At 45.6% G+C, this 72,089-nt stretch overlaps 1 protein-coding gene, 1 long non-coding RNA gene and 1 pseudogene across 4 annotated transcripts; 1 reads left to right on the top strand and 2 right to left on the bottom strand.

Annotated features, from left to right (window-relative positions):
- Positions 1-18,293: 18,293 nt before the first annotated feature.
- On the top strand, positions 18,294-22,629 carry TAF12 (TBP-associated factor 12). 2 transcript variants are annotated; one of them, XM_087513520.1, is made up of 8 exons: positions 18,294-18,841; positions 19,400-19,561; positions 19,960-20,469; positions 21,280-21,354; positions 21,531-21,609; positions 21,699-21,763; positions 21,856-21,891; positions 22,228-22,629. In XM_087513520.1, the coding sequence occupies exons 1-8, from the start codon at positions 18,332-18,334 to the stop codon at positions 22,333-22,335; spliced, it is 1,545 nt and encodes a 514-aa protein (XP_087369646.1). In that variant the 5' UTR covers positions 18,294-18,331; the 3' UTR covers positions 22,336-22,629. The 2 variants fall into 2 exon arrangements, with proteins under 2 accessions (XP_087369646.1, XP_048565217.1); XM_048709260.2 differs by having other exon boundaries at positions 19,897-20,469.
- Positions 22,630-28,951: 6,322 nt separating this feature from the next.
- On the bottom strand, positions 28,952-30,925 carry LOC125548839 (uncharacterized). The gene is made up of 4 exons (XR_007301189.2): positions 30,465-30,925; positions 30,119-30,383; positions 29,953-30,037; positions 28,952-29,214 (listed from the first exon to the last, which is right to left on the bottom strand). It is a non-coding gene; the product is annotated as an uncharacterized LOC125548839 (long non-coding RNA).
- Positions 30,926-30,930: 5 nt separating this feature from the next.
- On the bottom strand, positions 30,931-33,429 carry LOC125547017 (uncharacterized; annotated as a pseudogene). Its single transcript, XR_015599359.1, has 2 exons — positions 33,039-33,429; positions 30,931-31,750 (listed from the first exon to the last, which is right to left on the bottom strand). The product of XR_015599359.1 is annotated as an uncharacterized LOC125547017 (transcript).
- Positions 33,430-72,089: the final 38,660 nt, after the last annotated feature.

Here is a 72,089-nt window from a genome sequence, read left to right as displayed (position 1 = left end):
TGTTTTCCAGTAGCACCGAGCCTATAGTAGCAGATGATTGGCTCCGCAAGACAGCTAGGGAGTTGACCACAGCAGGATGCACAGATGCGGAGAAGGTGAAGTTTGCCGCAGATCAGCTAGAAGGACCAGCAGCATCATGGTGGGAGATTTTCACAGCCACTTTCCCTGTAGACACTGTCACATGGGACCAGTTTCAGCAGGCTTTTCGTACTGCACACGTTTCAGCAGGAGCTATGGCCATGAAGAAGCATGAGTTTCGCAACTTGCGCCAAGGAGGACGGACAGTTGGCCAGTATGTGGAGGAATTTAGTAAACTAGCACGTTATGCCCCAAATGACGTCGCTACGGATGCAGCTAAGCAGGAGAAGTTTCTGGAAGGACTGAATGATGAGTTGAGCATGCAGTTGATGGTAGCAACCTTCAACAACTACCAGGAGTTGGTAGATCGTGCTCTTATGATTGAAGGGAAGCAGCAGCAAATTAGAATCGCAAGAGAAAGTATGGACAAGGAAAGTACAATTCAGGAGCTCAGTAGAAGCCACGTTTTACCCCTAGACCGGGAGGACATTTTCAGCATACCCATGGAGGAGGTAGCTCGCACAATCACAATGGCACCAAGAATGGTAATGGCAATGGAGGAAGCAACGGCCAGAACCGCACCAACCCCTCAACCCCAGCCAAGAAGGACCTAAGCCAAGTCACTTGCTTTAAGTGTTCGAAGACAGGACATTATGCCAATGAATGTCCTGAATTACAAAATGGAAATAGCAATGGAAGTTCTGGGAAGAAGCCGAACCCTTTTAACAGGGGACGGGTGAACCACGTTAGCGTGGAGGAGGTTGAAGCTCAGCCCGATGCAGTAATAGGTAAGTTTTGGTTAAGTCATTTACTGCACTCGTTCTTTTTAATACTGGCGCGTCGCATTCATACATCTCAAGGGGATTTGTGGATAAGTATAACCTACCAACCCAAGCCCTTAGGTCACCCATGTTAGTAACCTCGCCTGGAGCAGAGTATGTGGCTAGTCTATGGTGTGATCGGTTACCATTAAGGATTGTAACTATGTTTTTCCCTCAGACCTAATAGTATTGGAATCTCAAGGATTGGATGTGATATTAGGCATGGATTGGTTATCAAAGTATGAAGGGAATATTGAATGTGCTAGTAAGTCAATTTTGCTTACCACACCGGAAGAGAGAGTTGTTTCATATGCCTCAAGACAACTGAAACCTCATGAGTTGAATTATGCCACGCATGATTTGGAGTTAGCAGCCGTAGTGCATGCATTGAAGACATGGAGACATTTTCTCATTGGAAATCATTATGAGGTGTACACGGATCATAAGAGTTTGAAGTACATTTTCACCCAAAAGGAGTTAAATCTCAGACAAATGAGATGGTTGGAGCTTATCAAGGATTATGATATGAAATTGCATTATCACCCCGGAAAGGCTAATGTGATAGCTGACGCATTAAGCCGCAAGAGCCATGTCAATACATTAATGACGGGAGGAATACCAAGGGAGTTAGCAGAAAATCTCCGTGAACTATGTTTGGAAATAGTTCCGAGAGGTTATGTAGCAGCAATGGAGATTCAGTCAACCTTGATGGATAAAATCAGGGAAGCTCAGAAAGCTGACAAAGAGATTGCCGCTATAAAGGAGAAACTGAGCAAAGGAAAAGCTAAAGGATTTCGTGAGGATGAGCACGACACCCTATGGTTTGAAGACTGCGTTTACGTGCCCAATGACCCGGAGATCAGGAAGTTGATTTTGCAAGAGGCACACGACTCACCGTATTCAATTCACCCAGGAAATACCAAGATGTATTTGGATTTGAAGTATATTTTCTGGTGGACCGGAATGAAGAAGGATATTGCGGAGTATGTAGCAGTTTGTGATGTATGCCAGAGAGTAAAGGCAGAGCATCAGAAGCTAGCAGGATTGTTACAACCATTGCCGATACCCGAATGGAAGTGGGATAAGCTAGGCATGGATTTTATCACGGGATTGCCCAGGACTCGTTCAGGCTATGACTCGATTTGGGTTGTAGTTGATCGATTGACGAAAGTAGCTCATTTCATCCCAGTAAAGACCACTTACACCAGTGCTAAGTTGGCAAAGATATACATGACCAGGATCGTATGTTTGCATGGAGTTCTAAGGAGTATCATATCAGATAGAGGAACCCAGTTTACCTCAAAGTTCTGGAAGCAGTTGCATGAAACTTTGGAAACCGGGCTAGAATTCAGTACAGCTTTTCATCCACAGACAGATGGACAGACCGAGAGAGTCAATCAGATTTTGGAGGATATGCTGAGAGCTTGTGCGCTAGATTATAGATCTAGTTGGGACGATAATTTGCCATATGCAGAGTTCTCTTACAACAACAGTTATCAAACCAGTTTAAAGATGGCCCCTTTCGAAGCCTTGTACGGAAGGAGGTGCAGGACACCGTTGTCATGGGACGAAGTTGGAGACCGCCAGTTGTTTGGTCCTGACTTGATTAAAGAGTCTGAACAGAAGGTGATGCCGATTCGCGATAGGCTCAAGGTAGCCCAGTCCAGACAGAAAAGTTATGCAGATTCTAAATGCAAGGAGACAGTTTACGAAGTCGGAGACAGAGCTTATCTTCGAGTATCTCCACTTCGGGGAACAAAGCGTTTTGGAGTTAAAGGGAAGTTAGCACCACGATTTGTAGGACCATATCGAGTTTTGGAGCGTATGGGAGAAGTGGCCTACAAGTTGGAATTGCCCGAAGGATTGTCAGGAGTACATGATGTGTTCCATGTCTCTCAGTTAAAGAAATGTCACGCGGAGATGGCTGACATACCGTTGAGAGACACAGTGCCATTGGAAACTATTCAGTTGGATAACGATTTGACCTACGAGGAGAAACCAGTTAAGATTCTCGAGTTTGCTAGCCGAGTTACTCGCAGCAAGGTTATCAAGTTTTGCAAGGTTCAGTGGAGCCACCAAACGGATGATGAAGCCACCTGGGAGCGAGAGGAAGATTTGCTCAAAGACCGCCCTCACCTATTTTCTAGCCAACCCGAATCTCGAGGGCGAGATTCATCTTAAGGGGGGTAGGTTTGTAACATCCCAAATTTTCAATTTGGAATGTTATACATTAGATCATCACTGCATATCATATTTTATTTTGCATTTTGGTTGATCCTAGAAATTCTACGCAACTCAATGACCCACAGAGAGAGTTGGGGATTTCGTTATTTTCATATTTGAGTTTTCTCAAATTTTGAGAATATGATCATTTGATTTTATTTATTTTATCATCAATTATTTCTACTACAAAAATATGAGAGAGGGAATAAAATGACTTTCCCAAAATAAATAAATATTGAGGATTTAATAAAAAAATCAAATAAGATTTTATTTCGGAGTTTTTCGGTGTTTTATTTGAATTTAGGAAAAATGTGCGTTTTTCAAAATTGCATTTAGGGCCCAAATAAATGTTCACCTTGTGCGGCTTGATTTTAGAAGCCCGTGAAAATTTATTTCGAAATTTTTGAAGTCCGTTTAGTATTTCTTTTTATTTTTTTTCTTCCGAGCGGAATAATAAAAAAAACGAACCGACTTCGGGCCGTACCCGAGCGGAACACCGCCCGGGGGCAGCCTTTAAATAGCGCCGCCCCGAGCCGCCCTAGCCCATCAGCCTCGCCTCGGTCCGTGCGCGCCGCCGGAGCCGCCGACGCCGCCGACGACGATCCCGCCGCCCGAGGTTCGTCGCGCCTCGTTTTCCGTGCCAAAAAAAGAGGAAAAAAAGAGAGAAAAAAAATTCGACGTTCGTCGTTTTTCTTTTTCTCGGATTAAATCCGCGATTTTTCTGATCGCGATTCCTGATCCGATTTTCGTTTTAGTATAACTTTTCGCTCGTTTATCGGAATCAGGCGATTCAAGCGCCTAGGGATTCGTCTCGAAACCCTCTATCCGTTTAACCAACTTAAACAAGATTTTGCTACTGTAAAATTTGCCCTAAATCCAGATTACTAGAACGAAGTTGTTTTCTTTCGCCGTTTGACTTTCGTTGCTTCGTTTGATTTGATTCTTTTTGCCAACCGGAGTTCTTAAGTTGAACCTTCTGGTTAGATCTCTTATTTGAGTTTTACCTATGCATTAGATGAGTACTTATTGTATGCTTGTTTGTTTGTCTGTGATAGAATACCCGGAGTGCGTCGCCTGTTACTTCGAATCGTTAGGTTTCGCGGATCATCAGCAAGGCAAGTAACACTTTGATCATACCTTTTCTACTACCCAGTTTTATTGCATTAGATCAATCCTCACACATTGCATGATTAGAATCTAATTAAATTGTGGGATGGGAAGTAGATGAGGTAATACCTATTACCTGTTTATTTTCAAACCTTTAGGAGTTACTTCTACGTTTGCTTATTATGCCATGCTATGCTAGTAGACGTGGATTGGGTGAGTGATATCCATGACAGATGTGAGATTGTTAATTAATGGTTCATCTAAGTGTTGGGGAACGTTGCAGAAAACAAAAATTTTCCTACGGTTTCACCAAGATCCATCTATGAGTTCATCTAGCAACGAGTGATCGGATTGCATCTACATACCTTTGTAGATCACGCGCGGAAGCGTTCAAAGAACGGGGATGAGGAAGTCGTACTCGACGTGATCCAAATCACCGGAGATCCTAGCGCCGAACGGACGGCACCTCCGTGTTCAACACACGTACGGTTAGCGTGACGTCTCCTCCTTCTTGATCCAGCAAGGGGAAAGGAGAGGTTGATGAAGATCCAGCAGCACGACGGCGTGGTGGTGGATGCAGGGCGTCATCGCAGCAGAGCTTCGCCGTTATACTGCGAGAAGGAGAGGTGTAGCAGGGGAGAGGGAGGCGCCAAGACTCAAGGGTGTTCTGCCCCCTCCCTCCCCCCTTTATATAGGCCCCCTAGGGGGGGGCGCCGGCCCTAGGAGATGGGATGATCTCATCGGATGAATCATGATGTCGAGGATTCAAGCAACCCCGTATACAATTCCCTTTGTCAATCGGTACGTTACTTGCCCAAGATTCGATCGTCGGTATCCCAATACCTCGTTCAATCTCGTTACTGGCAAGTCACTTTACTCGTACCGTAATGCATGATCCCGTGACCAGACACTTGGTCACTTTGAGCTCATTATGATGATGCATTACCGAGTGGGCCCAGAGATACCTCTCCGTCATATGGAGTGACAAATCCCAGTCTTGATCCGTGTCAACCCAACAGACACTTTCGGAGATACCCGTAGTATACATTTATAGTCACACAGTTACGTTGTGACGTTTGGTACACCCAGAGCACTCCTACGGTATCCGGGAGTTACACGATCTCATGGTCTAAGGAAAAGATACTTGACATTGGAAAAACTCTAGCAAACGAACTATACGATCTTGTGCAATGTTTAGGATTGGGTCTTGTCCATCACATCATTCTCCTAATGATGTGATCCCGTTATCAATGACATCTCCATGTCCATAGCCAGGAAACCATGACTATCTGTTGATCAACGAGCTAGTCAACTAGAGGCTCACTAGGGACACATTGTGGTCTATGTATTCACACATGTATTACGATTTCCGGATAATACAATTAAAGCATGAATAATAGACAATTATCATGAACAAGGAAATATAATAATCATTTTATTATTGCCTCTAGGGCATATTTCCAACAGTCTCCCACTTGCACTAGAGTCAATCATCTAGTTACATTGTGATGAATCGAACACCCATGGAATTCTGGTGTTGATCATGTTTTGCTCTAGGGAGAGGTTTAGTCAATGGATCTGCTACATTGAGGTCCGTATGTACTTTACAAATCTCTATGTCTCCATTTTGAACACTTTCACGAATGGAGTTGAAGCGACGCTTTATATGCCTGGTCTTCCTGTGAAACATGGGCTCCTTGGCAAGGGCAATAGCTCCAGTGTTGTCACAGAAGAGAGTCATCGGGCCCGACGCATTGGGTATGACTCCTAGGTTGGTAATGAACTCCTTCACCCAGACTGCTTCGTGTGCTGCCTCTGAGGCTGCCATGTACTCTGCTTCACATGTAGATCCCGCCACAACGCTTTGCTTGCAACTGCACCAGCTTACTGCCCCACCATTCAAAATATACATGTATCCGGTTTGTGACTTAGAGTCATCCAGATCTGTGTCGAAGCTAGCGTCGACGTAACCCTTTACGACGAGCTCTTCGTCACCTCCATAAACGAGAAACATTTCCTTAGTCCTTTTCAGGTACTTCAGGATATTCTTGACCGTTGTCCAGTGTTCCTTGCCGGGATTACTTTGGTACCTTCCTACCAAACTTACGGCAAGGTTTACATCAGGTCTGGTACACAGCATGGCATACATAATAGAACCTATGGCTGAGGCATAGGGGATGACACTCATCTCTTCTATATCTTTTGTCGTGGTCGGACATTGAGCTGAGCTCAATTTCACACCTTGCAACACAGGCAAGAACTCCTTCTTAGACTGATCCATATTGAACTTCTTCAATATCTTATCAAGGTATGTGCTTTGTGAAAGACCTATGAGGCGTCTTGATCTATCTCTATAGATCTTGATGCCTAATATACAAGTAGCTTCTCCAAGGTCCTTCATTGAAAAACTCTTATTCAAGTAGGCCTTAATGCTGTCCAAAAGCTCTATATCATTTCCCATCAAAAGTATGTCATCCACATATAATATGAGAAATGCTACAGAGCTCCCACTCACTTTCTTGTAAACACAGGCTTCTCCATAAGTCTGCATAAACCCAAACGCTTTGATCATCTCATCAAAGCGAATTCCAACTCCGAGATGCTCGCACCAGCCCATAAATCGAGCGTTGGAGCTTGCACACCTTGTCAGCATTCTTAGGATCGACAAAACCTTCCGGCTGCATCATATACATTTCTTCCTTAAGATAACCGTTAAGGAATGCCGTTTTGACGTCCATTTGCCATATCTCATAATCATAGTATGCGGCAATTGCTAACATGATTTAGACGGACTTCAGCTTTGCTACGGGAGAGAATGTCTCATCGTAGTCAACCCCTTGAACTTGTCGATAACCCTTAGCGACAAGCCTAGCTTTATAGATGGTCACATTACCATCCGCGTCTGTCTTCTTCTTAAAGATCCATTTATTTTCTATGGCTCGCCGATCATCAGGCAAGTCAGTCAAAGTCCATACTTTGTTTTCATACATGGATCCTATCCCGGATTTCATGGCTTCCAGCCATTTGTCGGAATCCGGGCCTGCCATCGCTTCTTCATAGTTCGAAGGTTCACCGTTGTCTAACAACATGATTTCCAAGACAGGGTTGCCGTACCACTCTGGTGCGGAACGTGTCCTTGTGGACCTTCGAAGTTCAGTAGGAGCTTGATCAGAAGTATCTTGATCATCATCATTAACTTCCTCTCTAATTGGTGCAGGCACTACAGGAACATTTTCCTGTGTTGCGCCACTTTCCGGTTCAAGAGGTAATACTTCATCAAGTTCCACTTCCCTCCCACTTACTTCTTTCGAGAGAAACTCCTTCTCTAGAAAGGATCCATTCTTGGCAACAAAGATCTTGCCTTTGGATCTGAGGTAGAAGGTATACCCAATAGTTTCTTTAGGATATCCTATGAAGACGCATTTTTCCGACTTGGGTTCGAGCTTTTCAGGTTGAAGTTTCTTGACATAAGCATCGCATCCCCAAACTTTTAGAAACGACATCTTAGGCTTCTTCCCAAACCATAATTCATACGGTGTCGTCTCAACGGATTTCGACGGAGCCCTATTTAAAGTGAATGCGGCAGTCTCTAAAGCATAGCCCCAAAATGACAGCGGTAAATCGGTAAGAGACATCATAGATCGCACCATATCCAATAGAGTGCGATTACGATGTTCGGACACGCCATTACGCTGAGGTGTTCCAGGCGGCATGAGTTGTGAAACTATTCCACATTTTCTTAAGTGTGTGCCAAATTCGTGACTCAAGTATTCTCCTCCACGATCTGATCGCAAAAACTTGATTTTTCTGTCACGTTGATTCTCAACCTCACTCTGAAATTCCTTGAACTTTTCAAAGGTTTCAGACTTGTGTTTCATTAAGTAGATATACCCATATCTACTCAAGTCATCAGTGAGGGTGAGAACATAACGATAGCCACCACGAGCCTCAACACTCATTGGACCGCACACATCAGTATGTATGATTTCCAATAGGTTGGTTGCTCGCTCCATTGTTTCTGAGAACGGAGTCTTGGTCATCTTACCCATAAGGCATGGTTCGCACGTGTCAAATGATTCATAATCAAGAGACTCTAAAAGTCCATCTGCATGGAGCTTCTTCATGCGTTTGACACCTATGTGACCAAGGCGGCAGTGCCACAAGTATGTGGGACTATCATTATCAACCTTACATTTTTTGCTATTCACACTATGAATATGTGTAGCATTACGCTCGAGATTCATTATGAATAAACCATTCACCATAGGAGCATGACCATAAAACATATCTCTCATATAAATAGAACAACCATTATTCACGGATTTAAATGAGTAGCCATCTCGTATTAAACGAGATCCTGATACAATGTCCATGCTCAAACTTGGCACTAAATAACAATTATTAAGGTTCAAAACTAATCCCGTAGGTAAATGTAGAGGTAGCATGCCGACGGCGATCACATCGACCTTGGAACCATTCCCGACGCGCATCGTCACCTCGTCCTTCGCTAGTCTCCGTTTATTCCGCAGCTCCTGCTTTGAGTTACCAATGTGAGCAACTGCACTGGTATCAAATACCCAGGAGCTACTACGAGTACTGGTAAGGTACACATCAATTACATGTATATCACATATACCTTTCATTTTGCCGGCCTTCTTGTCCGCTAAGTATTTGGGGCAGTTCCGCTTCCAGTGACCACTTCCCTTGCAATAAAAACACTCAGTCTCGGGCTTGGGTCCATTCTTTGGCTTCTTCTCGGCAGGTTGCTTACCGGGCGCGGCAACTCCCTTGCCGTCCTTCTTGAAGTTCTTCTTACCCTTGCCTTTCTTGAACTTAGTGGTTTTATTCACCATCAACACTTGATGGTCCTTTTTGACTTCTACCTCTGCTGATTTCAGCATTGCAAATACTTCAGGAATGGTCTTTTCCATCCCCTGCATATTGAAGTTCATCACAAAGCTCTTGTAGCTCAGTGGAAGCGACTGAAGGATTCTGTCAATGACCGCGTCATCCGGGAGATTAACTCCCAGCTGAGTTAAGCGGTTATGTAATCCAGACATAGTGAGTATGTGCTCACCGACAGAACTATTTTCCTCCATCTTACAGCTAAAGAACTTGTCGGAGACTTCATATCTCTCGACCCGGGCATGAGCTTGGAAAACCATTTTCAGCTCTTGGAACATCTCATATGCTCCGTGTCGCTCAAAACACTTTTGGAGCCCCGGTTCTAAGCTGTAAAGCATGCCGCACTAAACGAGGGAGTAATCATTAGCACGTGTCTGCCAAGCGTTCATAATGCATTGGTTCTGTGGGACGGGTGCGTCACCAGCGGTGCTTGTAGGGCATATTCTTTCTTGGCAGCTATGAGGATGATCCTCAGGTTCCGGACCCAGTCCGTATAGTTGCTGCCATCGTCTTTCAGCTTGGTTTTCTCTAGGAACGCGTTGAAGTTGAGGACAACATTGGCCATTTGATCTACAAGACATATTGTAAAGATTTTAGACTAAGTTCATGATAATTAAGTTCATCTAATCAAATTATATAATGAACTCCCACTTAGATAGACATCCCTCCAATCATCTAAGTATAACATGATCCGAGTTAACTAGGCCGTGTCCGATCATCACGTGAGACGGACTAGTCAACATCGGTGAACATCTTCATGTTGATCGTATCTTCTATACGACTCATGCTTGACCTTTCGGTCTTCTGTGTTCCGAGGCCATGTCTGTACATGCTAGGCTCGTCAAGTCAACCTAAGTGTTTGCATGTGTAAATCTGTCTTACACCCATTGTATGTGAACGTTGGAATCTATCACACCCGATCATCACGTGGTGCTTCGAAACAACGAACTGTCGCAACGGTGCACAGTTAGGGGGAACACTTTCTTGAAATTATTATGAGGGATCATCTTATTTACTACCGCCGTTCTAAGTAAACAAGATGCAAAAACATGATAAACATCACATGCAATCAAATAATAATAGTGACATGATATGGCCAATATCAGATAGCTCCTTTGATCTCCATCTTGGGGCTCCATGATCATCTTGTCACCGGCATGACACCATGATCTCCATCATCATGATCTCCATCATCGTGTCTCCATGAAGTTGCTCGCCAACTATTACTTCTACTACTATGGCTAACACGTTTAGCAATAAAGTAAAGTAATTTACATGGCGTTTCTCAATGACTCGCAGGTCATACAAAAAATAAAGACAACTCCTATGGCTCCTGCCGGTTGTCATACTCATCGACATGCAAGTCGTGATTCCTATTACAAGAACATGATCTCATACATCACATATATATCATTCATCATTCATCACAACTTTGGCCATATCACATCACAAAGCACTTGCTGCAAAAACAAGTTAGACGTCCTCTAATTGTTGTTGCAAGTTTTACGTGGCTGCAAAAGGGTTCTAGCAAGAACGTTTTCTTACCTACGTAAAAGCCACAACGTGATTTGTCAACTTCTATTTACCCTTCATAAGGACCCTTTTCATCGAATCCGCTCCAACTAAAGTGGGAGAGACAGACACCCGCTAGCCACCTTATGCAACCAGTGCATGTCAGTCGGTGGAACCAGTCTCACGTAAGCGTACGTGTAAGGTTGGTCCGGGCCGCTTCATCCCACAATACCGCTGAAGCAAGATAAGACTAGTAGCGGCAAGAAAGTTGACAACATTTACGCCCACAACAAATTGTGTTCTACTCGTGCAAGGAGAACTACGCATAGACCTAGCTCATGATGCCACTCTCGGGGAACGTTGCAGAAAACAAAAAATTTCCTACGGTTTCACCAAGATCCATCTATGAGTTCATCTAGCAACGAGTGATCGGATTGCATCTACATACCTTTGTAGATCACGCGCGGAAGCGTTCAAAGAACGGGGATGAGGAAGTCGTACTCGACGTGATCCAAATCACCGGAGATCCTAGCGTCGAACGGACGGCACCTCCGTGTTCAACACACGTACGGTCAGCGTGACGTCTCCTCCTTCTTGATCCAGCAAGGGGAAAGGAGAGGTTGATGAAGATCCAGCAGCACGACGGCGTGGTGGTGGATGCAGGGCGTCACCGCAGCAGGGCTTCGCCGTTATACTGCGAGAAGGAGAGGTGTAGCAGGGGAGAGGGAGGCGCCAAGACTCAAGGGTGTTCTGCCCCCTCCCTCCCCCCTTTATATAGGCCCCCTAGGGGGGGCGCCGGCCCTAGGAGATGGGATCTCCTAGGGGGGGCGGCGGCCAAGGGGTGGAGTGCCCCCCAAGCGAGGTGGGGCGCCCCCCACCCTAGGGTTCCCAACCCTAGGCGCATGGGGTGGGCCAAGAGGGGTGCACCAGCCCACTATGGGCTGGTTCCCCTCCCCACTTTGGCCCATGGGGCCCTCCGGGATGGGTGGCCCCACCCGGTGGACCCCCGGGACCCTTCCGGTGGTCCCGGTACAATACCGGTGACCCCCGAAACTCTCCCGATGGCCGAAACTGCACTTCCTATATATAATTCTTCACCTCCGGACCATTCCGGAACTCCTCGTGACATCCAGGATCTCATCCGGGACTCCGAACAACTTTCGGGTTACTGCATATCCATATCTCTACAACCCTAGCGTCACCGAACCTTAAGTGTGTAGACCCTACGGGTTCGGGAGACATGTAGACATGACCGAGACGGCTCTCCGGTCAATAACCAACAGCGGGATCTGGATACCCATGTTGGCTCCCACATGCTCCTCGATGATCTCATCGGATGAATCACGATGTCGAGGATTCAAGCAACCCCGTATACAATTCCCTTTGTCAATCCGTACGTTACTTGCCCGAGATTCGATCGTCGGTATCCCAATACCTCGTTCAATCTCGTTACCGGCAAGTCACTTTACTCGTACCGTAATGCATGATCCCATGACCAGACACTTGGTCACTTTGAGCTCATTATGATGATGCATTACCGAGTGGGCCCAGAGATACCTCTCCGTCATATGGAGTGACAAATCCCAGTTTTGATCCGTGTCAACCCAACAGACACTTTCGGAGATACCCGTAGTATACCTTTATAGTCACCCAGTTACGTTGTGACGTTTGGTACACCCAGAGCACTCCTACGGTATCCGGGAGTTACACGATCTCATGGTATAAGGAAAAGATACTTGACATTGGAAAAACTCTAGCAAACGAACTATACGATCTTGTGCAATGTTTAGGATTGGGTCTTGTCCATCACATCATTCTCCTAATGATGTGATCCTGTTATCAATGACATCTCCATGTCCATAGCCAGGAAACCATGACTATCTGTTGATCAACGAGCTAGTCAACTAGAGGCTCACTAGGGACACATTGTGGTCTATGTATTCACACATGTATTACGATTTCCGGATAATACAATTAAAGCATGAATAATAGACAATTATCATGAACAAGGAAATATAATAATCATTTTATTATTGCCTCTAGGGCATATTTTCAACACTAAGGTGGCAACTTAAACACACATCTGGGTGGATTGAGGCACCTGGGTATTCCAGGACTTGCCTGTTTTCTTTTGGACCGCCACCCAGGCTCAAAGGGATCATGAGACTATTCATACTAGAAAATTCCGTGTGCAGCCACAAGCTATTATGGGCTCTAGCATAGTTAACTAAGTTGTGCGAACTCTTACAGTGGTAGACTAGCATATGTAGGGGATGTAGGTGGTACGGTCTACCCGATCGTAAGGTGCTAGCGCTTTGAAAGACTATGTCTCGGTCATCCATCTTCTCAAACACCATGTAGTGCGAGAAACCAAACGGAGGCGATCGAGTCTTGTGGGGAAAAGTGCGCAAACCTCTGCAGAGTGTAATAAACTAATCATGGTTAGCCGTGTCCCCGGTTATGGACATCTTGAGTGTCTAGTACTTGGATTTTCATGTGAATCTCAACATGTTACTCTAAATTAATTTTGTTGGGTTATGTTTAATGATGATGCTTAATTGGGATTGAGAATGCTGTCAACCATTCTCAATGTTTAACAACCACCATGATAGTAATTAAATTTTATTCCTTTGAAGTAGGGGAAAATTGGCTTTACGCAAAACTGTAACCATAGTGCTTTCCACCAGCCAAATATGCATATAGTATAGCTGTTTTATTCCTTTACTCTCTATGTGTTACCTTGCCAGCATATTCCATGTGCTGACCCGTTTCGGGCTGTAACGTTAATGTTGCAGACTTTTCAGACGACGATTAAGGAGTTTTTAGGTCGTGGTTCGATACTCAGTGATGTCATTGGAGTTGATGGACTCACTTATCTTCCAAGCCTTCCGCTGTTATCGTTATTAGATGGCCTTAAGCCATACTTATTGTAATAAGTTCTCTTTTGAGACACTCGATGTAATAAGTGTGTGATTGCTACTCTGCTATAAATCCTCCGAGTATTGTGTGGTGTCAGCATTACTGATCCAGGAATGACACCGGAGCACAGAGATCAGACTGTTTGAGGTCTGGTCGCTACATTCTCATAAAATACAGACACTTGGTTGCCATTTTTAAAGTTGATTCATGTTGTACGGTGCCATGTACTTTCGCTTTGATCAGAGGGTCCATCGAGACTTTTTGTTTATTGAAAGAAAAATTAGTTTTTGCACACAGGTCCGTAATACTTTACGTTTATTTGCCCTTTATTATCAAGGCCCCTTCAAGCATAACAGGCAATTCATCGAGCGCCTGTCACCATGGACGCGCCTCCTCTCACGCAGCCGGATGCGACTAGGGATGGCAATGGGTAAGGTATGGGCGGGTACAAACTTTTTGTGCCCAAACCCTTACCCAAAACCTTTTTTATATCCATCCATTTTAATATTCATGGACACAAATTGGTACCCATACACAAGAAAAGAGCCTAAAACTAAAGTTAGGTACTCGGCCATCACAATCTGGTTTGCACTTACATCAAAATTTCATAATGACGATTGACACACAATGTCTTAATCTCCATTACAAACTAACTTTGAAAAAAAAATTCAAGTTTGTAAACTTGCAATGCTAATTACTGTAGGTTTACCCAGATATTATAGAGTTTATTTTTTTTATTAATTTTGGGTATCCATTGGGTTATCCCTGGGTATAATTTCATACCCATACCCTACTCATGCATTTTGCGGGTATGAATACCCATTACCCAAGGGTATGAACTTGATGTCACAAGTGGTGGTGGTGAGTGAGATGTTGTTGTCTAGTTGTAGGGGTGATGGCAAGGGGAGATGTGTCGGATCCAAGCGCCCCCGCCTCATTGTTGCTTCGTATCTGTGCGACTGGCTTCGGCTTGGTCGATCCCTGTGTTGTAGGAAGAAGTTCTTCGGCTTGCCTTTCTTTTGTAGGAAGATCTAGAGGCGAGGTGATGTTGTTGGGGACAAAGCTTCAAATTACCCTATGCGGCCATGTAATGGTGAGTGTTTGGTTTGTCCCCACATATTAGTCGATTTGTTTGGTCTAAGAGCGGTTAGTTTTCTTTCTTCTCAGATACGATGCCATATGAAAGGCACATCCTTCAATCATAGTTCATAACGTGTAACTTTGGAGGCTTTGCCAGACCAAATGGTTGCATCTTGATGCCAATGAAGTTGGTCCCACTACTAGAAATTAAGTCAATAACGACCAACATCTAAAAGTCTTGGTTGTTATTCTTACGATGAGCTAGTCCCACGTTTAAACTAACCCCACGAAACCTCCCCAACAGCGATGGATATGCCGGTCGTTAGTTTGGCGGCCGTAGTTGATTAATACTCCATATATTTGATATTTTTATTTTTTAGAGTAATTAGCGTCCTTATCTGGTGAAACGAGGGAGATAAAAGGAAGATAAATAAAAGTCACTTAACTATCCCTACAGTCTCGCGTCCAGGTAAACCACGGTGGCGCTTTCCCTCTCAGATTGAGCCGCTCGCCCCCGCAGCCGTCACCGCCATGAACGCCGCATGCCCACGTCGTCCCCTCGCCTCCTTGTCGCAGGACGCCGACCCAGATGCGCTCGCTGCCGAGGTCGTCCGAGTGGAGCAGAGGATCAACGCTCGCTACCGAGGTCGTCCGAGTGGACCGGATCCCTTGTCGGGTGCTCGACGAGCAGCGCAACGGGGTCCACAGGATCAACGCCGAGGTCAGTTCCGCATCCATCGGATCTAGTAGTTCAGTGATGAGGTCAATACTCCTACGTGTTGGTCGGATCTAGCTCGGTGATGAGGTCAGTTTTGCTACCGCATCGGCCGTATCTCGTAGTGGTCTGGGGATATTTGGAGTGGATTGCTAATGGTTTCCCAACAGTTCTTATTCAGGTCTTTAGATGGGAGGGGAAGGCAGAGGCGGATACGATGCAGGACTCATTTAGGACGGAGAAAGGGTGCAGCTGCTGCTCAATGCGAAAACACAAGTTGAATTCGGGTTCTAGTCTCTCGCATGGCATGAACAGGACAGATATTAGGGACGAGCATTGTCGGGACGTGCAAAGGCTGCCGTGTAGCAGGTAATTAACTAGCTAAATTCTTCACTCTGACCATTTTTGTTTGAGATTTTTCAATTTGAAAGTGAAGATGTAAACCTGGATGCAGGTTTGTGGAGGTGAAGGCGTCAGTCTTGTGAAGGGATGCTTGGAGATGCGTGTGGCACTGATCTAGGTACGTGCATACACTTTTCAGAACAAAGACGTTTTTTACTTGCCTGATCTGAAAGTGAGGACAATGTGTTTGCCTGGTGATTATTTTTAACTTGTACGTACATGATTGATAATTTTGGCTTGTGTGAACTGAAAAAAAGAGTTAACAAGTTTGATTTTCAGAATGACCTCGTCAATCGATGGCCTATTGACTCCTACATCCGGAGATGTGTCAATGTAAGCATAGCCTAATTATTGAGCAACAACGTCTAAAAAGATATCATGTGCACTATATAGTCGTGTATACTTGATGTATACTTTTTTTCACTTTTGATTTAATTTGTTACAATCCCGAAGAGCAGATTGCCATTGTAGACGCTCAGTACATGGTCCATTGTGCAGTTCCCATGCTCCAGGGCCTAGGTAACTGTAAGTTTTTCTTGTAAGCTTAAACTTCTTAAAAATTGATGTCTCCTTGAGTGCTCTGTTTTTCATATGCTCACCACTTTGAAGCTCCTCTTCTCCTCCAGGGTGACAAAGAAAAGACAGGAGGCCGTTTTGAGGTATGTATATCACCCACTCTTGAGAAGAATGGTAGTTTTTTTAAGCAGATGAGAATAGTAGTTGGTTTTAATTTGTTGGGTATATGTGTTAAAAAATTAGTTGGGTATATAACAACAACCGAAAAAACTTCATTTTTTTCCTAAGAAATAAAATAACTCCAGTTTTGCTTGAATTAGAAAAGAAACATTCCAACTAATATTTGCTTAAAATAGTTTGCTTTTGCCGCACAAGTATAAGGACTATTGAAGAATTCAAGTGGAAACTTGTTCCTTTATGATATTATCATCTTTGCTACTTCTTTTATATGTACTGACATATAAACCATTAATGTTTTTTGTAGAACGGATGGTCCACCTTAAAAGTAACATCACGAGGCATTGTAGTCATTGGTGAAGGATGACAAGGACTTGTGATGGTGTCTCATGAGTGAAGAGAAAATATTTACTAGTTGTTACTTGATTTTTTGGTACAAATGAACATCTATATTGGTTGTTCTGGATAGTGTTTTTGGTTAGTAATTTCGCAATGTTTTTTTATCTCCAGATATGTATGTGGGGAATTAGAGACATTGCGAGGACCATCATTAAGTAAGGCGGAATTGGTTTCTAAACTACAAGCTTGTGAGCAAGCGAGGCAAGTGCTCGAAGGAACGTTCAATGGCATGGTGCAAGAGGTGTTAGAAATTAAGTGTATTGTATCTGGTATATCAGTAAGTGATAGTTCTCATGGAAGCCAACTTGAAGTTTCTTAAAGGATATTTTAATGTATGTCAAAATATTGGTATTTTTATTAATAAAAGAGGCTTTGATCCTTTCAAACCATATTCTCTTGTTTTTATATTAATATGGATGTTAATATTGAAATGTTGGATGCTGCATAAAGTGATCGTTCAACGCAAAATTATACTAAATACAAGTGGTTTGAAGGATATCAATGTGTGATGAGAGTGGTCGCTAATGATACTTTGGTCAGCATGATAACATTATTGGCGACCACAATTGTGGTCGTTATTTCCATGGGATTGACGACCGCACACCATCTCGTCGTTACAAGAATAACGACCACAAAAGGTATGTGGTCGTTATACTTTTAACGACAGAGCCTACTACGGCCAGCAGATTGTGGTTGTTAATGACCTTTAACGACCACGATCCGACCTTTAACGACCACATATACAATCGTTAAAAACCGTTTTTCTAGTAGTGTCCTGCAAGGGGTGTGTTTTGGACCCGATGTATCTCTATTTTGGGTCTTTTTTATAAAGTGCTGACACTTGGTTGTCATTTTTTTAAATTTTGTTTCATGTTGTAAGATGCTATGTATTTTCGCTTTGATCTGAGGGTTCTTCGAGCAAAAAGCCACTTTGGAGGACAGGTGCATTGGAGCCCTATATTTTAAATGGTGTCAACATATTTTTTTTGAAGTTTCAAAAAAATTCTGAAAACAAATCAACACATTTATATGGATGTGTATTACACATGTGCAAAGGTTGATGCTGAAATAAGTAACCATGTGAGTTACATAAAAAAAGACAAAACCATGATTTTGGAAAGATGAACAGTGCATGCATTAATCACTATTTGGAAATCACCATTTTGTCATTTTTGTATAGCTCATATGTTCACTTATTTCTTCACCAAATTTTACACATGTGTAATATACATCCATATAATCACATAGAATTATTTTCAGAATTTTTTGAAACTTTAAATGTGATTTATAAAGTATTTAAAATAAGATCCTGCAATACACCCAGGCTCCAAAAATCCACTCTCGTCCTTCGAGACTCTTTGTTTGTTAAAATAAAATGAGTTTTTGCACATAGGTCCTGAATACTTGTGCATTTATCCGTCCTTTATTATCAAGGCCCCTTCAAGCCTAACGGGCAATTCATCGAACGCCTGTCACCATGGACGCGCCTCCCCCCACGCAGCCGGACGCGGCGGCGCCGCCCCCCTCAACAGCGGCTGCGGCTCCCCCTGCCGCGCCGCCGCCCAATCCCGCGCCTCCCGTTTCCACCGCCGCGCCACCCACCTCCGAACCCACGCCCGCTCCTGCCCCTGCTCCCGCTCCCGCTCCCGCCCCCGCCCCCGCACCAGCGCCCGCCCCCGCCCAAACCCCAGATCCCCCAACTCCGATCCCCGCCACCGCGCGGCCGCCGGCGCCTCGCATGAGGCCGCCGTACACCCACCTAGCCTCTCCCATCACGATGTCCTCCTCCTCCTCTGCCGCCGCAGCAGGGGCCTCCTCCGCGGCTTCTGCAATGGCAAGGGGAGGGGTTGCGATTGGCTTGCCTGCGCACCCGCGTGGGGCGCAGACGCCCATGGGCTATACAGGGTTCGTGCCGCCGCCGCCGCTCGCCCATCAGTTCAGCCCTATGCATCGCGGCCCCGACCAGGCCCCGCTGGCCACTCCACAGGTCTGCGTCTCATTCTTGAACTCGGTTTCTTTATAATCCTGGTTAATAAGCTCAACATTCATGGAGTTCTCTTCCAATTGAGGCCAAAACTGAGCTCATGTAGCATATTTTCTCTCTCTCAAGGAAGCCATTAGTTGTGATTAGCTGCACTTTCTTGATGTTCCTAGCTATAACGAAGCTAGTACTAATTTGTTAAACGCAACCTCAAGCGTACAATGGATCGTCACTCTCTCAACCATGGCCAACTTTTAGGACACTCTGTTTCTTGTCCTATATACACGACACTTTAATCTTCTCTTGAACCCCCAGTTGGTTCCACCTTGCTTTGAATAGATCTTGGATTTATTGGGTTTCTAAGACCAGTGAACCACCTCATGGCTTTATATAGTTATTATCCACCTGTCCTTTGCATGGAAGAAGGAAACCTAATCCCGGTAGGAGTAGTCTACGACTATGCGGATGCAGAATATCTCTTAAGTGCTTTCATTGTCATTAACTTCCACCCTGCCTTCTCTTTTGAGTTATGAAACGGTTCCTAATGATGTTTATGGCTTACAGCTTAGGCAACCTGCCCCGGGGATCCAGAATATTGGGATGATTGGTTCCCTTAACGCGTCTCAGATGAGACCAGGAGCAGTATCTGGTTCGCAACAGCCAAGGCCAGGTCTTCCATCATCAGCGACACCATCTTCGTCTGGTAGCCAAATGCCAGGTTCACAAGTAAGAAGCCTGTTAGGCTGTTACTTGTAATGATGTAGTCTAGTTTTATCTGTAGGCATTTCATTATTGTGTTTCGGTTATATGCAAAATGTGTGATTATGTAAATTATATTTGTTCATATAAATGTTGGTGCAGAGATGAAGGAATATTTACATACCTTCTAAATGTGGATCAATCATTTGTAATCCATAGAAGTGTAGGCTGAATTCAGGCTTGTTGCCCCTTGATTGATTCCACATACTGTATGGTGTACCATCAGATTAGGAGGGAATACACCAACTTCTTTATTGCAATGCATGTCATGTTGTGTGCTTGATTGAATTATTTTCCCACAGAAAACCCCCATGCATTCTTTAACAAGACCAATGTCTATGGGTTCCCCTGCGACGGCTTTACAGCAAACTCCGGCAAATATGTCTTCAGCATTTAGGCCACAACAAAGGCCACAAGTTCCACAACAAAGGCCACAAGTTCCACAACCAAGGCCACAAGTTCCACAACCAAGACCATACCATGCTGCACAATCTGCACCTGTAGCTTCTCAACAGAATGCACTTTCAGGACAGCAGCAGCTACCTCAGCAGCAACCTCAGCATCAGCATCAGCAGCAGCAACAGCAAGTTTTGCAGCAGCAGCAAGTTTTACAGCAGCAGCAGCAGCAACAACAACAGCAACAGCAGCAAAGTCAACCACAAAGTTCCTCACAGCAAAATCAGCAAAATACAACACTAAAAAACCAGCAGCAAGCTGCCCGGACTCCTGTCTCATTGACTCAGAAGCCTGATTCTCCAGCCACACTACAAGCTACTAATATGCAGCTTGTGGACATGGCTTCTGCCGATGCAGCTTCTGGTGAATCCAGTAATCGGCTACTCTCCAAGAGGAGTATACATGATTTACTTGCACAGGTATGCTGTGTTTCCTGAGCTGCAGTGTGAGAGAAGGTGCAAGGTTATGCAATTCCAGATTTCCTTAGATCCTATATTTTCAGTTTTTCATACATCTCATTCCACTGGTGTGATTAATGGCGTTTGTTAGTGTGTTATTCTGGTTCCAAAATATTTCCTTTTGCATATCTGTCTGAAATGCTTGTTTTCTCTGTTCTCATACAATTTTATATTTAGCCTCATCTTTTGCTACCCCTATGCATAGTTGCATAAAGAAAGACATGACAGAGAACACTTTGAAAGTTCAGCTATCCTTTTGTAAAATCAAAAGCAGAATAACTGGATTTTGTCCTCAGTAGCAAAAAGAAAAAAAATGTATCATATTTGGATCATATGTAGCAAAGAACAAAGTGTGCCATATTTTGACATACTTTTATGTAGTCTACATGCATAGTGCACGGACCAAGCAAGGAACCTACATGTCACTGACATGGGGCGTGTCATTTTATCGAACACTGTTTCATTTTATCAGATCCCCCTTCCTAAAATTGTGCTATTGATTTAAGTGCTTAGAATGATCTGTGTTAAATCTATTCCAGTGATGGTTGAACTTAAGTACGGTTTTAGTGGAACAGTAATTACTCTTGTAAATACTTGCACAAGATATTTTTGTTGAATTTACATTACTCACCATGAACTCTGTAGGATCGTAAACATCACTTGGGCTGATTGATTTAACGATTAATTGACTCTCGTACTAGTTTTCTGTAGTTGCGCATTTCATATTATAGCAGTAAAAGTGTCAACCTTTCTTATAATTTGTTCGCACAGATCGACCCTTCGGAAAGGCTGGATCCTGACGTTGAAGATGTTCTTATTGACATTGCAGAAGATTTTATTGAATCTGTAGGTTTTTTGTCCCTTTCTTCTTTTTTTTCGTTTGGTGATTTTTATCCTAGGATCATTATTTTTCAGAATATGATTTCCTTTTTAAAAGAAAAATACGCATGGTTTCTCAAGCCTTTGTGCATTCTGGATGACTTCTTATTAGCTATTTTGTTTTTGATAACTATTTTGAGCAGGTCGGAACATTTGCTTGTTCTTTAGCAAAGCATAGAAAGTCGACTACTTTGGAAGCCAAAGATGTACTCCTTCATGCAGGTACCTAATTATTTTGGCTTTTCTAGAATATTTGTGCTAATGCACTTGTGTAATTACAGCTGTGTTATTCTTTAATATCACCATTGCAGAGAGAAGCTGGAATATCACCTTGCCAGGTTTCACCGGGGATGAAATAAAACTATACAAGAAGCCGGTAATTCTTAATCATATTTATTTCTTCTTCTTGTAGTTATTTCTTTTGTAACCCATATTGACATTTCCTTGTCTCTTCTTGGTGATCTGCAGCATGTCAACGATATTCACAGGGAGAGGCTTACTCTGGTACTTCTTTTTATCATCCTCACCACATCAACTATCCACCTTATTTCACGCATGATTACTTCTTGAACTATGGATATAATTCTCGCCTCTGTCATTGGTTGGAAACATGATATTCGTAAACATATTATTGTGATTGCATCTACTCAAATATAACCTCTAGAGCTCCAAGGATCTCAATCTACATAAAATGATGTTTGAAAGAAAACATGAACTATGGATATAATTCTGCATTTTCTGCATGTGCCTGAAGTATGATTGGTATATCCGCTTTTGTTCGATACTTCCATTGCATTTGGAGTTGATATGTTAGTTTTTCTGTTACCTCAATCGATCCAGATCAAGAAGTCAATGGCGAGTGAAGGGAACATAAAGACCTCTGCTGCCCAATCTACAGCCAACCAGAAAAATCAGGCTCCAAAGCCACCTGCCACAGGTTCTCCGTGAATGGAAACCACAAGTCCTTCTTGTAGAGTGTGTAGCCCATGCAAACATTGCAGGGATAATATTTTTTGTAAAGCTGGCAGTATTACAGTGCTAAGTGTTACCTAATATGTTTGTTCCGTAGTTTTATGGTACGGCTGAGTCGCAACCCTGCAAATTTAGACCCTGAACCTTGGTGAGGTGTCAGAAGTACTTATCCATTTCAGGATTTTGCTTAAGCAGGAAAAGCCTTGTCATCTCAGCTACTCTGGCGATGGCTAAATATGTGTATATATGCTCATGGGTGCTGTTCTCATATTTCCTGAATGAGTGTTATTTTACTATTGACCTCAATCCAATGTTTATTGGCATGGGCATGTCCAGCATTTGCATTTGCTACTGCATTAGTTAGTCTCTGATAAGGCCATAGTGACAGGAACACTGCATGAACTACCATTTGCTACTATATGTTCTGATAGGGATCCCAGATAAACTGCCATTGGGAACTTGATCACCTGAAGAAATTGTAGATACACTCTTTTCATTCCCTTGAACCAGCAGAATCCTTTTCTGGAATTTTGGAGTATACCAGTTATTAGGGCTTTTATCTGTGTTGTTTGGGAAGCGGGTCAGGAGAAGTGAAGAACAAACAGCTGGTGTCATTTGAGGTGTTGCTCTTGCTCATGTCTGGTATAGTTCCTTAAATAGTGCTTCACCCCGTGACATTATGAGTCAACAATATGTGGTGATTGCCGGATTGTTTACATGTGCTGCTGTCTAGGACATGACCTAGGTTCTCCATGTTTTTCGCTTTCTGGTGTCTCGTATCCGAGGCATTCTACGTTTGGTTTAAAGGTGAACATGTTTGTGGGAGGATCGTCATATGTTTGCAGATGGATATAGAATGACAAACTGGTGTGATACTTTGAAGCAAGCAGGATATTTTTGTAATATGCACGAAAACTTTGATAATTTCAAAGTATCACACAAGCAGGATATATATTAAAAATCTGCTGAAGTCTCGACTTACCTCGATGGTACTAGCAAATATTGTTGCAGTATGTACAAATAGGAGGCAGATGAGTGAGCATTGTACTAGCAAAATATTTTTGTAATATGCACGAAAACTTTGATCATAGATGGCCGGCAAAACAAACAATCACAAGTGTGAGTAATTTCAAAATGATCATCACACAAGCAGGACAAAGAAAAATGGTGACTGGCAAAACAAAACGATCACAATAGTAAGCAATTTCAAAGTGATCATCAACACAAGCAGGATATTTTTGTAATATGCACGAAAACTTTGATAATTTCAAAGTATCACACAAGCAGGATATATATAAAAAAAATGGTGGTTCGCTGGAGCAGTCTGTGAGGCCCAAGCGGCCCAGATGTGGAGCGGCCCGTTACCCGTGAGGCCCAGCTTTCGCACAGACCTCAGCAGTCCACTACTCAACTTGGAATGGGCGGGCCAGCAGTAGCACAAACCCAGACCAGGCCCACAGCGCTGCAACAGCGTCCACACCATCTCAGAGCCCCCCACTCGGGTTACAAGCTCACGCAACTTGGCTCAGCGAGACAGGAGGTGGAGCTGGCTATTTAAGCAGGTCGAACGCGCGCTCGCTAGGCGAGGTGGGACTAAACAAGACGGGGCGTCGCATGCGTTCCCCGCTGACGAATGAATGAGGTCGGGCGCTGCGGCTTTTCCCGCTGAGATTTTTCTAGCGTGGGCTCCTGTGGCCCTGGGCTTTGTCGTCTTGGGCTCGTGAAACACATCGCGAACAAGATTTGTCTTCTTCTACTATACTCCGTCCGTTTATTATCTCCACGTCACCATAGATGATCCGGAGAGGCTGGAAGTGCCGAGTCACCCGGCAGCGACGTTTCACTGATGCTGATGCTGCCTTGCTCTCCGCCGATCCCGTCATGGCTGACCTGCGACCTCCCCAATCATTTTGTCCGGAAGTACGGGGCGTGGCCATGGCGACCGACCGACCAACCATCGCGCCGAAAAGGACAGCTGATGCTTCAGCTGAACCTCCGCGTGCGGGCGCGCCTCGATCGTCCTGGCATGGCACGGTAGCAGCCACGTACGTCCACGCAGGCTGCCGCGCGAGCGTCTGGTCTGCCGTCGGCCACCGCGCCACGCACGCGCGCTCGGCGGTCGTTGTTGTTGAGCTGTGGCCGTCTCGTGTCGGAGGTCGGCATCCGTCGGCTGCGCGATGAACTGCTCCCCCAGAGAACGAAGGGACGGGACGGAGAAAACAAGCGTCGCCTTCAGAACGGAACGGGACGTGATGGCACCACGGCTCGAGTGATCGATCAGCTTGCGAGGCAATCAATGCTCCTGAGTTTAGCTAGCTCAGTTTTCTTGCAGCTCTGCTTAATTTTCTGAGCAGCGCAATCAGGTCCGGGGATCTTCAACGGTGATGGTCGTTCACTGAAGGCTGATGGCCACCGATTCCCTCTACCTCGAGCCTGACAGGGAGCACCGTCATTTTCTGCTTGTTAGGTTCCACTTGTCGTGATCGTGGTCAGTGTTAATTACTCTACTACCGATCACACGACTAAAGAGCCTCGATCCCTCCTCCCATTACGGATCGCGACGGAACCTAATCCTCTATCAGTCTCCATCGCTGTACGGATCCATCGAGAAACCAGCGAGCACGTCACGCCAATCTAGATAGACGTCGACCGAGCCTGATCATACGGGCATACAATACAATCAAGAGTCCCGCTTCGGTACAATCCCCTCGCAATATGTACTAGTAGACTGCCCGTGCGTTGTCACGGGCTTTTGAAATACTTTGCAAGAGTTACTGGTTAACTTTCTAAGGTCTCGCCCCGCCATAGATCCAGACCCCCGCCACTGATTCTACCCCGCCTAGGCCGCTGCCTGCCGCCACGCTGCACCATCGTGTTCGCCTCCGCTCCGCTCCGCTCCGCTCCGCTCCGCTCCGGCCGCCCTGACCCCGCCCGCCTCCGGTCCATCCTCCGCCCCACGCCGCATGTCGCCGCCCCGCGCCCCGCTCGGCCCCCGCCCGCTCCCCAAAGACGCCGAAGGGAAAGTCCGGTTTCTTCGGCATGAGGGCGAACCCTTCCGGGAACTTCGGACTGGAGTTCTCCGACGCCGGGCAGCGTTGGTGGCTCGGCACGTATCCCACCGCCGATGAGGCCGCTCGTGCCTACGACGTGGCGGTGTGGCGTGCCGGACGGCCGAAGACAGACCTAAACTTCCCGGAGGTCGAGTCCCAGGCGATGGCGGTGTGACTTGTGCTGCAGGGCATCCAGATGAAGGAGATGCCTGCTAAGAAGGCGAAGAAGAGACCGGCGGTTGTTGTCGCTCCCGGCGAGAGTGACGAGGTGGCAATGACTTGGTTTGCGTGATTTACAATTTTCTGCAAAGCCATCTCTAATGAAATGCTATTTGCTACATTTTTAAATAGGAAAATTATTTCGATCAGCCAGCCATAACTCAACGGACCAATCTCTATTTGCTACATTTTTTAAATAGAAAAATTATTCCGATCAGCCAGCCATAACTCAACAGAGCAATCCAAACCCATATTTTCTAAAGTAAAGAAATTATTTCCCTTGATAGATTAAGATGCCAAAGTGTCGTTTGCCCGACTGCTATGTTCCTACACACGCAGAGCAAATTATTTTTCAAATCAAGGAATTAAGAAAAGGAATAATATCACGATGTTCGTGGCACTTGCCAGGTCTGCCATGCTACCATGGCATCGTCTTTTTAGTCTCTACCCACATGCCGAGTTGACAAATAATCTTCAGATATACCCACTGCTAACACACTCACGTACATAATGGCCCTTGGCTGATTGATTTGGCTGGCTGTTAACACAAGAACACAACACACAAAATCAGTCAATGGCCACACGTATGCATTGTTTACTTTATTCCAATTGTGATGCAATCGTGACATCTACTCGCCCGTCACGGTAATTTTCTATTCGCCGCTGGTGCCAACCGCTCGACCTCACCACCGCCGCTCACCACTCAGTCTCCACCGGCTGCCCATTGACTCTTGCACCACCCGCTCGCTCGCTCGGCCCAATGTTGTTGATTGGAATGCGGGACTAAAGGTAATCCATGGACAGGTTTTAGTTCTGCTTGGCATCAATCTTTGGTACTTGTCAATCCATCTAACGCTCAAAAAAATCGACTCTCAGACAGAAAAGTGATCTAACTTTATTGATGAGCACAACAGTACATACCATCCCATCATTTTTTTTGAAACGGAGGCAAAAGTTTTGCCTCATCGATTAATTAAGAAGAAGAGAATTGCCCAGTTAATTAACGGAAAACCGGGCGAAAACCAATACAAACGAAGGACGGACAAACTACTCACATGGCAAAAAAACCACACAACCGCACATGTGCCCCTCGCCAGACTCTCCGATTACACAACATCCACAAACCTCGACATTGCCACTACGCCATGTGACCCCGACAAGAACACCTCGACATAAGACATCAAACACCTTTCAACCCACAACGATGACCCAATCCAAGAGGACGGGCCGAGAGACTGAAGATCGTCCATCAAGCAGCCAGAGACGCCTTGCCTATGGCGCCACTCTTGCCTTTTTCCACCTTCTTTTGTTTGCCTCTTATTGGCGTCCCCTTCAGAAGGCAAGCTATCGACCTACCCAAACCAGGTTTAGCAACCTCCACACTGGCGAGCAAGTCACAAAGTTCTTTCGCGAACAGAGCATCTGGATTTGGAGTAGGTGCAACCACACTTGGCTCAGTGGACATGTCACTCACAGGCATCACATGCTCGATGGTCGCAGACAACGGAATGGCAGAGACTACAACGTCCAAATCATCACACCCCTTGGCATCAGGTATCTGGCTAGACTCCAAGGGTGATGATGGCGGTAAAGCCACAATCGAGATCTCGGGGGGGGGGGGGGGGGGTTACTTTCAGTTGTTCGACGGACAGAGGCAGAACCGAGCCCTCACACAACTCCCGCAACTCAGGCATGATCTGCAGCACTGGAGTCACAACCACATCATTGCCCAGTCCCTCAGAGGCTGACAACGGCGAATGGGCTCTAGCACGAGGGGAGAAACGACCATGAAGCTCGGCACCCAACTCGACCTCGAAGTTGTCAACAGGCAAAACCAAAGGACGCAAGACATGATCAGACCACAACACTGGCGGCGCCATGGAGCGCTCACCAAGTGCAGCCTCAACACGGACCATGAAGCTCTCCATCCGCAACATCCAACCTTGCATGGAGTCAATGACATCACGTAGAGGCTGAACCGTCTCCTGAAGCTGGAGGGAAGTCATACCAAGGAGCTCAGAGTGCAGCAGCTTGGTCTGCTGCTCCAAGGCAGGTCGTACTGGGAAATCCGCCGAGGCCATAGAACCAGCAGGACCAGCAACGATCGATGCCCAAGAATCATGGCAAAATGTCTTCGAGAGGTGCGAGGCTTCTTTCTGGACCTTGCGAGAAGCTAGAGCTTGTTGGTGCCCGGGGAGGCGTGGCAACGGTGACATGGTAGGGCTTCCCAAAAAGCTTAGGGGACGCCAGGCATTGCGGCACTCACGCGCTCGATACCATTCTCAAGGCACCGAGAACACCTAAAAGGATCTCGACAAACCGCTGCACGGTGACCAGGAAGGAGGCATCTGCAACATCTACCCCAAAGCCAAGCAGGGACAGGACGGGGAGCCAATGCAGGGACTAGACAGTCCAGACGTTGCATGTTGCGCCGCGGCAGCACCTCCTGCCAATCTCCGCACGCATCCGCATCACACGTCACACCCGACCGAGTAGCCGGAGCAGAGGATTTGGCAGCCGGCGGCGGCGTCCGCAGGGCTATTTCATCATCATCCTCGTCTTCTTCGTCATCGGTAAGGAAGCTCCACGAAACAGATCGCTCCGGGTCCAGACTCGGTGCAGTGCCGGCAGGTGTTGATGACGGCATCACTTCCACAGCAGTCGTGGGCGATGTAGCACAGCAAGCAGCAGTCGTGGACGGCGCTTCAGCAGTAGCAGCCGGTGGTGACGGCGGGGCTTCCGCAGGGACCAAGAACGACGTAGCAGCGCCGGTAGTAGACAGGGACGGCGCGCCCACAACAACAGTCGGGGTCGGGGTTGACTGCACGGCGCAGGACGGGAGACACCCAAGCCGTGGCGGCGGCTGGGACCCAAGCCCGCCATCCATCAGGCCAGGGGCACGGGGATCTGGAGCAGCACACGCCACGCCCAGGGTGGACAGTGCGGCGACGCCGGGCAGAGGAGGATGTGCCGCGGGAGATGCAGCCACACTCGGCCTCGGCGGAAGCCCAGAGCCGGCGCGGGACAAGCGACCACCAGCTGCGGGGGCGGCCTTGCGGGAGGCAAGAGCAGCCGCAGCCATCGCGGCGGCAGCAGATGAGGCGGCCGATGGAGTCAGAGATGACGACGCGGACGCGAGCACCATGGGCATCAACTTGAGTGCCTGGAGGGGAGAAGGAGCGCAGCCGAGAGAGGACGCGGAGACTAGCCCGGATCTGGTCTCGGCGCTCGAAATGGCGGCCGGAGGGAGGAGATCAAGGCGGCGCCGCCGGCCGCGGGCGCTGGGTCGCAGGAGCCATGGTCGCGAATCAGACCTCAATATAGATGTGTACTGTACTGTATATACCATCCCATCATGATGTTGCCATCTCTCACACTTGATGTGAGCTCACACTTGATGATTACATCTTGTTATTTCTAACATGTACACCATCGGGCGATTGCTTTATTAGAAATATATTTACACAATATGATCAAAGCAACATCAAGGAGTCGGATGCTGGTGCACAAATTCTCCTCAAATTCCACATGCAACCCTTGTAGAGAAGAACGACATATTTTTCTTAGGTGATTTTTGACCGAGCTCCTACAGAAAAATTCAAAGAAATCATGAGAAGCATGGAGCCAAGCAAACTAATCAGAGTAAATCATGAGAGGAGAAGCCTCTCAACCTACCACAGGGAATCGAGTCAACATTAATTCGTGTAAGAATTAAACCGTATGTAGATCAACAACCCAATAGTTGATAAAATAACCCTGACACAACCCATTAATACAATATATGGTCACATGAAGTAGATTGAGATTATGCAGATATCATGATCTACGAACCGTATCTACGAATATTGATTGCAAAGTCACAAACAGAACCTCCTCACATCACAAAACAAATGTTTCATCAACAGAAACTCTAGCGAATGCCAATTGGATTATATAAGTAAGATAAAGACATCGAAAAAAAGAAAAAGATAATTCATTCTATTTTCTTACTTGACATCATAGAGAATGCAAGTCAAAGATATTGCGATACATCTCACCCTTCTATAAATTGACTGCAAGGCACAATCCCCAGCAAAATATACAGAATGAATTGCTCCTATGGTCCAAGTATTGCATAAATAGTTAAATATAGACTATTCGACAGTGAGCATAAACATGGCATGCACTACCAAAATCCCTTTGCTATGGAGCTTAGTCTGCATGTCTATTCGTCTTTCTGTAAATCAGTTGTGGCCAAGATGCGCTGACAGCTCACCAGCCTCTTCCCGTTTACCAATAAAATCAAAGCAGCTCAAAGCAAAAAAAAGAACATAGATATATCTACCTGATGTAATTGCTTGTAACTCCAGAGTGCTGGTAGAGTCGAGAAGAGAACACCCAGCCAATGTTACAGCAGATCGATCTGCAGTCTTTTTTAGGGACGGCACCATCATTAGAGGTCCCAATTTTAAATCAATCTGCAAGAGATGGAGATGCGACTGGAAGCTTACGGATTTGATGCATCAGAACAGCCATGGCCCATGGGCAGAGGAGAAGTGCCGGCAGCTGGGGATCTGACGTGTCACAGACAACATGGGTAGAGGAGAGGCGGCGGCAGATCAAGCCTTGGGCGTGGCAGGCGGAAGCACACTCACCCCTACTGCACCCTTCTTACTTCCCCGTCCTTCTTCTCCTACCTCTCCTCCTCCCTGGATCCTCCTCTGTCTCTCTTTTCTACAAGAAAAATCGAAGCCCCGCCATGACCTTGAGCTCCTCCTGCCAACCATAGAAATTAGATATTTCCTAATTGTTTGCATAACAAAAAACATACTGGCTCCAAGAGAATGAAAGACTAACCTATTGATGAGCACAACAGTACATACCATCCCATCATGATGTTGCCATCTATCACACTTGATGATTACATCTTGTTATTTCTAACATGTACACCATCGGGCGATTGCTTTATTAGAAATATATTTACACAATATGATCAGAGCAACATCAAGGAGTCGGATGCTGGTGCACAGATTCTCCTCAAATTCCACAAGTTGTAATTGAAGAGAAAACTGAAAGAAAGCTATTAGTAATACCAATTTAACCAGACACACCACACCACTAATGACAAAATAAAAATTTAGAAGTTCCTAAAGAGACCTTATATATAAGAAGTGCAAGATACTGATGAAACTACCAAAGCCACCAGATCTTAGTACAGATTAGTTAAGTAGACACTACTATTTTGTAAGGATGAACTATATTATGGATTTGATTGGAACAAGAAAATATCCTATAATAGCATATTATACAAAGGCACATAAAACAATAAAGAGAAGTAAAAGTGGTAGCGATGAACTTATAATAATAATAATAATAATAATAATAATAATAATAAAAAAAATGGATAGCACATGACTCTTTTTATACGACTCATCAGCAGAAGCAGTGAGCCACAATGGAGTTTTCTTGGGCTCAGGCTTTCTGCACACTGCCATATAGACCAAGTCAAACATGGGTGGGCGGCCAAGAATGTTGGGTTATAGTTTTACAGATAAAGAGAGGAGAAATCACTTTGGCCTATGAGCACATCATAAGAGAAGGCAACATCACACACACAGAAGTACTTGTAACTGAATTTAAGGAGGGCACAATATGTTGACATAGGTGTGCCTACCAAAAAGAAATGTCTAAATGAAAAAAATCAATTGTTTAGTAATATAATACTACAATGATGGTGCAAACTAAAGTCTAAATCATCAATGGCAAATCCATGGCACACAAAAATTCTTCTCCATAATCGATTTGCTCTCTTCGTCCAAATGGCCAAACTCATAACATAGCAGAATAGCCTGAATGGAATAAACCATATCTGAACCATCATATGCAATACATGAACCATGTACTGAACTTAATTGATGTATTACTACTGAACATAGCAGATTAGTCTCTATGTGCATGTATTACTAATTTACAGCTGAGCAGCCACTCTAATGTAATGAACTTAAGAACTGTTCGTTCCTCTTAAGCAACCCTGCAGTTTTCATGAAAACTTTGGCTGTAGTGGTCCTAAAATCACAGATACATGTACCTCTACATCCACTTGGAGCTTCTTTGCAGCTTCCTCTCTATGTTGCCGGACCAATCTGTAGATAAAAAGAATAAGGTAAATAATTGTTGTTTTGTTTGCCAATAATCAAACAATTATGATATAGTAAGAAAAAAGTTAGTGGAGGTATAGGAAGGACAAGTAGTTCTACTACACACAGACGATTAGGGGGCAGAGGGAATTCAAGATGAACCAAGACAAACTTCAAAATTCAGTCCTACAGTTGAACATCAAATTCAAAGCAAACGGGGAAGAATCAATGGGTTAGAGGTAAGGATGCAAGTGTGTGTGTTTGCGTGTGTGTGGGTGGGGGAGGGGGGGGGGACAGCCCACTAAGCCGCTGCGCCATCCCGTGAAGAAAACCCGCAAAACGGCGCCGGGCCAACCACATCATGTCAAGCGGTCTCAAATAGTCCGACCGCTTTGTCCAGCAGACGTCGCACCGTCTCGCGTATCCTGCGAAAGGGAGAAAACTCTCCTGAGAATTCCTGTCCTTCTCGACGCGATAGAGGTGCACGACTGTATTGTATAACAGGCTCATCCCACACAGCGTGCGCTCCTCAATTTGTGCCCCAGCAACAACACCAGGCATGCCACGGAGCTCATGATGACCCAGTTGGTCCGGCTGTGCGCATCAGCTGAGGGCGGGTGGTTGTGGTGGCGCACCCGGTGGCAAAGAGTGTGATGCGGCAATGAGTGTGCAGCGTGTCCACGGCGGGCGGCGAGGCGGCGCTGCCGGAGTAGGTGCTGGAGATTGTTCATGTGCGTGCAATAGGGAACCTGATCGGGACCTGAATAATATGGCAAAGGATACACTCTCGCCGGTGTGTGTGGTGCAAGTCAGCTTGTACCAATGCCTACCTGCTCTGTATTTAGCCATCCGTCACAGTTGCATAGCGCATCTTGTGTAGGTTAGCTATACTCCGTAGGACGACGAACACCCGCGTTAGCCAGTGCGGGCTGGTCGCTGCTCGCTCCGCTTGCATCCAGAGTCAGGGGTAGGGATTGAAGGGAGAAACAGTTGGGAGAAAGCCACCGCCGCTGGCACCATCAGGAGGACGCGCAATCTCCGGGTGCGCACCACCATCAGGAAAAACGGGCCTCTACTCAGACCGGAGAGGGCAGGACCGCCGCGTGCAACTACTGGGAGGATGAACGAATCAATGTGGCAGCCATGGGTGACCGGCTCGTGGGGCGAACAAAGGACGGCATATCTACGTTGTGTGGGCTGCTACCACTCGTTGGCGGCGGAGAAGATCTACAGGGGCGAGGGGAGCGGGCCATCAAGTGGGGGCGAGTCGAGATCTGAAGGGAGGGATACTCACCGACATGGCTAGTGTCGTGAGATCGCCAAGACGGGGGCTGCCGAGTTCGATTGGCCGGAGTCTCGGGCTTGGGCTTTGGCGATGCCTTGGCGCGCCTCGGACGGACCCAGCTCATTCGAGACCGGTGCCCGGACCCGTCTGGTTGGTGCTTGCGCACGACGACCCTGACAGGATGATGACCAGAAGCCGCCGCCGCCACCACCATTCGTCGTGCGTATGACTGCCTGCTGCTGCCGCCGCCGCCACCGCTCCGACCTTGCAGGGCATGGAAACCCTTACGGGCAGTGCCTGCGCGGACGAAAATAAACCAACAAGAGAGACGGTGGTGGGATATGACGCGAAAAAAAACCGACGAAAATAAACCGGGAGGCGAGACTATCAACTGCTCCATTAAAAGTAGGATAGACTTTTCACATTTTGTATCTACTTTTGTAGAAAAGTAGGGCAGCTTACTTGGGCCGGCCCATTGCATGCGATCAAAAAATAGCGAACAAGGATGGCACGAGCTGGGATTCGAACCCACGATCACTTAGAACATTATTAGGTGCGTCCAGAACCACTGCGACAGGATACGTTTCTTGACCAATATAAAGTTAGACACATTAAGTAATGGATGGTTTGGGAATTCTAAAAAGATTTTAGAAACACTTTGTGAACTGGCCTTTTTTCCATAATTTTTATTTATTTATTTTACTTTTCCTCTTATGTTTCTTATTTATTTTTCAAAAAATGCTCATGCTTTCAAAATGTTGTTCAAACTTTTTGTTTTTACCTTTTACTTTTCTATTTTTTGTTTTTTTATCTTTTTTTAATTTTCGTTTATCCTGTTTTAAACATTATTATTTTTTGAAACCTATTCAAAATATTGAAATACCAAAATAACAGTTTTAAGTAACTATTTTAAATTATGATTTTAATAATTTTTTATTTAAATATTTATTAAATGCTTTAAAAAGCATTTGTTATTTTCAATTCTATCATTTTGTGTTTGTTAGTTATGTTAGAAACTTAAAATTACAGTTTTAAGTATCTATATAAATTATGATTTAAATACATTTTCCTTCAAACCTGGCGTGGATGACTACTCGGACACGCTACGCTAAATATGGTGTTTTCTAGACATTCTTGAAATGACCCCAACATGTCCCAGCAAGTGGCATGCCCATAGTAGGCATTCATGCCCCTAATATTTTCTTTCAATGGGCTTGTATGACCAATTCAAGACATCAATCCAAGTTGCTTGGGTTTTGACAAGATTTGCATTTCTAAAGTTTTCTTTGTCAAAAAGGTCGATAAATGGCTAGATGTGTCGCAACTTGCATATGGTGTCGGAAGTAGTTCAAACCCGCCATGGATGCCTACCATGGGCATCTCCACCTAGTGGCAAAAGTTGTGATAATTTCAAAGATGTCCACGAAAACACCATGTTCAACGGAAGGTGTTCAGGTTGGCCAGAAGGGTATGTCAGAGAGCACGTTATTTTTCGACACCCTTGAAATGGACCTAATTTTTTTCATTGCCTCATATGACAAATTCAAGACACCATGACAAGTTGTTTTGATTTCCGACAAGTTTTGTATTTTTTTCTAGAGTTTTCTCGGTAAGAAAATGCAGAAAAAAGGCTCGATGTGTCGCAACTTGCATACGGTGTCGAAAATTATTCAAACCTGGCATGGATGCCTATGAGGACATGCCCACCTAGTGGAAAATGTTGGGATCATTTCAAGTCATTCAGACCAGGCATGGATGCCTAACATGGGCATGCCCACTTGCTTCCAAAATTTGGGGCAGGTTTGATATTTCCAAAGAATACCATGTTCAATGGACAGTGTTCGAATAAAGTTCAAAATTAGCAAAATGGATTAACAAAAAGAGAAGAAAAACGAAAATAATTGCAACAAAAAAAATGCTTAGGCCCGAGAAAATAAGAAATGTTTTCATAAAATGTTAGTATATTTGAAAAATATTTGTAAATTTAAAAAAATGTTTGTGTTTTAGAATAATGCTCGCCAATTTTTGAAGCTGTTGGCATTTTTTTAATGTTCAGAAATTTAAAAATTGTTCATGTTTTCAGCAAAATGTACACAAATTTTATAAATTATTCTTATTTTCGAAAAAATGTTTGCAGTTTCAGAAAAATGTTGAAAATTCTGAAAAACTGTTCATAAAATTTGAAAAATATTCACAAAATCAAAGTATTTTTCATAAAAGAGGATCGGAAATTTGAAGAAAATGCGTGTTTCCAAAAGAAGTTCAATATTTGAATTGTTTTCGTATCTTTAAAAATATTCATGTTTTCAAAAAATATTCCAAAAGATGAAAAATACATTAGTTTTTTAGCTATAAAATACGCTTCAGATAGAATGTCCGACCCAGTTGTACAATACCAATTTTGATCTGCTACTGTATTTGTAATTAAAAAAACACCTACAGTACGTCAATTCTAGGTGATAAATGTCTGCGCTCCTTATGTATTACCTAATTATGATGGTTCTGGTGATTATCAGCTGTTTCACAACCCCTGGAGGTCCTGTGTTCGATGCCTAGCAGGCTTATTAATTTTTTGGATTCTCCATCAGTGCTACCGTACAGACTCACTAATGGGCTGGCCCAAGATTAACTCAAAACATGACAGATCTCCGCGTTGTATTTTCTAGAAAGACCATTCTGTCCTTTATTATGAAGGGGTATGGACAAATCTTGTCCGTTGATATGTTCAGAGGGTTATACCGAAGAAGAAGTGTACAATCATACACTGAACTTGCAGGGAGCGTAAGGCAGAAGCATCCGGATTCGATTGGGCCTGCCTATTCTTCTTCTGTTGCCTTCTGATCGACTTGGGCTCGTATGTACCAGCACAGTAGCAGCGCCATGCAGTGACTGTGCCGTATTAAGGCCAACAGTGTGAAGACAGCTACCTAAGCTAAGCTACCCGAGTCAGTCTCACCTCTCACGCACGCAATGTGTTTGTCATTGCATGCAGTCTTGTTCACATGCCACGGATGGCAATCTCCCCGAGCCGCTGTAAACCAGCCAGCCCATGGTTTCTTGTTAGTGCCCGCATGCACTGTGTACCCAAGGCAGCTTGATTATCTTCCACCAAGCTGCAGGCCAGTTTGCAGCGTAATTATCTTCTGGACAGGAGTATATTTTATGTACCTTTCTTGTAGATAAACCGACTCGCACTTATCTGCAGACTGCAGTGCCTGCCTGCGTGCTGCATGTGTTCCTCGCCCACTAATCACTGCTGCGGCATGACGCGGATCGCCTTTCTCGCGTTCAGATGCAAGCATCAATCGACAGGGAACAGGCAGCCTTGATTGTACTTAAGGCGGACTGTGCCTTAACCCATGGACCAATCCACAGGGCCTTAACCCATGGACCAATCCACAGGGAACACGCTCGTCGAGGCCACTGTGCTCTGTGCATGCCGCCGGCCTACCCGTCGATCTCCGAGAGCGAGGCTCCCATGTCCCTATCCACCATTTCTCGATCTTAATCGAGCTTGCCATTGGTCGAAGTGGATATGCAATCATGCAGCTCCCCTTCGAGCAAGGAGAAAAAGGAAGAGGGGCCGTGGGTACATGATCCAACGCATGCAAAACCACGAGGATCCATGGCGAATCTCATGTGCCAAATATCTGGCTCGCGCCAAACAAACGAACATTGTGAATCAAAGATTCTGTCTGATGGGAAGGCGCTATCCGACGGTTAAGTGTCGGAGGAAACAGGTTGGTGCGCGCGTGCTAACTAACTGACGGGAGTAGGCCTGGTTTAGGACAACTTCACCGCGCGGCCCCATCTTATCCGGATGCATCCATTTGGGGTAAAACGAATAAACGGACAAATCAACCCCCCCTCCCCCCCACCCCACCCCCCCCCCCCCCCCCCCCCCCCGCGCGCCCCATTTGGCGCCATTTCCCCCCAAACCCTCCCACGTCACGCCGCCCCCTCCCTCCCCCGTCCATGGCCAATGCCCAGCCGAATTCCGGCGGCCTGGCCGTCGACCCGTCCGGAAAGGTCAAGAAGAAGGCGGCCAAGGCGCCAAGGAAGCCGCGGTCGAAGTGCACACCGAAGAAGCTCGCCAAGCTGGACGCGGAATCGGCGAAGAGGATGAACCGGAGGGCGGTTGTCAAGGGCAATGCCGCCGCGGCCAAATACGCCGCCGAGCGTGATGCGATGGAGGCCGCGCGGCGCAAGGACGAGGTCGAGGAGAAGGAGGCCATTGTCAACAAAGCGCACGCCCTCCTCACAGGGGCGGAGCTAGGCTAATGCAAGGGTATGCAATGCATACCCAATGTTTTTTACAAAAAAGTTTCAGTATATAAGCTCATGTGTGCCTTTTTAGATCGTATGGCTGTCTAGCTGTATGTCGAAACAATGAAAAGAACGATTCAGCGCTACTTAGGCCTATATTGGGCTGGTGCTCTGCTACTGGGCCTTATCATTGACGCTTAACACTGGCCGATTGATCGAAGTCCAGGACCGAGCCAGCGCCGAGATCGCTAAAAAATATATATATTTTATGCCAGCGCCTCGAGCCTGCGATTCCGCTGATACAACCGCCGTATCGTGAAACTTGAGCATCGCCATGCAGCATGCCCGTATTGGCCATCGGAAGGAACCGCCGCGTCAATTTTCGACCGCCGCGGATCGCCGCCCCTTGCCGATCAATCTGCTTAGCCTGCCCATGTCCTCCTTCCCAGTACGCACTCGGCACATCTGCCATCTATAGTAGAAAAGTCAGCAATGGGGGCGCGTGCGCAATTCACCATGGTCTGATTGTTTCTTCTAAGTGTTTATTAATTTTTATTTCTTTAAGTTGTTAGTAAAGAATAGAGGACTATGTTCATTCCTGATTGTTTCATTCCCTAATTTGATTAATCTATTATAGCATCCAGTCAATTTTTAGCGTGGTTTGCATTGGCTTGCTATAAAACCTGTGCAGAAGTGCAAGAAAAACAGGTTGGATTTTAATATTGTATCCTTTTAAAATCCAGAATTATGAACATTCAAATTTGTAAGACTGACCGCCATGCCACCATCTCCCCGTCTAACATGTATTTATTTGTTTATTTATTTATTTTGTATAGGTGTGAAAACTGAAGAACAAGTGCGGTGATTTGAAGCGTTGCTGGGACAGAGCTTCAATTCAAAGGCGTTGAAGATAAGTTCAACATCAACATCAACACCGGTATCTATCGACTTTGAACGCCAAAGAATACTTTATAGTTATGTTGTTATTACTATGAACCTTTTTATGTCATACATTGTTGTGCAGCAAAAAATTTCTGACTCCGCATACCCATGTCGAAAATCCTGGCTCCGCCACTGCCTCCTCATGCTTGGCATTTGTCGTCCGGCGGGTTTCTTTGCAGCGGCCGTCAGCTCGACGAGCACAGGCCCGTAAGTCGCCAGGCCTCCACACTGCCAGTCGCCGACATCACGGACCACGCCTATGTCACCAGGCTTTCCCCTGCCAAGGCACGACGGCCAGACCCGTTTCTCGGGGTCGCCGGTCGTTGGCGTGATCGCACCGTCCACCCCACGCCCCTTGGCCGTCATCGACCTCAACGTCACGCTGGGGTCCAGCAGCGGCGGCCGACCATTCGTCGAGATGCAAAGAAAGCAAGCACGGCCACCGTTTACATGCACCATGCCCCCCCTCCGTCCTGCTCGACGGAATGCCAACACAAATGCCAATGGTCGACGACCCCTTCCACAACCAGTTCATGGAGGATGTGATCTACGAGGGTGGGCATGGCCGTTCCTACGATCCCGACGGCACCCAAAGTCAGGATGGCCGCGCCAAGTACGTTGCCGATGAAGAGGCCGATGACCGTGCTGACTACGACCATGGTGACCCGTGGCATGAAGACGATGACATCTATTGCGAAGGTGATGGTGATGAAGAAGAAGGCAATGACATTGATATTGGTGGCAAGCCATTGTTCATCGACGAGCTCACCCAAAGAGCGGAAGCACAAAAGAGGAGGAAGAGCATTCACACGGGCTCTTATTCACAAGAGGAGGATAAGTTGATTTGCCAATGTTGGATGGAGATTAGCCAAGATCCGAGGACCGGCACGGAACAAAAGGGGCTTGTTTTTTGGACGAGGGTCCACACAACATTCCATGAAAGGAAGATGTTTGAGCCCTACCAAATTACGAGCAACCGTGGGATCACCTCGATTCAAAAGAGGTGGTTGTTCATTTAACAAGAGTGCAATAAGTTTTGCACCACACTTGAGAGCGTTGAAGCACGGCCCGTGAGTGGTCTCGGCGTTGGGGACATGGTATGCTCTCCTCATCCTAGTGTTGGGGAACGTAGCAGAAATTCAAAATTTTCTACGCATCACCAAGATCAATCTATGGAGTAATCTAGCAACGAGGGGAAGGAGAGTGCATCTACATACCCTTGTAGATCGCTAAGCGGAAGCGTTCAAGTGAACGGGGTTGATGGAGTCATACTCGTCGTGATCCAAATCACCGATGATCCTAGTGCCGAATGGACGGCACCTCCGCGTTCAACACACGTACAGCCCGGTGACGTCTCCTACGCCTTGATCCAGCAAGGGGAGAAGGAGAGGTTGGGGAAGACTCCGTCCAGCAGCAGCACAATGGCGTGGTGGTGGTGGAGGAGCGTGGTACTCCAGCAAGGCTTCGCCAAGCACCGCAAGAGACGAGGAGGGAGAGAGGTAGGGCTGCGCCAGGAAGAGGTCAAAACTCATGTGTTGGCAGCCCCAAAGACCTCAACTATATATAGGGGAGAGGAAGGGGGCTGCGCCCCCTCTGGGGTTGCCACCCCAAGGGGTGCGGCAGCCCCAAAACCCATCTGGGCGGCGGCCAAGGGGGGGGAGAGGGGGAGACTTGCCCCCCAAGTAAGGTGGAGGCGCCCCCTCCCTAAACCCTAGGCGCCTTGGGCCCTTGGGGGGGGGGCGCACCAGCCCATCTGGGGCTGGTCCCCTCCCACACTTGGCCCATGCTGCCCTCTGGGGCCGGTGGCCCCACTTGGTGGACCCCCGGGACCCTCCCGGTGGTCCCGGTACATTACCGATAGCAACCAAAACTTTTCCGGCGACCAAAACATGACTTCCCATATATAAATCTTTACCTCCGGACCATTCCGGAACTCCTCGTGACGTCCGGGATCTCATCCAGGACTCCGAACAACATTCAGTAACCACGTATATCTATTCCCTATAACCCTAGCGTCATCGAACCTTAAGTGTGTAGACCCTACGGGTTCGGGAAACATGCAGACATGACCGAGACACCTCTCCGGTCAATAACCAACAGCGGGATCTGGATACCCATGTTGGCTCCCACATGCTCCACGATGATCTTATCGGATGAACCATGATGTCAAGGACTTAATCAATCCCGTATACAATTCCCTTTGTCTAGCGGTACGATACTTGCCCGAGATTCGATCGTCGGTATCCCGATACCTTGTTCAATCTCGTTACCGGCAAGTCTCTTTACTCGTTCCGTAACACATCATCCCGTGATCAACTCCTTGATCACATTGTGCACATTATGATGATGTCCTACCGAGTGGGCCCAGAGATACCTCTCTGTTTACACGAAGTGACAAATCCCAGTCTCGATTCATGCCAACCCAACAGACACTTTCGGAGATATATGTAGTGTACCTTTATAGCCACCCAGTTACGTTGTGACGTTTGGCACACCCAAAGCACTCCTACGGTATCCGGGAGTTGCACAATCTCATGGTCTAAGGAAATGATACTTGACATTAGAAAAGCTTTAGCATACGAACTACATGATCTTGTGCTAGGCTTAGGATTGGGTCTTGTCCATCACATCATTCTCCTAATGATGTGATCCCGTTATCAACGACATCCAATGTCCATGGTCAGAAAACCGTAACCATCTATTGATCAACGAGCTAGTCAACTAGAGGCTTACTAGGGACATGGTGTTGTCTATGTATCCACACATGTATCTGAGTTTCCTATCAATACAATTTTAGCATGGATAATAAACGATTATCATGAACAAGGAAATATAATAATAACCAATTTATTATTGCCTCTAGGGCATATTTCCAACAGTCTCCCACTTGCACTAGAGTCAATAATCCAGTTCACATCAATATGTGATTAACACTCAAGGTCACATCCCCATGTGACTAACACCCAAAGAGTTCTGGGTTTGATCATGTTATGCTTGTGAGAGAGGTTTCAGTCAACGGGTCTGCAGCATTCAGATCCGTATGTACTTCGCAAATTTCTATGTCATCTTGTAGATGCAACTACTACGCTACATTTGGAGCCATTTGAGCTATTCTAAATTGTTGCTCCATTATACGTATCCGGTATCTCTACTCAGAGCTATCCGGATAGGTGTTAAGCTTGCATCGACGTAACTCTTTACGTCGAACTCTTTATCACCTCCATAACTGAGAAACATATCCTTATTCCTCTAAGGATAATTTAGACCGCTATCTGGTGATCTACTCCTAGATCACCTTTGTACCCTCTTGCCAAATATGTGGCAAGGCACACATCAGGTGTGGTACTCAGCATGGCATACCGTATGGAGCCTATGACAAAAGCATAGGGGACGACCTTCGTCCTTCCTCTTTCTTCTGCCGTGGTCGAGTTTTAAGTCTTAACTTCATACCTTACAACTCAGGCAAGAACTCCTTCTTTGACTGATCCATCTTGAACACCTTCAAGATCATGTCAAGGTATGTGCTCATTTGAAAGTACCATTAAGCGTTTTGATCTATCCTTATAGATCTTGATGCTCAATGTTCAAGTAGCTTAATCCAGGCTTTCCATTGAAAAACACTTTCCAAATAACCCTATATGCTTTCCAGAAATTGTACGTCATTTTTGATCAACAATATGTCAACAACATATATTCATCAGAAATTCTATAGTGCTCCCACTCACTTCTTTGGAAATACAAGTTTCTCATAAACTTTGTATACACCCAAAATCTTTGATCATCTCATCAAAGCATACATTCCAACTCCGAGATGCTTACTCCAGTCCTTAGAAGGATTGCTGGAGCTTTGCATACTTATTAGCATCTTTCAGGATTGACAAAACCTTCCGGTTATATCACATACAACATTTCCTCAAGAAAATCGTCGAGGAAACAATGTTTTGACATCCTATCTGCAAGATTTCATAAATAATGCAGTAATCGCTAATATAATTCCAACGGACTCTTAGCATCGCTACGAGTGAGAAAGTCTCATCGTAGTCAACTCCTTGAACTTGTCGGAAAACATCTTAACGACAAGTCAAGCTTTCTTAATGGTGATACTTACCATCATTGTCTGTCTTCCTTTTAAAATCCATATGTACCTAACAGCCTTACGACCATCAAGTAGTTCTTCCAAAGTCTACACTTTGTTTTCATATATGGATCCTCTCTCGGATTATATGGCCTCGAGCCATTTTGGAATCCAGGCCCACCATCGCTTCTCCATAGCTCGTAGGTTCATTGTTATCTAGCAACATGACTTCCAAGACAGGATTACGTATCACTCTGAAGTAGTACGCATCCTTGTCATCCCACAAGGTTTGGTAGTGACTTGATCTGAAGTTTCATGATCACTATCATAAGCTTCCACTTCAATTGGTGTAGGTGCCACAGGAACAACTCCCTGTGCCCTGCCACACACTAGTTGAAGAGACGGTTCAATAACCTCATCAAGTCTCCACCATCCTCCCATTCAATTCTTTCGAGAGAAACTTTTCCTCGAGAAAGGAACCGATTCTAGAAACAATCCCTTATTGCTTTCGGATCTGAGACAGGAGGTATACCCAACTGTTTTGGGTGTCCTATGAAGATGCATTTATCCGCTTTGGGTTCGAGCTTATCAGCCTGAAACTTTTTCACATAAGCGTCGCAGCCCCAAACTTTTAAGAAATGACAGCTTAGGTTTCTCTAAACCATAGTTCATACGGTGTCATCTCATCGGAATTACGTGGTGCCTTATTTAAAGTGAATGTGGTTGTCTCTAATGCCTAACCCATAAACTATCGTGGTAATTCGATAAGAGACATCATGGTATGCATCATATCCAATAGGGTGCAGCTATGATGTTCGTACACACCATCACACTATGGTGTTCCAGGCTGTATTAGTTGTGAAACAATTTCCACAATGTCTTAATTCTGTGCCAAACTCGTAATTCAGATATTCATCTCTATGATCATATCATAGATATTTTATCCTCTTGTCACGACGATCTCTCACCTTCACCCTGAAATTACTTGAACCTTTCAATAATTCAGACTCGTGATTCATCAAGTAAATATACTCAACATCTACTCAAATCATCTGTGAAGTAAGAACATAACGATATCCACTACACGCCTCAGCACTCATTGAACTGCACACATCAAAATGTATTACTTCCAACAAGTTGCTTTCTAGTTCCATTTTACTGAAAACGAGGCTTTCAGTCATCTTGCCCACGTGGTATGATTTGCATGTATCAAGTGATTCGAAATCAAGTGAGTCCAAACGGTCCATTTGCATGGAGTTTCTTCATGCATATACACCAATAGACATGGTTCGCATGTCTCAAACTTTTCAAAAACGAGTGAGCCCAAAGATCCATCACCATGGAGCTTCTTCATGCGTTTTATACCGATATGACTTACGTGGCAGTGCCACAAGTAGGTGGTACTATCATTACTATCTTATATCTTTTGGCATGAACATGTGTATCACTACGATCGAGATTCAATAAACCATTCATTTTAGGTGCAAGACCATTGAAGGTATTATTCAAATAAACAGAGTAACCATTATTCTCCTTAAATGAATAACCGTATTGCGATAGACATAATCCAATCATGTCTATGCTCAACGCAAACACCAATCTCGATGGTAGAGGGACCGTGCGATGCTTGATCACATCAAGCTTGGAAAAAACTTCCAACACATATCGCCAGCTCACCTTTAGCTAGTCTCCGTTTACTCCGCAGCCTTTTATTTCGAGTTTACTAACACTTAGCAACCGAACCAGTATCTAATACCATGGTGCTACTAGGAGTACTAGTAAAGTACACATTAACACAATGTATATCCAATATACTTCTATCGACCTTGCCAGCCTTCTCATCTACCAAGTATCTAGGGTAATTCTGCTCCAGTGGCTGTTCCCCTTATTACAGAAGCACTTAGTCTCGGGTTTGGGTTCAACCTTGGGTTTCTTCACTAGAGCAGCAGCTGATTTGCCGTTTCATGAAGTATCCCTTCTTGCCCTTGCCCTTCTTGAAAGTAGTGGTTTCACCAACCATCAACAATTGATGCTCCTTCTTGATTTCTACTTTTGTGGTGTCAAACATCGCGAATATCTCAAGGATCATCATATATGTCCCTGATATATTATAGTTCATCACGAAGCTCTAGCAGCTTGGTGGTAATGAGTTCGGAGAAACATCACTATCTCATATGGAAGATCAACTCCCACTTGATTCAAATGATTGTTGTACTCAGACAATCTGAGCACAAGCTCAACAATTGAGCTTTTCTCCCTTAGTTTGCATGCTAAGAAAATCGTCGGAGGTCTTATACCTCTTGACGTGGGCACGAGCCTGAAATCCCAATTTCAGCCCTCGAAACATCTCATATGTTTCGCGACGTTTCAAAATGTCTTTGGTGCCTCAACTCTAAACCATTTAACTGAACTATCACGTAGTTATCAAAATGTGTATGTCAGATGTTCGCAACATCCACAGACGACGTTCGAGGTTCAGCACACTGAGCGGTGCATTAAGGACACAAGCCTTCTATGAAGCAATGAGGACAATCCTCAGTTTACGGACCTAGTCCGCATAATTGCTACTATCAACTTTCAACTAAATTTTCTCGAGGAACATATCTAAACAGTAGAACTGAAGCGCGAGCCTCGACATAATTTGCGAAGACCTTTTGACTATGTTCAGGATAATTAAGTTCATCTTATGAACTCCCACTCAGATAGACATCCCTCTAGTCATCTAAGTGATTACATGATCCGAGTCAACTAGGCCGTGTCCGATCATCACGTGAGACAGACTAGTCAACATCGGTGAACATCTTCATGTTGATCGTATCTTCTATACGACTCATGTTCGACCTTTCGGTCTTCTGTGTTCCGAGGCCATGTCTGTACATGCTAGGCTCGTCAAGTCAACCTAAGTGTTTGCATGTGTAAATCTGTCTTACACCCGTTGTATGTGAATGCTGGAATCTATCACACCCGATCATCACGTGGTGCTTCGAAATAACGAACTGTCGCAACGGTGCACAGTTAGGGGGGACACTTTCTTGAAATTATTATGAGGGATCATCTTATTTACTACCGTCGTTCTAAGTAAACAAGATGCAAAAACATGATAAACATCACATGCAATCAAATAATAGTGACATGATATGGCCAATATCATATAGCTCCTTTGATCTCCATCTTGGGGCTCCATGATCATCTTGTCACCGGCATGACACCATGATCTCCATCATCATGATCTCCATCATCGTGTCTCCATGAAGTTGCTCGCCAACTATTACTTCTACTACTATGGCTAACACGTTTAGCAATAAAGTAAAGTAATTTACATGGCGTTTCTCAATGACACGCAGGTCATACAAAAAATAAAGACAACTCCTATGGCTCCTGCCGGTTGTCATACTCATCGACATGCAAGTCGTGATTCCTATTACAAGAACATGATCTCATACATCACATATATATCATTCATCACATCCTATGGCCATATCACATCACAAAACACTTGCTGCAAAAACAAGTTAGACGTCCTCTAATTGTTGTTGCAAGTTTTTACGTGGCTGCTATAGGTTTCTAGCAAGAACGTTTCTTACCTACGCCAAAACCACAATGTGAATTGCCAATTTCTATTTACCCTTCATAAGGACCCTGTTCATCGAATCTTATCCGACTAAAGTGGGAGAGACAGACACTCGCCAGCCACCTTATGCAACTAGTGCATGTCAGTCGGTGGAACCGGTCTCACGTAAGCGTACGTGTAAGGTTGGTCCGGGCCGCTTCATCCCACGATGCCGCCGAATCAAGATAAGACTAGTAATGGCAAGATAATTGACAATATCGACGCCCACAACTACTTTGTGTTCTACTCGTGCATAGTAACTACGCATAGACCTAGCTCATGATGCCACTATTGGGGAACGTAGCAGAAATTCAAAATTTTCTACGCATCACCAAGATCAATCTATGGAGTAATCTAGCAACGAGGGGAAGGAGAGTGCATCTACATACCCTTGTAGATCGCTAAGCGGAAGCGTTCAAGTGAACGGGGTTGATGGAGTCGTACTCGTCGTGATCCAAATCACCGATGATCCTAGTGCCGAACGGACGGCACCTCCGCGTTCAACACACATACAACCCGGTGACGTCTCCTATGCCTTGATCCAGCAAGGGGAGAAGGAGAGGTTGGGGAAGACTCCGTCCAGCAGCAGCACGACGGCGTGGTGGTGGTGGAGGAGCGTGGTACTCCAGCAGGGCTTCGCCAAGCACCGCAAGAGACGAGGAGGGAGAGAGGTAGGGCTGCGCCAGGGAGAGGTCAAAACTCATGTGTTGGCAGCCTCAAAGACCTCAACTATATATAGGGGAGAGGGAGGGGGCTGCGCCCCCTCTAGGGTTCCCACCCCAAGGGGTGCGGCAGCCCCAAAACCCATCTGGGCGGCGGCCAAGGGGGGGGCAGAGGGGGAGACTTGCCCCCCAAGTAAGGTGGAGGCGCCCCTCCCTAAACCCTAGGCGCCTTGGGCCCTTGTGGGGGGCGCACCAGCCCATCTGGGGCTGGTCCCCTCCCACACTTGGCCCATGCTGCCCTCTGGGGCCGGTGGCCCCACTTGGTGGACCCCCGGGACCCTCCCGGTGGTCCCGGTACATTACCGATAGCAACCAAAACTTTTCCGGCGACCAAAACATGACTTCCCATATATAAATCTTTACCTCCGGACCATTCTGGAACTCCTCGTGATGTCCGGGATCTCATCCGGGACTCCGAACAACATTCAGTAACCATGTATATCTATTCCCTATAACCCTAGCGTCATCGAACCTTAAGTGTGTAGACCCTACGGGTTCGGGAAACATGCAGACATGACCGAGACACCTCTCCGGTCAATAACCAACAGCGGGATCTGGATACCCATGTTGGCTCCCACATGCTCCACGATGATCTTATCGGATGAACCACGATGTCAAGGACTTAATCAATCCCGTATACAATTCCCTTTGTCTAGCGGTACGATACTTGCCCGAGATTCGATCGTTGGTATCCCGATACCTTGTTCAATCTCGTTACCGGCAAGTCTCTTTACTCGTTCCGTAACACATCATCCCGTGATCAACTCCTTGATCACATTGTGCACATTATGATGATGTCCTACCGAGTGGGCCCAGAGATACCTCTCCGTTTACACGGAGTGACAAATCCCAGTCTCGATTCGTGCCAACCCAACAGACACTTTCGGAGATACCTGTAGTGTACCTTTATAGCCACTCAGTTATGTTGTGACGTTTGGCACACCCAAAGCACTCCTACGGTATCCGGGAGTTGCACAATCTCATGGTCTAAGGAAATGATACTTGACATTAGAAAAGCTTTAGCATACGAACTACATGATCTTGTGCTAGGCTTAGGACTGGGTCTTGTCCATCACATCATTCTCCTAATGATGTGATCCCGTTATCAACGACATCCAATGTCCATGGTCAGGAAACCGTAACCATCTATTGATCAACGAGCTAGTCAACTAGAGGCTTACTAGGGACATGGTGTTGTCTATGTATCCACACATGTATCTGAGTTTCCTATCAATACAATTCTAGCATGGATAATAAATGATTATCATGAACAAGGAAATATAATAATAACCAATTTATTATTGCCTCTAGGGCATATTTCCAACACCTAGTTCTTTCGTTGTTACGGCCATGAGACTTCGGCCTTGTATATGTTTGCATGTTCAATTGTTGTTGATCATGTGGTGTAGGCTTCAATCTTTGGAAGCATTCAAGGCCCGGTACAATGACAAGCCATTCACTCTTACGCATTGTTGGACGATCATCAACAATTGCCCTAAGTTCAAGGATCAATACCGTGAACTTCAAAGGAAGAGAGGCAAGAAGACGGCCAAGTTGACCAGAGGTGGAGATGGCGAGGCGTTGAAGAGGTCGAGGGACAAGACCAACTCCAAGGTGGACGACATATGTGATGCCTCATCCATGGCCTTGTATAAGACTTTGCATGGCATGATGTCTCAAAAGGATGTGAGGGACGAGAAGAAACAACAAAGCAAGGACGAGCAAATGAAGCAATACCTAGAGCTTCAAAGGAAAAAGCTTGAGATGGAGGAGGCGGCCAAGAAGAGGAAGATCGACATGGAGGAGGCGTCCTCGGCAAAGGCCGCTCGACATCGAGGCCGCCAATGTCAAGGCTAGGCAGAGGCAGCTCGACATCGAGGCCACCAATGCCGCAACCAAAGCAAAAGAGGTGGCCGTTGCGATCATGAGCGTGAACTTGATCAAGATGAGCGAGAAGACGAGCTGGTTCGAGGCCAGGCAGAAGGAGATGTTCGACGCCGACGGCCTGAATTAGGTCATCCGATCGGCCGTGGCCGTTTTTTTAAGCTGGCATGGGTGCTGCCCGCTGGGCCGCTGGTTGTGTGCCGACGAGAAACACATTCATTTTAGAGGCTGGCTGTGTTGCCGGCGAGCAAAACTATTGATTTTGGAGGCTGGCTGTGTTGCCAGCCGCTGGCTGTGTTGCCGGCGAGGACGTGTAGGCCGTCGGCTCTATTGTCGGCGTGAACTAGGGCTTGGTATTTCGAATGTTGTTGTTTTTAAAATGAAGACGGACAAGATGGGGCAAAAGGATGCGGCCACACACTGACGCACGGCCACCGTATTTCAGAACAGACCCGCATACGACCCCATCGCCCTATCCAAACGGATAAAATCCGGGCAAAGCAAACGTCCGTTTAGGATCACGCGGTGAAATTGGCCTTACGCCCTTGCCTGGTCAGGCCAAGCCCATTGTTTCCGGTGTGATGATAATACAGAAACGTAGTAGTATCCCGTCCTTTGCCACACTGCTCTGTGGTCAAATCCCGTATGCGCGTAGTACGTCGCTGCAGTGTCTGACTGTCTTGTATCGTTTGTGTCTACATGCTCCCGGACGCCCACTGCACGTTCAGCTCATGTGCAGGAACAGACGCTCTCGGCCAAGCAAGCGGCGCCATACTTGTCTCGCCTCTCGCTGTCGCTGCCGTTTCTTTATCAGGCTCCAATGCCAGATGTCGCACGGGGCACCTAATAAGCGGCTAAACACACCTTTCGGCACTAATGAGAATGGAGGAGGGAGGGACATGGGAACGGCCGCACTGGAGATCGGTCTCGCCGCTCTAGGAGTCACTCAAGGACGTATGCCCTACCATGTGTATGTAGTGGCAGATGAAGTGCAGTACACCCTACTGGTCTACTGTCATTTCATACAGTGTTTAGTGGTAATTGCTTCACCTTCCGCTGGATAAATCACACTCTCTCTGTACTTCAGATGGAGGCGGGCGGGGAGAGCGAGCGAGGCATCTTTGTGCAGTGACATCCGTCCCCCGAAAATAGGCCGGTTGATCGGTAGTATCACGGCTGCACCCCGAGGCGTCGAGCGGTCGAGGTCGAGCGCGATTGGGCGACGAGAATCCCGGCCCCTGCCCGCACTGGTCGCCGTCACGCTTGAGACTTGAGTTGAGGTGACGGAGTAGGTTCCCGTCCGCTGTCTAAAACGTGCCCATCGCAGCAATTGTTTCTTTCGTTTTCGACAGAGCCACCTTCGTGCCGCAGAACCCCTTTGTCTTATTGCGTGTCATGCTTCATGATTAAACTATGACGTGGTTGGTTTGGTTCTTGTTTATCCTAATAATGGACTGCTAATGGCGCTGCATCACCATTACAACACAAGGAAATAGTACTTGTTTCGAGGTAGTTAAAGTATGCCATCGGATTTGCCACCTTTGTCGCGGCGTTGCGAAGTTCCGCTCCTTTTTTCACCTGCCACGAATAAAACCGCGGGAAACGACTACCGTTTGCGACTTTGATGGAGCGTCGGACAGAAGACACAGTAAAAAAAACGGAAAGGTGTGCAAGGTGACAAGGTTTCCCTTCCCTAAATGACATATTGACATGTGATCTAGCTAGAGCGGTGAGAGGTCACCAATCACATCTCGAGGAAATTAGTAGCAATAACTTTTTTTGTGGGTAAAATTAGTAGCAATAATAATGGAGAATAGACAATGATCCGATGTCCCTGAAGATTTTCATCAGACTTTTTTTTGCGGATTTTCGTCAGACATTGTACTCTGCCACTCCCAAGTCCTAACCTAAGTTTTTTTTCTGATGTGAAAGGCAGGTGCGCTGCCCGTTTCATATAGATGGGAAGAAAGGAGAAAAATGTACAAGAGTTAGTTATATTCGTAGCAAAAAGAAAAACAAGTTACATACGCCCTCCATTCCACAATGTAGTATGTCCGTGCTTCTCGAGATCTAAGTTTGATCATAAAATTAACCAACGAGACCGACTGCGATGGAAGCAAAAATTATACCACTGAGTCTCGGAAAGCGTGGACGCACCAACGAGAATAGAGGAAGTACTGCATAGCACAAGGGCGACATCAAGCCCCAGGGAATGAGAGTACCAGCAATCCTCAAGACAGGAGAAAATACGCATCGCATGACGAGGTACTGTAAACTTTGCCTCACCAGGTACGAAACAAACGAGCACCTAGTGCGGGAGTGCCTTTCACCCGTGGTGTTCGAGGCATCGTCTCCCCTTGGCTTTCCATCCCTCATGGGGCGGCGCATATTTTCTCCTAACCTAAGCTTAGCTCCACTGTGAAACAGCCACTAGCACTATGCTTAGCGGTGCTAATTGAAGCAAATCAAACATGTACTAGGACTAGGAGTCTAGCTAGACATGAAGGAAAAGCAGGCAAGCTTTTTTTTCCAAGACCTTCAAAAAGGAAGGAAATCATGGAATGATCCATTTAACCTTTTGTAAGACCTTCAAAAGAAGAGAATCATAATGGATGGCACATTTAACCGGCACTACTAATATAATTGACCCGGCATCGGCATGCATGGGTCCTGCCGATCTTTCATAGGCGCGCCCGGATCTTTCACCTTTCACGATTCACGTCCCACAGAAACAGCAGTCGCACAGTATAGGAAGGCCGGTTGTTGGCGCATGTACTTGAATTAATGGTGTAGGCCTAACCCCGGGGATGGAGAAGAGACCCGCCGGCCGGAATCATTTGGCCGGCCGGAACATTTCCGGTGCAAGAAAACACACAGACAGCGACGCTCATTTAGCGCGCTTCCGGAGGAGATAATAATACGTATGGGGGGAAGAGGATAAGCGCTGGCTAGCAAGAGGAAAGCGGGCGCGACGGGGACGGGGCCGGAGATCGATCGACGAGGCTACTGCTAGATTCTAGATGCGTGGAGACCAAATCATGGCTTCTGTAGGACCTGCGTGTTTTTTCCGGCCACCGTGTTGACAAAAAAACCTCATCCTACGTGGGATCGGCGGCTGGCAGGAGACATACGGCGGCGAGTGGGCCACTGGGAGCACGTGTTTTGTAGCTCGCCGGACCGCGCGGTGACCGTTCATCCATGGCATCTTTCTTGCGCCCGTGCCGGCGATAGGCTCCCCTCGCCGCGCCCGTCGGCATCTCGCGCGCGCGAGCGGCGAGCCGGCGACTATGTCAACACGACCAGGGCTAGCGCTCCCGGTGAGTCAAGACATGCACATAGCGTGAGCGGTCGGCGTTGCCCGTTGCGGCTTGACGCGTACGTACTAGATCCGGGATGTCACTCACGCGGGAATTGGCATCGCATGCAGCCGGGTCGCCCGGAAAGGAGGGGCGGCCGGGGCCTCGCGCCGGCTGCCGTGTCGGGACGGGCCTGCGGACGTAGCTAGGGCTACCGGCCACGTGATCCGGATAGGATCGTCGGTCGACTCGTTCCTTTCCGGCCGTGTCTTTTTGCTCGAAACGCGCAAGCCATATATCATCTACTATCAAGATAGGATCGCGCCCGCCCTCGGAAGTTGGACTCGGGGCTTCATGGGCACTGCACGGCACCATGACCGACCACCTGTATCGCTGTACGTGCAGGTGTTGGCCAACCGATAGTTACAGCGCGATCTTGTCTTCGTGCTGCTCGTACTGGCTGGGGCAGTGTGTTGGCAGATTCTACAACTGCGTGATAACCCAGCTGGGACGGCATGCATGGGGTGGACGAAATTATCCAAGACACTCTTGCTTCTTTCTTTCGCGGTCATGTGTGTTTGGCCTCGATCGACTCACATGTCCCGATCAACCAGTGCTCATTCATGGTTGTGCTTAGCCCTAGGGAGGTGCCGGGATGGATGCACATGCGATATCACATGTGAGCCGTGGGTGATTGGTCAGAGATCCTATCTGTCAGCTCATGATCATAACGTCTGTGAGTTCACGCACCGTAGGAGGTTTCCGGTCTATCAAAAGTTATTACAGGTAAACAACAGGCGGAAGAGAAAACAAGTCGTTTCATGCATGTGCAAAGTTTTTCTTTTTAGAAAAGGATGCATGTGCAAAGTTGGAGGATATACGCGTAGAAACCACTAAAGACAGCTAATACGTTGACACCTAGCAGACTAACAGTAGTCCTTTGTACCACATACTAGAAGCTATTGCCTTTTTTGTCTCTTGATTGACTGAGTCCACGTGACACGGTAGAAATATTAGTCACGCTAGCCTTGCCTTTAGGCAAGAACCCGTGTACGTAGAGCACCGAAGAAACGGTCTACGTACCTGGTTAGCTGCTCGTGGCTAGCAGCTAAACGTTGCTAACCATCACCACAGAGAACTGCATTTCAGAGATGACGAATAGGAATCTTTGTCGCACATGATTACCTAATCATATATGTGGGCTACTCCCTCCGTATTAAAATAAATGACTCAACTTTACATTAACTTTAGTATATACATCCTTCTAGACAACACTAGTACAATATAATCATAAATCATTGCGTGGCGGCAAGGACAACAAGTGTATAAATAAAACACACACCGTGGGACCTCGCATAAGTTTCCTTCAGCATGCGTACACCTCCAGGGAATCATTAGTTAGTATGGCAAGCACTATTATTAGCATGCCATCAGCATACAATTATTTTTCAAATTCAGCCGTACTTCTGCTGATGAATATATTGCTAAGTTCTCCGCCGCAACATCACACGGGCGCATCCTGCAGAATGACGCCAAAGTAATACGTGTTGGCAAAAGCTTCCTCCATCTGACATGTGCTTTGGCTCTCCAACCCCCGTTTCAACGAGAGAAATGAATAGATTTCGAAAACCAACATGCTTCCGAACTTTGTGATAAACCAAAAAATGATTTCGAACTGACCACTGCATGTCTCATCCTTTTAGCTAGATTCACTACTAGGAGTACTCAATGGTCAGTTCTCATACCGATTGCACATAATATTAGGTCTTTTAGGGTTTACTACTAGATTCACTACTAGATTCACTACTAGGATTATTAGGTCTTTTAGGGTTTAGGGTTTCTAGTAGGGTTTTCATGTTTTAGCTTATTTAAGTTTTTTTCTGCGTTTTTGCAACCAAACGTCATGATAGTATTTATGCTCTAATGCAGCCTGTAATTTTGTGGGCCATCAAGCAAACTGCAGAACATGGTTAGAGCTAACATTAGTCCTGTCCGGCTCAGCCGACTCACACATACTAGGGTGACAAAAATGACCCAAGCAACCAAACATGCCATACAAACTCAGCATATATATAGATTAAAAATTATCTAGTGTTAGATACAACCACAAATTTATCCAGTTTCGAAAGGGTGAGAGGTAGACAGCAAAAATAGGATAATTTTTCGTTTGCATAGACAAAGATTGGTGTCCCCATCCAAATATTGCCACGAAGACACATGACCGGAGCAATGACGAAGACGTTGGCGCCGTTTCTTTGATTGAACTTGTTATTACTTGTATACGTGCTCACATGGCTTGCTATACGTGTCTGGTACATTATTACGCACGCCCCGGGAATCTCATCGCCCTGGATAGCATAGAATACTGCAGCGATCCATGCAACTGTATATATTTGCATGCGACATAGCCGCTCGGATTTAAGTGCGTGAAGCATCGAGTCAAGATATCATTTCTCCGCTAGATTCAGTGGGTCTGCTCATGTTTTCATAACTTATCAGGTAATGATTCATGCCACCTGTTCCCCTGTACCTGTTCACGGTTTGCTTAATTTGTTGTACATGTCGACTTCATGTTGCCAAACAGTAGGTTTCTGTTGGCCGGGCCGTTGCTCTAGTTTGGTACTATGCCATCCTTTTTTCGTACGCACGCATGCTGAATAATACAAGCATGATGGATCGGATCCCTTCTCAAATTGAGCACGTACCACATGCAGGAGATTTATTAGTTGTAACTGGCAGTTGAAAGATGAGCCACATGCACGTAGTACCACATCCACATGGTTTCTCTTGACCCCCTGGTTGGGCTGATGACTGACGTACGTACCCTATATATTGTTTTTCAGAGGCGGAGAGAGTTGAGCAATGATGCGGCGGTACCACTACTTTTGTTCAAAAATAAGCAACAATCATGCGGCACTACTCCCTGCTTTTGTTTACCTAGAACTGACAGTGCAATCGGACCCAGGACGACATGATGAAGCTGCCACGTCGGTTCTTACGAGGCATGCAGCTCGATTAATCGAGGACATACCTATCAGTGAGCACGTCCTCTCCGACGGTAAAAGCAAACCAACTTGGACCGATTTTTTTTTGAGTTGTAAACTTGCACCGCATTTCATCATATAAAAACTTGGCGCGCGCTGGGAAGATACCCATCGAGCAGCAGTGGCGATTCAGCCCCAATTAATCGACACTGCAGCAGCCTGACCCCTGAAACGCACCGTGTTAGAGCATCTACAGCCGGACCTTTCAAACTCGTTTCATACGTTCGGACGGGCTGCCTGATCACGTTTTTTTGACTCAGATGGATACCTCAAACGGGCCTCAAATGTCCAGGCTGGCCGACACCCCTCATATCCAACTCAAATATGGGGCGGATACGGAGGCGTCCGGGCTCGTCCGGGCACGCCTGCCACGTCGGACCCGGTCCATGTTGGCCCACCCGACCCCGCATATATTCGTCCCCATCCGCTCGCCGGAGCAAACCCTAGCCACTTCACTTCACTCCACTCCCCTCCCCTCCGCCAACCGAGCTCGTCTCCGACGAGTTCCGGTTGTCTCCGGCATGGCAGGCAACGGATCAGACACGGACCACTCCGGATCCGTCGACTGCGGTGTCATCCCGTGCAGGTTGGAGGAGGCAATGACTGTCCGCATTGCACTCTGTCGCTCCCGGGAGGACAGCGCCCGGCCGACGGACGTATCTGTCCGCCGCGACTCCATAGCGTCGACTCACTTGGCGCTCGGGTCGTCTGGGGTTGGATCCTCGCAGTCCCGGCCGGAACTCCTTCCCGATCACCAGTCCGGCAGAGTATGAGTCCCTTCGGGACCGGGCGGCCCGCCGTGGGAAGGAGAGGATAAGGGCTGCCGAGGCCCGTATCGAGGCGAACATGGCGGCGGCTGAGGCGGCTGATGCGGTGGCGCGGGCGGCCGCAGAGGACCAAGCCATCCGCGCCGGCATTGTGAAGAAAACGGCAGGGGAGGAACACGTGCGCCCTCGCCCGAGAGCAGAATCGGGCGGTCCGTGCCATGGCCAGACTGCCGCCGAAGGAGGAGAAGGAAGACAGCTACGGTGAGGACATCTCCGGCGACGAGCAGATCCGGCTCGATCCGTATTGCGTCTTCGACCGGTACTTCCATGAGAAGGATGGCAAGGGCGCCAGGAAGGGCAAGGGCAGCCGTGGATGAACTCTACCATAGCCAAACTTGTCAAATTTTGGTAGTCCGATGATATGTAGTTTAGTGGTGATGGAGTAACCGGACGATGTGTGTGCATCGACGTAGTTGCATGAGTTTGTATGAATTTGAGTTATGGTAATTGAGATGTCCGGATGTGAACACCATTATTTAAGGAACGATCGGGCAGTGCCCGCGGACACGTCCGAACGCGTCTGCGGGCGTTTGAGGGGGCGGATTTGCCAAGTCCGACTGTAAATGCTCTTAGCGCATCTCCAGCCGCGCCCCCAACAGCCCCTCCAGACGCCTTTTTGTTGGGGAACGTAGCAGAAATTCAAAATTTTCTACGCATCACCAAGATCAATTTATGGAGTAATCTAGCAACGAGGGGAAGGAGAGTGCATCTACATACCCTTGTAGATCGCTAAGCGGAAGCGTTCAAGTGAACGGGGTTGATGGAGTCGTACTCGTCGTGATCCAAATCACCGATGATCCTAGTGCCGAACGGACGGCACCTCCGCTTTCAACACACGTACAGCCCGGTGACGTCTCCTACGCCTTGATCCAGCAAGGGGAGAAGGAGAGGTTGGGGAAGACTCCATCCAGCAGCAGCACAACGGCATGTTGGTGGTGGAGGAGCGCGGTACTCCAGCAGGGCTTCGCCAAGCACTACGAGAGACGAGGAGGGAGAGGGGTAGGGCTGCGCCAACAAGGAGATTGAATCGCGTGTTGGGCTGCCCCTTTGCCTCCACTATATATAGGGGGAGAGGGAGGGCTGCGCCCCCACCTAGGGTTCCCACCCTAGGGGTGGCGGCAGCCCCAATCCCATCTAGGGTGGCTGCCAAGTGGAGGGGGAGAGGGAGGCGCACCAGGCATGGGCCTTAGGGCCCATCTGCCCTTAGGGTTTGCCCCCTCTTCCCCTTAGGCGCATGGGCCTTGGTGGGGAGGCGCCCCAGCCCACTTAGGGGCTGGTCCCTTCCCACTATTGGCCCATGTAGGCCTCCGGGGATGGTGGCCCCACCTGGTGGACCCCCGGACCCCTCCGGTGGTCCCGGTACACTACCGGTGCTGCCCAGAACACTTCCGGTGGCCAAAACCATACTTCCTATATATTAATCTTTACCTCCGGACCATTCCGGAACTCCTCGTGACGTCCGGGATCTCATCCGGGACTCCAAACAACATTTGGTAACTGCGTACCTACTTTCCCTATAACCCTAGCGTCATCGAACCTTAAGTGTGTAGACCCTACGGGTTCGTGAGTCATGCAGACATGGTCGAGACAACTCTCCGGTCAATAACCAACAGCAGGATCTGGATACCCATGTTGGCTCCCACATGCTCCACGATGATCTTATCGGATGAACCACGATGTCAAGGACTTAATCAATCCCATATACAATTCCCTTTGTCTAGCGGTACGATACTTGCCCGAGATTCGATCGTCGGTATCCCGATACCTTGTTCAATCTCGTTACCGGCAAGTCTCTTTATTCGTTCCGTAACACATCATCCCGTGATCAACTCCTTGATCACATTGTGCACATTATGATGATGTCCTACCGAGTGGGCCCAGAGATACCTCTCCGTTTACACGGAGTGACAAATCCCAGTCTCGATTCGTGCCAACCCAACAGACACTTTCGGAGATACATGTAGTGTACCTTTATAGCCACCCAGTTACGTTGTGACGTTTGGCACACCCAAAGCACTCCTACGGTATCCGGGAGTTGCACAATCTCATGGTCTAAGGAAATGATACTTGTCATAGGCTCTATACAGTATGCCATGCTAAACGATTATCATGAACAATGAACTATAACAATAATAACTAATTTATTATTGCCTCTAGGGCATATTTCCAACAGTCTCCCACTTGCACTAGAGTCAATAATCTAGTTCACATCGCCATGTGATTAACACTCACAGGTCACATCGCCATGTGACCAACATCCAAGAGTCTACTAGACTCAATGATCTAGTTCACATCACTATGTGATAAACACTCAAAGAGTTCTGGGTTTGATCATGTTATGCTTGTGAGAGAGGTTGTAGTCAACAGGTCTTGCCATATTCAGATCCCTATGTATTTCGCAAAACTTTATATCGTAGATGCTGCTACCACGTTCCACTTGGAGCTATTCCAAATTGTTGCTCCATTATACATATTCGGTATCTCTACTCAGAGCTATCCGGATAGGTGTTAAGCTTGCATCGACATAACTCTTTACGTCGAACTCTTTATCACCTCCATAACCGAGAAACATTTCCTTATTCCTCTAAGGATAATTTTGACCGCTATCTGGTGATCTACTCCTAGATCACCTTTGTACCCTCTTGCCAGACATGTGGCAAGGCACACATCAGATGTGGTACTCAGCATGGCATACTGTATAGAGCCTATGACAAGATCATAGGGGACGACCTTCGTCCTTCCTCTTTCTTCTGCCGTGGTCAATCTTTGAGTCTTACTCAACTTCACACCTTACAACTCAGGTAAGAACCCCTTCCTTGACTGATCTATTTTGAACTCCTTCAAAAACATGTCAAGGTGTGCGTTCTTTGAAAGTATCATCAGGCGTCTTGATCTATATCTATAGATCTTGATGCCCAATATGTAAGCAGCTTTATCCAGGTCTTCCTTTGAAAATCACTCTTCAAACAAACCGTTTATGCTTTCCAGAAATTCTACATTATTTCGGATCAACAATATGTCATCCACATATACTTATCAGAAATGTTGTAGTGCTCCCACTCACTTTCTTGTAAATGCAAGTTTCTAACAAACATTTTATAAACCTAAAAGCTTTGATTACTCCATCAAAGCATATATTCCGACTCCGAGATGCTTGCTCTAGTCCATAGAAGGATTGCTGGAGCCAGCATACCTTTTAGCATCCTTAGGATCGTCAAAAACTTTTATTGTATCACATACAACTTCTCTTACGAAAACTTGGTAAGAAAACTTGTTTTGACATCCATCTGTAAGATTTCATAATCGAAAAATATAGCTAATGCTAACATGATTCCGACGGACTTAAGCATCGCTACGGGCGAGAAATTCTCATCGTAGTCAACTCCTTGAACTTGTGAAAAGACTCTTTCCCACAAGTCGAGCTTCATAGATGGTAACATTACCGCCCACGTCCGTCTTCTTCTTAAAGATCCATTTATCTCAATGGCTTGCCGATCATCGGGCAAGTCCACCAAAGTCCATATATGGATCCTATCTCGGATTTCATGGCTTCTAACCATTTGTCGGAATACGGGCCCACCATCGCGTCTCCATAGCTCGTAGGTTCATTGTTGTCTAACAACATGACATCTAAGACAGGATTACCGTACCACTTAGGAGTAGTACATATCCTTGTCGACCTACGAGGTTCGATAGCAACTTGATCCGAAGCTTCATGATCACTATCATTAACTTCCTATTCAACAGACGTAGGCTCCACAGAAAACATCTTTCTGTGTTGCATCACTCTCTGGTTGAAATAAAGGTTCGACAACCTCATCAAGTTCTATCTTCCTCCCACTCAATTCTTTCGAGAGAAACTCCTTCTCGAGAAAGGACCCGTTCCTAGCGACAAACAATTTGCCCTCGGATCTGAGATAGAAGGTATACCCAACTATCACCTTTGGGTATCCTATGAAGATGTGTTTGTCCGCTTTGGGTTCGAGCTTCTCTGGCTGAAGCCTTAAGCATCGCAGCCCCAAACATTAAGAAACGACAACTTTGGTTTCTTGCCAAACCAATGCTCATACGACATCGTCTCATCGGACTTAGATGGTGTCCTATCTAAAGTGAATGCAGCTGTCTCTAACGCATAACCTCAAACTGAAAATGGTAGATTGGTAAGAGACATCATAGATCGCACCATATTTCATAGGGTTTGATTACGACGTCCGGACACACCATTACAACTGTGGTGTTCCAGGTGGATTCAACTGCGAAACAATTCCACAATGTCTTAAGTGATTTGCCAAACTCATAACTCAGAAAATCCCCTTTTGATCAGATCGTAGGAACATGATCTTATTGTTACGATGATTCTTAACTTCACTCTGTAATCGCTTGAACTTTTCAAACGTTTCAGACTTGTACTTCATTAAGTAGATATACCTATATCTACCCAAATCGTCAGTGAAGATGAGAAAATAGCGATATCCACCACACGCTTCAATTCTCATTGGATCACACGCATCAACATGTATGATTCCAACAAGTCACTTGCCCGTTTCATTGTACCTGAAAGCGGGGTCTTAGTCATCCTGCCCATGAGGCATGGCTGGCATGTGTCAAGCAATTCAAAATCAAGTGACTCCAAACATCCATCGACATGGAGTTTCTTCATGCATCTTACGCCAATATGACCTAAGCGGCAGTGCCACGAGAAAGTGGTACTATCATTATTAACTCTACATCTTTTGGCGTGAACATGTGTATTACCACGACCGAGATTCAATGAACCATTCACATAGGGTGCATGACCATGAAAGGTATCATTCATGTAAACAGAATAACCATTATTCTCTAACTTAAATGAATGACCGTATTGCAATGAACATGATCTAATCATATTCATGCTCAACGTAGACACCTAATAACATGTATCTAGGTTCAATACTAATCCCGAAGGCAGATGGAGCGTGCGATGGTGATCTCATCAACTTTGGAAACACTTCCAACACACATCGTCACCTCGCCCTTAGCCAGTCTCCGTTTAGTATGTAGCTTTTGCTTCAAGTTACCAATAATAGTAACTGAACCGGTATCCAATACCCCGGTGCTACCAGGAGTACTAGTTAGGTACACATTAATAACACGTATTTACTTTGTTGAAGTTGCCAGCCTTCTTATCTACCATGCATTTGGGGTAATTCCGCTACCAGTGACCGTTCCCCTTACAATAGAAGCACTTAGTCTCGGGTTTGGGTTCAACCTTGGGTTCCTTTACTGGAGCGGCAACTGGTTTGCCATCCATGAAGTTTCCCTTCTAGCCCTTGCCCTTCTTGAAACCAGTGGTCTTATTAAACCATCAACACTTGATGCTCCTTCTTGATTTCTACCTTTTGCAGTCTTAAGCACCGCGAACAGCTCTGGGAACAACTCCATCCCTTGCATGTCATAGTTCATCACGAAGATCTAGTAGCTCAGTGATAGTGGCTAGAGAACTCCATCAATCACTATCTTATCTGGAAGTTTAACTCCCACTTGATTTAAGTGATTGTAGCACCCAGACATTCTGAGCACATGCTCACTACCTGAGCTATTCTCCTCCATCTTGTTGGCAAAAGAACTTGTCAGAGGTCTCACACCTCTCAACACGGGCATGAGCCTGAAATCCCAATTTCAGCTCTTGGAACATCTCATATGTTCTGTGGCGTTCAAAACGTCATTGGAATCCCGATTCTAAGCCGTAAAGTATGGTGCACTAAACTATCAAGTAGTCATCAGGACGTGTCTGTCAGGTGTTCACAATATCCACAGACGACGTTGTAGGGGTTTGCACATCGAGCGGTGCATCAAAGACGTAAGCCTTCTGTGTAGCAGTGAGGACACTCCTCGGACTACGGATCTAGTCTGCATCATTGCTTACAATATCTTTCAACTTAATTTTTCTCTAGGAACGTATTGAAACAGGGAGCTACAACGTGAGCTATTTATCTACAACATATTTGCAAAGACAATTTAGACTATGTTCATGATAATTGAGTTCATCTAATGAACTCCCACTCAGATAGACATCCCTCTAGTCATCTAAGTGAAACATGATCCGAGTCAACTAGGCCGTGTTCGATCATCATGTGAGACGGACTAGTCATCATCGGTGAACATCTTCATGTTGATCGTATCTACCATACGACTCATGCTCGACCTTTCGGTCTCTTGTGTTCCGAGGCCATGTCTGTACATGCTAGGCTCGTCAAGTCAACCTAAGTGTTTTGCGTGTGTAAATCTGTCTTACACCCGTTGTATGTGAACGTTAGAATCTATCACACCCGATCATCACGTGGTGCTTTGAAACGACGAACTTTCGCAACGGTGCATAGTTAGGGGGAACACTTTCTTGAAATTTTAATGAGGGATCATCTTATTTAAGCTACCGCCGTTCTAAGCAAATAAGATGTAAAACATGATAAACATCACATGCAATCTAATAGTGACATGATATGGCCAATATCATTTTGCTCCTTTTGATCTCCATCTTCGGGGCTCCATGATCATCGTTGTCACCGGCATGACACCATGATCTCCATCATCATGATCTCCATCATTGTGTCTTCTTGAAGTTGTCACGTCATCCATTACTTCTTCTACTATGGCTAACGCTTTAGCAATAAAGTAAAGTAATTACATGACGTTTATGTTGACACGCGGGTCATAAATAAATTAAGACAACTCCTATGGCTCCTGCCGGTTGTCATACTCATCGACATGCAAGTCGTGATTCCTATTACAAGAACATGATCAATCTCATACATCACATACATCATTCATCACATCCTTTTGGCCATATCACATCACAAGGCATATGCTGCAAAAACAAGTTAGACGTCCTCTAATTGTTGTTGCAAGTTTTTACGTGGATGCTATAGGTTTCTAGCAAGAACGTTTCTTACCTACGCCAAAACCACAACGTGATATGCCAATTTCTATTTACCCTTCATAAGGACCCTTTTCATCGAATCCGATCCGACTAAAGTGGGAGAGACAGACACCCGCCAGCCACCTTATGCAACTAGTGCATGTCAGTCGGTGGAACCGGTCTCACATAAGCGTGCGTGTAAGGTTGGTCCGAGTCGCTTCATCCCATGATGCCGCCTAATCAAGATAAGACTAGTAACGGCAAGATAATTGACAATATCGACGCCCACAACTACTTTGTGTTCTACTCGTGCATAGTAACTACGCATAGACCTAGCTCATGATGCCACTGTTGGGGAACGTAGCAGAAATTCAAAATTTTCTACGCATCACCAAGATCAATCTATGGAGTAATCTAGCAACGAGGGGAAGGAGAGTGCATCTACATACCCTTGTAGATCTCTAAGCGGAAGCGTTCAAGTGAACGGGGTTGATGGAGTCGTACTCGTCGTGATCCAAATCATCGATGATCCTAGTGCCGAACGGACGACACCTCCGCGTTCAACACACGTACAGCCCGGTGACGTCTCCTACGCCTTGATCCAGCAAGGGGAGAAGGAGAGGTTGGGGAAGACTCCATCCAGCAGCAGCACGACGGCGTGGTGGTGGTGGAGGAGCGCGGTACTCCAACAGGGCTTCGCCAAGCACTACGAGAGACGAGGAGGGAGAGGGGTAGGGCTGCGCCAACAGGGAGATTGAATCGCGTGTTGGGATGCCCCTTTGCCTCCACTATATATAGGGGGAGAGGGAGGGCTGTGCCCCCACCTAGGGTTCCCACCATAGGGGTGGCGGCAGCCCCAATCCCATCTGGGGTGGCGGCCAAGTGGAGGGGGAGAGGGAGGCGCACCAGGCATGGGCCTTAGGGCCCATCTGCCCTTAGGGTTTGCCCCCTCTTCCCCTTAGGCGCATGGGCCTTGGTGGGGAGGCGCCCCAGCCCACTTAGGGGCTGGTCCCTTCCCACTATTGGCCCATGTAGGCCTCCGGGGCTGGTGGCCCCACCTGGTGGACCCCCGGACCCCTTCGGTGGTCCCGGAACACTACCGGTGATGCCCAGAACACTTCCGGTGGCCAAAACCATACTTCCTATATATTAATCTTTACCTCCGGACCATTCCGGAACTCCTCGTGACGTCCGGGATCTCATCCAGGACTCCGAACAACATTCGGTAACCGCATACCTACTTTCCCTATAACCCTAGCGTCATCGAACCTTAAGTGTGTAGACCCTACGGGTTCGTGAGTCATGCAGACATGGCCAAGACAACTCTCCGGTCAATAACCAACAGCGGGATCTGGATACCCATGTTGGCTCCCACATGCTCCACAATGATCTCATCGGATGAACCACGATGTCAAGGACTTAATCAATCCCGTATACAATTCCCTTTGTCTAGCGGTACGATACTTGCCCGAGATTCGATCGTCGGTATCCCGATACCTTGTTCAATCTCGTTACCGGCAAGTCTCTTTACTCGTTCCGTAACACATCATCCCGTGATCAACTCCTTGGTCACATTGTGCACATTATGATGATGTCCTACTGAGTAGGCCCAGAGATACCTCTCCGTTTACACCGAGTGACAAATCCCAGTCTCGATTCGTGCCAACCCAACAGACACTTTCGGAGATACCTGTAGTGTACCTTTATAGCCACCCAGTTACGTTTTTACGTTTGGCACACCCAAAGCACTCCTACGGTATCCGGGAGTTGCACAATCTCATGGTCTAAGGAAATGATACTTGACATTTAGAAAAGCTTTAGCATACGAACTACACGATCTTTGTGCTAGGCTTAGGATTGGGTCTTGTCCATCACATCATTCTCCTAATTATGTGATCCCGTTATCAACGACATCCAATGTCCATGGTCAGGAAACCGTAACCATCTATTGATCAACGAGCTAGTCAACTAGAGGCTTACTAGGGACATGGTGTTGTCTATGTATCCACACATGTATCTGAGTTTCCTATCAATACAATTATAGCATGGATAATAAACAGTTATCATCAACAATGAAATATAATAATAATAACTAATTTATTATTGCCTCTAGGGCATATTTCCAACACTTTTTACGTGCCGGCGTCGAAAAAACCCTCCACTTGCGGCCCCAAGACGTCGAAATCCGTTGGCTCGGCCCGTTTTTGGGCCCGGCGATCGCAGGCCGAACCCAGTGCACAGGGGGCGCAAGGGGAAAACACGCCTGGGCCACACTGTCAGGCGAAAAGTCAAGCCAATCGTCCAGATTCGCCTCCCACCCCCGCGCGCTCGGCCACCACCCTGCCGATCCCGGCGCCGCCCACCGCCCTGCACCGCTAGATAGGGCATTCCTCGCCGGAAACTGATACGTCTCCAACGTATCTATAATTTTTGTTTGTTCCATACTATTATATATTCTGTTTTGGATGTTTAATGGGCTTATTTATACACTTTTATATTATTTTTGGGACTACCTATTAACCGGAGGCCCATCCCAAATCGATGTTTTTTTTGCCTATTTGAGTGTTTGGTAGAAAAAGAATATCAAACGGAGTCCAAACGGAATGAAACCTTCGAAAGCGTGATTTTTGGAACAAATGTGATCCAGAGGACTTGGAGTGGACGTCAAGCAATCAACGAGGAGGCCACGAGGTAGGGGGGTGCGCCTACCCCCTTGAGCGCGCCCTCCACCGTCGTGGGCCCCTCGTGGCTCCACCGACCTACTTCTTCCTCCTATATATACCTACGTACCCCCAAACCATCGAGGAGCACCACGAAAACCTAATTCCACTGCCGCAACCTTCTGTACCCGTGAGATCCCATCTTGGGGCCTTTTTCGGCGCTTCGCCGGAGGGGGCATTGTTCACGGAGGGCTTCTACATCAACACCATAGCCACTCCGATGATGTGTGAGTAGTTTACCTCAAACCTTCGGCTCCATAGTTATTAGCTAGATGGCTTCTTCTCTCTCTTTGGATCTCAATACAAAGTTCTCCTCGATTTTCTTGGAGATCTATTCGATGTAATCTTCTTTTCTGGTGTGTTTGTCGAGATCCGATGAATTGTGGGTTTATGATCAAGATTATCTATGAACAATATTTGAATCTTCTCTGAATTCTTTTATGTATGATTGGTTATCTTTGCAAGTCTCTTCGAATTATCAGTTTGGTTTGGCCTACTAGATTGATCTTTCTTGCAATGGGAGAAGTGCTTAGCTTTGGGTTCAATCTTGCGGTGCTCGATCCCAGTGACAGTAGGGGAAACGACACGTATTGTATTGTTGCCATCGAGGATAAAAAGATGGGTTTATATCATATTGAATGAGTTTATCCCTCTACATCATGTCATCTTGCTTAAAGCGTTACTCCGTTCTTATGAACTTAATACTCTAGATGCATGCTGCATAGCAGTCGATGTGTGGAGTAATAGTAGTAGATGCAGGTAGGAGTCGGTCTACTTGTCACAGACGTGATGCCTATATACATGATCATACCTAGATATTCTCATAAATATGCTCAATTCTATCAATTGCTCGACAGTAATTTGTTTACCCACCGTAATACTTATGCTATCTTGAGAGAAGCCACTAGTGAAACCTATGGCCCCCGGGTCTATTTTCCATCATATTAATCTCCCGTCAACAAGCTATTTCTTGCACCGATTATTTTGCTTTCTTCACTTTTAGTCTTTATCATAAAAATACCAAAAATATTATCTTATCTTTTCTATCAGATCTCACTTTTGCAAGTGACCGTGAAGGGATTGACAACCCCTTTATCGCGTTGGTTGCAAGGTTCTTGTTTGTTTGTGTAGGTGCAAGGGACTTGAGCATGGCCTCCTACTGGATTGATACCTTGGTTCTCAAAAACTGAGGGAAATACTTACGCTACTTTGCTGCATCACCCTTTCCTCTTCAAGAGAAAACCAACACAGTGCTCAAGAGGTAGCAAGAAGGATTTCTGGCGCCGTTGCCGGGGAGTCTACGCACAAGTAAAGACATACCAAGTACCCATCACAAACTCTTATCCCCCGCATTGAATTATTTTCCATTTGCCTCTCGTTTTCCTCTCCCCCACTTCACCCTTGTCGTTTTATTCGCCCTCTTTTGCGTTCGCCTCTTTTTCGCTTGCTTCTTGTTCGCTTGCGTGTTGGATTGCTTGCTTGTCATGATGGCTTAAGACAATACTAAATTGTGTGACTTTACCAATACCAACAACAATGATTTTCTTAATACCCTGATTGCTCCTCTTACTGAAGCTGAATCTTGTGAAATTAATGCTGCTTTGTTGAATCTTGTCATGAAAGATCAATTCGCCGGCCTTCGTAGTGAAGATGCTGCTACCCATCTAAATAGCTTTGTTGATTTGTGTGATATGCAAAAGAAGAAAGATGTGGACAATGATATTGTTAAATTGAAGCTATTTCTGTTTTCTCTTAGAGATCGCGCTAAAACTTGATTTTCAGGTTTGCCTAAAAATAGTATTGATTCTTGGAATAAGTGCAAAGATGCTTTTATCTCTAAGTATTTTCCTCCCGCTAAGATCATCTCTCTTTTAAACGATATTATGAATTTTAAGCAACTTTATCATGAACATGTTGCACAAGCTTGGGAGAGGATGAAATTAATGATACGTAATTGCCCTACTCATGGTTTGAATTTATGGATGATTATACAAATTTTTTATGCCGGATTGAATTTTGCTTCTAGAAATCTTTTAGATTCGGCCGCGAGAGGCACTTTTATGGAAATCACTTTAGGAGAAGCTACTAAACTCCTAGATAATATTATGGTTAATTATTCTCAATGGCACACTGCAAGATCTACTAGTAAAAAGGTTCATGCGATTGAAGAAATTAATGTTTTGAATGGAAACATGGATGAGCTTATGAAATTGTTTGCAAATAAGAGTGTTTCTTCTGATCCTAATGATATGCCTTTGTCTATTTTGATTGAGAATAATAATGAATCTTTGGATGTGAATTTTGTTGGTAGGAATAATTTTGGTAACAATGCGTATAAAGGAAACTTTAATCCTAGGTCGTTCCCTAATAATTCCTCTAATAATTATGGTAATTCCTACAACAACTCTTATGGAAATTTTAATAAGATGCCCTCTGATTTTGAGACTAGTGTTAAAGAATTTATGATTTCTCAAAAGAATTTCAATGCTTTGCTTGAAGAAAAATTGCCTCAGATTGATGAATTGGCTAGGAACGTGGATAGAATTTCTCTTGATGTTGATTCTTTGAAACGTAGATGTATTCCACCTAAGCATGATATCAATGAGTCTCTCAAAGCCATGAAAATTTCCATTGATGAGTGCAAGGAAAGAACCGCTAGGATGCGTGCTAAGAAAGATTGCTTTGTGAAGGCGTGTTTGATGACCCACAAGTGTAGGGGATCTATCGTAGCCTTTTCGATAAGTAAGAGTGTTGAACCCAACGAGGAGCGGAAGGAAATGATAAGCATTTTTCAGTAAGGTATTCTCTGCAAGCACTGAAACTATCGGTAACAGATAGTTTTGTGATAAGGTAATTTGTAACGAGTAGCAAGTAATAGAAGTAAATAAGGTGCAACAAGATGGCCCAATCCTTTTTGTAGCAAAGGACAAGCCTGGACAAACTCTTATATGAATTAAAGCGCTCCCGAGGACACATGAGAATTATCGTCAAGCTAGTTTTCATCACGTTCATATGATTCGCGTTCGGTACTTTGATAATTTGATATGTGGGTGGACCGGTGCTTGGGTACTGTCCGTACTTGGACAAGCATCCCACTTATGATTAACCCCCATTGCAAGCATCCGCAACTACAACAGAAGTATTAAGGTAAACCTGACCATAGCATGAAACATATGGATCCAAATCAGCCCCTTACGAAGCAACGCATAAACCAGGGTTTAAGATTCTGTCACTCTAGCAACCCATCATCTACTTTTTACTTCCCAATGCCTCCCTCTAGGCCCAAACAATGGTGAAGTGTCATGTAGTCGACGTTCACATGACACCACTAGAGGGATATGACAACATACATCTCATCAAAATATCGAACGAATACCAAGTTCACATGACTACTAATAGCAAGACTTCTCCCATGTCCTCAGGAACAAACCTAACTACTCACAAAGCATATTCATGTTCATAATCAGAGGGGTATTAATATGCATAATGGATCTGAACATATGATCTTCCACCAAGTAAACCAACTAGCATCAACTACAAGGAGTAATCAACACTACTAGCAACCCACAGGTACCAATATGAGGTTTGGATACAAAGATTGGATACAAGAGATGAACTAGGGTTTGAGATGAGATGGTGCTGGTGAAGATGTTGATGGAGATTGACCCCCTCGCGATGAGAGGATCGTTGGTGATGACGATGGTGATTATTTCCCCCTCCCGGAGGGAAGTTTCCCCGGCAGAACAGCTCTACCAGAGCCCTAGATTGGTTCTGCCAAGGTTCCGCCTCGTGGCGGTGGAGTTTCTTCCCCAAAGCTTGCTTCTCATTTTTTCCTCGACGAAAGACCTCTTATAGCAGAAGATGGGCATCGGAGGGCCACCAGGGGGCACACGAGGCAGGGGGCGCGCCCCCACCCTCGTGGCCAAGGTGTGGCCCCCCTCTGAAACTTTCTTCGCTCAATATTTTTTATATATTCTGGAAATAACTTCCGTGAAGTTTCAGGACTTTTGGAGCTATGCAGAATAGGTCTAGAATATTTGCTCCTTTTCCAGCCCAGAATCCCAGCTGCCGGCATTCTCCCTCTTCATGTAAACCTTGTAAAATAAGAGAGAATATGCATAAGTATTGTGACATAATGTGTAATAACAGCCCATAATGCAATAAATATCGATATAAAAGCATGATGCAAAATGGACGTATAAGTGTTCTTCTAGTTTTTATGAGAATAAAGATGAAGATCTAAAAGTTATTGATGTGTCCCCTATTAAATCTTTGTTTTGCAATATGAATCTTGATAATGATGGGACTGGAGATGATTCAACTTTAGTTAGAAGGCGTCCCAAAAGTTCGGAGTTTTTAGATCTCGATGCTAAAATTGTTAAAAGTGGGATTGAAGAGGTTAAAACTTTAGATAACAATGAACCCACTATCTTGGATTTCAAGGAATTTAATTATGATAATTGCTCTTTGATAGATTGTATTTCCTTGTTGCAATCTATGCTAAATTATCCTCATGCTTATAGTCAAAATAAATCTTTTACTAAACATATTTTTGATGCTTTGATGCAATCTTATGAAGAAAAACTTGAGTTGGAAGTTTCTATCCCTAGAAAACTTTATGATAAATTGGAACCTACAATTAAAATTAAAATTAAAGATCATGAATGCTATGCTTTGTGTGATATGGGTGCTAGTGTTTCCACGATCCCAAAAACTTTGTGTGATTTGCTAAGTTTCCGTGAATTTGATGATTGTTCTTTAAACTTTCACCTTGCGGATTCCACCATTAAGAAACCTATGGGAAGAATTAATGATGTTCTTATTGTTGCAAATATGAATTATGTGCCCGTAGATTTCATTGTTCTTGATATAGATTGCAATCCTTCATGTCCTATTATTCTTGGTAGACCTTTCCTTAGAATGATTGGTGCAATCATTGATATGAAGCAAGGGAATATTAGATTCCAATTTCCATTAAGGAAAGGCATGGAACACTTCCCTATTATTCTTGGTAAAAAACAGAAACTTTAGCGCTCGCGAGAATTGCTGCCATTTTTTATTGGAGAGTTATATTTAGTTAATTCTTTTTGAAGATGATTAATAGATAAATTCCTCACGTCCAGCAATTTATTTTAGAATTTTTGGGGTTCCAGAAGTATTCGAAACCTACATATTACTACAGACTGTTCTGTTTTTGACAGATTCTGTTTTTCTTGTGTTGTTTGCTTATTTTGATGAATCTATGGCTACTAATAGAGTTTATGAACCATAGAAAATTTGGAATACAGTAGATTTAATGCCAATATAAATAAATAATGAGTTCATTACAGTACCTTGAAGTGGTGGTTTGTTTTCTTTTACTAACGGAGCTCTCGAGATTTTCTTTTAAGTTTTGTGTTGTGAAGTTTTCAAGTTTTGGGTAAAGATTTGATGGATTATGGAACAAGGATTGGCAAGAGCCTAAGCTTGGGTATTCCCAAGGCAAACCAATGTAAAATCCAAGGACAACCAAAAGCTTAAGCTTGGGGATGCCCCGGAAGGCATCCCCTCTTTCATCTTCGTCTATCGGTAACTTTACTTGGGGCTATATTTTTATTCACCACATGATATGTGTTTTGCTTGGAGCGTCTTGTATGATTTGAGTCTTTGATTTTTAGTTTATCATAATCATCCTCGCTGTACACACCTTTTGAGAGAGACACACATGATTCGGAATTTGTTATAATACTCTACGTGCTTCACTTATATCTTTTGAGCTATATAGTTTTTGCTCTAGTGCTTCACTTATATCTTTTAGAGCATGGTGGTGGTTTTATTTTATAGAAATTATTGATCTCTAATGCTTCACTTACATTATTTTGAGAGTCTTAAACAGCATGGTAATTTGCTTTAATTGTGAAATTAATCCGAAGGCGATAGGCATCTAAGATGAGCATAATAAAAACTTCCATATTGAGTTCATTGAATATCATGAGAAGTTTGATACTTGATAAGTGTTTTGAGATATAAAGGTGGTAATATTAGAGTGTGCTAGTTGAGTAATTGTGAAATTGAGAAATACTTGTGTTAAGGTTGGCAAGTCCCGTAGCATGCACGTATGGTAAAAGTTGTGTGACAATTTTGACACATAAGGTGTTCTTTTATTGCTTTCCTTATGAGTGACGGTTGGGGACGAGCGATGGTCTTTTCCTACCAATCTATCCCTCTAGGGGCATGCGTAGTAGTACTTTGCTTCGAGGGCTAATAAACTTTTGCAATAAGTATATGAGTTCTTTATGACTAATGTGAGTCCATGGATTATACTCACTCTCAACCTTCCACAATTTTCTAGCCTCTAAGGTACCGTGCATTGCCCTTTCTCACCTTGAGAGTTGGTGCAAATTTTGCCGGTGCATCCAAACCCCGTGATATGATACGCTCTATCACACATAAACCTCCTTATATCTTCCTCAAAATAGCCACCATACCTACCTATCACGGCATTTCCATAGCCATTCTGAGATATATTGCCATGCAACTTTACACCGTTCCGTTTATTATGACACGCTCCATCATTGTCATATTGATTTGCATAATCATGTAGTTGACATCGTATTTGTGGCAAATCCACCATTCATAATTTTTCATACATGTCACTCTTGATTCATTGCATATCCCGGTACATCGCCGGAGGCATTCACACAGAGTCATATTTTGTTCTAAGTATTGAGTTGTAATTCTTGAGTTGTAAGTAATAAAAGTGTGATGATCATCATTATTAGAGCATTGTCCCATGTGAG

This window comes from Triticum urartu, chromosome 3A, assembly GCF_056163025.1.
Source record: "Triticum urartu cultivar PI428250 chromosome 3A, HENAU_Tu73, whole genome shotgun sequence".
Classification (NCBI taxonomy): Eukaryota; Viridiplantae; Streptophyta; class Magnoliopsida; order Poales; family Poaceae; genus Triticum; species Triticum urartu.
Note: the sequence above shows the minus strand (reverse complement) of the source record. Positions and strands in the feature narration are given on the sequence as shown.

Coding starts and splice junctions, on each gene's coding strand:
- TAF12 (XM_048709260.2), top strand. CDS start 18,332: ATGGACGCGCCTCCCCCCACGCAGCCGGACGCGGCGGCGCCGCCCCCC. Junction 21,355..21,530: donor CAGAAGATTTTATTGAATCT/GTAGGTTTTTTG, acceptor TATTTTGAGCAG/GTCGGAACATTTGCTTGTTC. Junction 21,764..21,855: donor TAAAACTATACAAGAAGCCG/GTAATTCTTAAT, acceptor GGTGATCTGCAG/CATGTCAACGATATTCACAG.